Genomic DNA, 72,089 nt, shown 5'->3' on the forward strand with positions numbered 1-72,089 from the left:
GCAGTGTGACTGCCCATATTTACAAAGTCAGGTTAGTCACCCTGTGGGACCTTTCATGGCCTTATCAATATGGGCCTCTTTCACGTATTACTCTGCGTGAAAGGGGCGTTCCATGGGTGTAGCTCTGGGTGTTCCCACACAACATCCATGGAACTTGATGCATTTCCAGATATACAACAATATGTAAAACTGTGAAATGCGTCAGAATCTTATGCCTTCCCAGGAGAGGCGTAGGAATGGTGCAACAAGGAGAAATACTCTTATTTCTCAACAGTTTTCCTCTTGCTTTGCACATAGAAAGAGGAAAATGCCATTAATGATTGTTTTTGTGAATGAAGGTGTACAAAACAAACATCCCAGTGGTGCAGGCACCCTTGCAAAATGACGCAAGAATTTCTGCGCTCGCACATGGCAGCCCATTGTGCGTCAGCAAAGGGGAAAGCACACAGATGCGTCGTATTGTTGTTAATACAATATATTCCTGTGGATTGAAAATGAAGTAGCATGGAACTGCGTCATTTTCTTGTAGATGAGACCTGTTGTTTAAATTATTAATTTAGTTTTTATCTTAAGAGCAGTCACAGTTTTATCAGTCATAAGAGTATATCTGGGCAGCTTTCCTTGACTTATGAGTGGCAAGAATTTAGCTCTGTAAACTTACAAATATATATAAAGCTTTTCTTGCAGGCCTTGATACAAGTATGTTAATATTGAGAAAGTCGATGTCAATATGAATAACAATACACTTATGTATAGAAACAAAATCACATCTTTATTGACAAACTGTCCCGTTATGAGCTTCACATAACCCCTGACGCAGAAATACATAAGCATGCTCAGAGATCCGGGCCCAGCAGACATGGCCAGAGGGATATGCACCCTCCCAAAACACTATAAAGTCAGCTGCCACACAAAGTTACAAACACATGGCCAATCAGGACACAGCACACACAGTGCACGCATTGATCACGTGCCCGCTTCCCGGACACCGGACACGTTACACACTGGCCACATTGTGTCTATGCAAGGTCGAGGCCCACCTGGAATCCTCATTCAATACATTCATTTATGACTCCAAAGACAGTAATTCACATTCCTTACCACAGAAGGGTCTCTGGAACAGTTTATGGCATTCAATGTACTGTATATAAACTCATCTCAGAACGATTGCAAATTGAGACAGCCCTCAGACCCAATGTCTGTGACTGTTCTCCCGGCCGCACTGTTTAATTAAACAAACTGTTCCTGTTGTTTCAAACGCCTCATTTCTTGTTTAAGAAGCATTTATCTACCAATGATTCTTCACTGTGTGCGAAAATAAAGAAAGGGGCACTCCGGCGGGTCAAGGGGCTTGTAAATACCTAGTGTAGTACAAAATAAATGCACATTCTAGAATATGTTTTTATTCCCTTACAATGTGGTATAAATTTAAATTTGACTCATTAAATATGAAATGTTCCATAGAATATTAATGACAATGATGTTTAAATTCTCCAAATCTTTGTGATCTTACTAAAATCAAGAAAAAAATCATGCAATTAAAAAAAATGTAGATGAGTACGCATGGACTTTGGTGTGTGTGGTGACAGATGCATTTCGGGCCGGCTAGCAGCTGCCACTGAACAACAAGCACCAATTCTTCTTTCTTTGACTTTGCTTCACAGGCTCCTCGCTCAGTCTGCAGTGAGAGCTGCCTCCCAGGGTACCGCAAAGCTCCAATACAAGGGAAGCCAGTCTGCTGCTTCGACTGTGTGCCGTGTGCAGATGGAGAGTTTTCCAACATGACCGGTATGTGAAAAACTGAATCCTTTAAGCATCATTATAAATAGATGTTAAATACTGGGAAAAAAAATTATAGTTGTCAGAAGAGGAATGGTGCCTGCAACACAAAACCTCAAAAGAGATGAAATAAAGCAGTTAGGGCCTCATTACGGATTTCCAAAGACCGCCGTATTACGAGTTGACCACAGGGAGGGTGGTGTGGAGCCGGGGATCTGGCACCGGTGGTGAGTATTTATCACAAATATATCGATACCCGTGTGTGCATTTTGACTGCAGATGTGTTGGATGCACACATTATATGATATGAATGTCCACCCACAGTGGAACATTCAATGTGCGGGTCGGAGAAAGTCCCAAGAGGTATGCCACCTATTTCAGAATACCAAGTGCTAAGAAAATGTTGCCATGCACGGTAGTGAAGTTTACACTGTAACAGTCTTCCCTAAGGTGAATTTTGGTAGTGTTACCTCGTTGTTCAATGTACGTGCTGTCTGCGACATCTATTCCCTTACAAGCACATAGCACTGCTTAGGGACTGGCATTGTTTTAGTAGGTTGTCCTACCCTCATCTAACGTGTCATAATGCACACGCCTATCATACCGGGCGCACATCATGAGCATGAAGGGAGCGAGAAGAAAGACCTGCACTTTAGCTTCATCTTTTCATATAAACTTAATTGTCTTTTGTGCAATGTCGTTTGGTGCCATACGGTCCTGACTGATTAATAAATATTATTGGCATAGGGTCAAATGGAATTCAAATGGATTAGAAAAAGCCTTTTAACAGGAAATAAATACGAACAAAGGAGGTTTTTATACTTTAGATAGTATAAGCACACACATGTATGGCAGATCATATGTGTGAATTCCAAGGTAAATGTTGGCTAACCCCTAATTACAAAGTAAGCACTTGGTACAGGAAATCTGAGAGACCATATATTGATGTGACCTGTGTTCTGTTATTTGTTCGCCTTAAGTTGGCAGGGTATGCCCAGACGTGGGTCCCTTGCTCACTTTGCCACTGGATTCAAGATAGCCTGGCTGATGAGGGTTATGAACCCGAAACCGGTCCCAGGATGCTTGTTTCCGGTCCAGGGAAGACATGGCTTGGCAGTTCGGGCTGGACTGTTCCCATGAGGCACAGTGTCAAGACCTATTTGCATATAGCTGTGTCTGAACTGGGGTGGCAAAGTGAGCTAAAGAATGATTATGGATTCAACCCAGATCTGTGACTGGGGGTGAGTGTTTGAAAAGTTTCAGCGCTCTGTCCATCATCTCCTGATCTTTCAGGCCAATCCTACTGGCCCCAGGCCCAACTCTCCTGTGCTGTTTTACTTTTTGCCTTGTTTTACTGCTTCCTCCTGCCTTTCCTCCGTTCTTCTGAGTGTATTCTACAGCTTTATTACCTGCCTATTTCCTGCTTTAGCCTTGTTTTTTACAGCTTTTCCCTTCCTCTCTCCTTACTTTTCTGAGTACTTTCTAATGCTATGCCTTATTTTTTGTTGCTTTCTCCTTCCTTCCCCCTGTTTTTGCAGTGCTTTCTCCTGCTTTTTGCCACAGTTTTTACTGCTTTCCCTTTCCTCTCCCCTGTTTTTCTGAGTTCTTACTTCTCCTGATTCTGCCTCATTTCTAACTGCTTTCTCTTTCCTTTACTCCATTTTACTGAGTGCTTTCTTTTGCTTTTTCATCAACGGTGCCTTGAGACCCTGTTTGGTTATTTGCCGCACTTTATAAATCCAGATTGATGGATTGATTTACTGTGACCAGCTTGTAAATCCATCTTTTTCTTTAACGGATGAAACATGCTGAGCTCAGATGATTTTCCTAATCTCATAATAATAATAGGCAGATTTATAAAGCGCACGGTTACACTCGGCCAGTGTGTCCCCACGCTGCGGTGCAAACTGCCCTGATTGCTACACCCTAACCTAGCCAGTCCTGACTAACCCGGGGGAAGAGATGCGTTTTCCAATTTTTCCTGAAGGTGCCCTCCAAGGCCTCCACCCAGAGGCTCAAAGGGAGTTTGTTCCATTGCTGTGCAGGCAAAAAACGAAAAGAGCGTCCACCCATCCTTGCTCTCTTAATAGCGGGAACGCACACCAGGCCCATCCCTCCTGATCTAAGTTGGTGGGTTGGGACATAAGGAGTGAGTAGATCAGACAAATAGGATGGAGCCGTCCCCTGAATAATACGGTGGCAGACGCACAGTGCCTTGAACAAGACTCTCTCTCTTATCGGCAGCCAATGGAGGGAAGCCAGCGCCACCTTCGAGGAGGCCCTCCTCGGGCGCATAAGAACCAGATGAGCTGCTGCGTGCTGCACACCATGGAGTCTTTGCATACATTTAGTCGTTGCACCCAGGTACAGAATATTACCATAATCAAGGCGCGCTGTCACCAGGGCATGAACCATGGTCTTCCTGGCTGCAGTAGACAGCATATCCAGGGTTTTACGAAGGCCCCTCAGGACTCCAAAACAGGCGCCTGCCACCCACCTGGTATGGAACTCAAAGGAGAGCTTTGTGTCTAGCCACACCCCCAGGTTCTTCGCCTGAGCGCTGGGTGTAGGGGTGGATCCCAAGCTCTGAGGCCACCAAGCCGATGACCACACCAACTTTGCTCTCCCCACCACAAGCACCTCGGTCTGATCGCCATTCAATATCAGGCAGTTGTTAGCCATCCATAATGCCAGCTCTTGCAAGCATGCCATGAAATTGGAGGCTGCTGTATCCTGTGCCTGTGTCAGGGAGACTGCCAATTGAGTGTCATCGGCATAAGACACAACCCTGAGCCCAAATCCGTCAGCAATCTCCGCTAATGGAGCCACATAAAGATTGAACAGGGTCAGGCTAAGGGTCGATCCCTGCGGCACCCCCTGTTTCAGTTTGATGACTTTAGGATAGTGGGAGCCCTGCCTCACCTGAAAATTGCTCTCTGACAAAAATTATTTCATCCAGCTCAAAGCACTGCCAGACACACTTCCTTTCCTCAGACACTGCACCAGAGTGTGATGGGCAACAGTATCAAAGGCGGCACTTAAGCCCAACAGGATCAAGGCCGCCGTCTGTCCCGCATGAACTTCTCTAGGGTAATACAGGTGAGACCCTTTAGTCCTTGTGCTGCCTCGTTTAATTTTTGGGCACTTGTAGATCACAAAGAGAGTCACCTAAATCATAAAACCCCAAAATGTAAGGGGGACAGATGGCAATACAAAAGCCAAAGAGCAGATGTTCACATGCTGCTTATGGCAATAGACTAGGATATCAATCAATCAGGAAATTATTAAGCGCACTACTCACCCATGAGGCTCTCAAGGTGCTGGGGTGGGGGATGCAGCTCAGGGTTGACTGAAAAGCAAGGTCTTGAGGTCCTGAAGGTGTGTAGAGTTTGGGGAGTGTCTGATGTTGATTGGGAGTTTGTTCCAGGCTTTGGCTGCGATGTGATGGAAGGCATTTTCCCGGCTCTGGTTCTGCGGATGTGTGGGGTTGTTGCTAGGGTAAGGTCGGCGGAGTGGAGGTTCCTTTTGTGTGCATGGAAGGAGATTCTTTTGTTGAGGTATTTGCATCCTATGTTGTAGAGGGATTTGTAGGTGTGGGTGAGTAGCTTGAAGGTTACTCTCTTCCCAACGGGAAGCCAGTGGAGGTCTCTCAGGTGTTGGGTTATGTGCTCCTGTCGTGGGGTACCAAGGAAAAGCCTGGCAGTGGTGTTTTGGATGGTCTGGAGTTTCTGTAGCACGGATTGTTTAATTCCAGAGTAAAGGGAATTCCCGTAGTCCAGTCTGCTGGTGATGAGGGCATGGGTGATGATCTTTCTGGCTTTGGGTGGGATCCACTTGAAGGACTTGCGGAAGATGCGGAGGGAGTTGAAACAGGTGGAGGCGAATGTGTTGACCTGGTGGGTCATGGTGAGGGAGGAGTCTAGAATGATGCAGAGGTTTCGAGTTTGGTTTGTTGGTGTGAGTGGGTTTCTAAGGGCAGAGGGCCACCGTGAGCTGTTCCAAGTGGAGGGTCCAAGTGTCAGGAATCACGGAAGGTTTCCTCCTCCTTCTGCTTCCGTGGCTTCTATGCTCTCATCGCAAACTCAGAAAGCAGTCAATCCTTTGAGTTGGAGTGCTTGTTGGCATCGCAGAAATTCCAACATGGCTGCCAACTTGCTGCAATAGCATATTGCTGTTAGCAGTCTAGTCTTGCAGTGAATGACAGTTGGTGAGGTGTGCTCCAACATTCCATGGTGCACTTCACCGAAGATTCCTCAGAAGGAGCACCTGTTTCTGCGTCGTGAAAGCCAGTCAGGGTAGTGGCGTTAAACTCGGGGTTAGTTCGTCGGTTTAAAACCTCAGGTTAGTTGAACTGTCTAGTGTAATTCACGTTTGAGAAATAAGCATTAAAATTCTAATGTTAATGAGAAAAGCCAACATGTTTAAAAAACCAATGTCTGCAGAAAGTTACGTGTGAAGAAACTACAACCAAAGTTAATCCTTTTACTGAAGAGGTTCAGAATTAATATAGAGTAAAAACTGTAGTGGAAACTGTAGAGAAGAAACGCCAGCGTCAGTCACTTTTCGCAGCGTTTATAAATAAATTCATTCAGTGGTTTAATTAGCTGAAACCTAAGCATTCTGGCACAGAGCTTCCAAGCTGTTAATTGAAGGAAGCTATTTAGAAGCACAAGAGTTATTTCATTTTCGTTTTCTGTGCGCACTGAAAGGCTGGTTAATTTCAAGGTCAAGAGCAAGTTACTATAAATGCTCTTCATGCTCAAATAAATCACCAGCTTTCTACACTCACTGGAGTGAAATTATTCTCACATTAGCCTTTGTGTGTAACCTTGAAATGAAAACTTAAAGTAAACGAAATGAGCAGGCTAAAATAAACCCTCGACTTTCATTTAAAGAATCTCCAGCTGGTAATAAAAGGACCTGTGCGAGAGAAAAAAAAAAATATGAAGCAAGTCGAGTGAAAGGAATAATCATACTTCCTTCGCTTCAAGGTTAATTAATTATCCAATATAGTCAGAGGACGTTTGCCAGTCCGTTTGACATTAAAATAACCTTCTCAATTGGGTTAGTCCTGAATAACGTTGGGAGTCTTTTACCACCAGAAAAATAAAGACCAAATCAAGAATTGTTTCCTTAAAGACTCCAAGTTCAATAATCTGGAACAATAAATCCAATAGACTCCATTTAATAAAAACAACTCTTAACTATCCAGTGAGTATACTCAGTGAGAGGGAAAAAACGCAATTTTCAGATTTTAATAAATTAAATTAAATTAATTGGATGTACACTTACCTTGTTTTTCCCAATTTTCTAGAGTAGAGAATAAGTAACATTCCTGCGACGATAGAACAATAAGAGTTAAGACTTCTCTTCAAATACATGCAACGCAAAAGAGAATTAGAAGAGGGGCAAAACTCAAAACACTTCCTGGTAAGATAAGTTATCTTAGTTATAAATGTTTTGCCACTTGATTTCATGATTTGTCTGCAGCTGTCACTACCGGTGAGGGAGGAGGTTCGTGCTGAACAGCAGTGTTGGAGTTGTCTCTTCTCTGTCCCATCCCCTTTCCCCCCTCGGTACTCACTTACTAAGGTGTAACCCAAGAAACCTAGTGGGGAAAGTTCCGAGAAGGGCATTGGGAGCTTGCGTCATTCTACTCCTGTGTGGTTTGCAAAAAAAGGACGCACCTGACACCAAGGACGAGGGCCTCAGTCTTCTCCGAGTTCAGTTTTAGGCAGCTGTCGCTCATCCAGGCAGCAACGTCCTTCATTCTTTCTTAGAAGTTGAGCTTGATGTATTTGGGGTTCTTCGTGAGGGAGAGGAATTGGATGAGCTGGGTGTCATTGGTGTTTGATACTATGCTGAGCCCATGCTGTCTGATGATGGTAGTCAGGGGGGCCATATAGATGTTGAATAGCATGGGGGTGAGAAAGGATCCCTGGGGTACCCCACAGCTTATCTCTTTGGGTTCGGTGAGGAAAGGTGGGAGTCTGATCCGTTGGGTTCTGCCGGTGAGGAAAGAGTGGATCCAGTCAAGGGCAAGTCCTTGTATGCTGGCGTCATGGAGTCTGGTTGCAAAAGTGCGATGGGAGATGGTGTCAGAGGCCGCAGAGAGGTCTGGCAGGATGAGGGCCGCGGTGTGACCCTGGTCGAGTATCCTGCAGATGTCGTCGGTGGCGGCAAGGAGGGTGCTCTCGGTGCTGTGGTTGCTGCGTTGACAAATGGTTCGGTGACTTTGGCTGCGAAGAGGAGGAGAGAAATTGCTGGTATTTTGTTAGGTCTGTCGGGTCAGCCGAGGGCTTTTTGAAGAGGGCTTGCTATCCACCCTCTTCCAGTCATCGTGGAAGATACAGGCTTCGAAGGTGGCGTTGATGGTGCGGCGGAGTTCGGGTGCGATGGCGGCGGTGGCTCTGTGAAAAATATAGGTCAGACAAGGTTCTGTGGGGGCTCCTGAGTGGGTGTTTTTCATGGTCATGGTGGTGTCTTCGGTGGTGACTGGTGTCCAGGAGGTGATAGTGGGCTGGTTGTAGTCACTGGAGGGTATGGTAGTTTTACGAGTCTGTTCGTTAAAGTTGTCGTAGAGGGCCTTGAACTTTAGGTGAAAGTAGGAGCCGGGTTTGTTGTAGAGGTCTTGGGATGGTGTGATGTCTGTGGCTTCGCTGGCTGGTTTGGTGAGCTGCTGGATGATGTTGAAGAGTTCCTTTGAGTTGCTGGTGTTGGTGAGAATTTTGTTCCTGATGAAGGTCCTCTTGCTGGTTCTTAAGAGTTGGTGAAATTCAGTCATGGTGTGCCTGTGGGTGGACTGGTCTTCTGTGGGTTTTCTGTTTCTCCATCATTTCTTGAGCTGTCGGCATGAGCGTCTGGCTTCTTGGTGGTTACTGGAGAACCAGGTGGCCTTCAGAGGTCGTTGTCTGTCAGGGTGGCGGAGGGGAGCAAGTTTGTCTGCACAGCTGGATATCCAGTGTTGTAGTTCTGTGGCAACAGAGTTGGCGTCAGTTGTGGCAGGGGGGTTGAGGATGAGGGTAGAGTTGAGGTCCTCTTCTGTGACCTTGTTCCAGTTCCTGCGTGTCCAGCATTGGGTGGGCTTGCGTGTGGTGGTGGTGCTGAAGGAGAAGTATACACAGTGGTGGTCTGTCCAGAGGGGCTGCGAGGTGCAACGGAAGTGGATGTTGGTCCCTTCAGTGAAAACGGTGTTGAGGGTGTGTCCAGCCTTGTGGGTGGGGGTAGTGATGAGCTGTTTCAGTCTGATGTTGGTGAGGTTGTCCAGTAGGGTGGTAGAGTCGGGGTCGCTGCGGTTGTGAAGGTGGAAGTTGAGGTCTTCAATGAGTATGTAGTCCGTGGAGGCGATGGCATGGTGTGTGATGAGGTCGGCTTTGGTGGTGGTTGAAAGAGCACAGGGTCAGGGGGGTCTGTAGGCAAGGGTGCCTCGGAGCATGGTTCTGGGGCTGGTCCCAATCTGGAAGTGAAGTTGTTCGGTGTTGGAGAGGGTGTCGCTTGTGCCAGAGGTGAAGAGTTGGAGGGAGCTCTTGTGTAGGATGGCGAGTCCTCCTCCTTTGCGGTGGGGGCAGTCTTTCCTCTGAGTATTGTAGCCATTGAAGATTGTGGTGGTGATGTTGTAGGGCGAGACAGCATTGGTCCAGGTTTTCGTGAAGAAGGTGACGTCTGGCGAGAGGGTGCCGAGGAGGTCCCAGATTTCTACGGCGTGTCTGCGCAGGGAGTGCACATTGAGGAGGATGCACTTCAGGGCTTTGTTGGAGTGAGCGCCAGGCATGGGTGCGGCAGTAGAAGGGGGTTGTGGAAGGTGAAGGAATGCCGGCAGTGTCAGCAAGAGAATTGGCCATGGATGGTTTTCGGCGATGACCGCTGGCAATTTCTGTTTCTCCCGGGGTTGAGTGTGAGGAGGGAAGCAGAGTTGTAGCGGTGGGAGGTTGCAGATCCAGGGTTTTTGTCGCTGATCGCTGTAGGGTCACAGACGGGCGCAGATGGGCTCGCCTTTGGTGCGCCTTCTGCACCATTAAGTAGGGGACGGGGAGGGACTCGCAGCTCGGAGGTGGGAGTGGGGAGGGGCTGCGGTGGCAGTAGCAGCAGTAAGGGAACAGGCCGGGTGAAGAGAAAAAACAGTACAAGAAAAGTGGGGAAAAAAATGAACACAGGCACAGTCAGCTAACAAACACAGTGGCAATAATTAACAGAAGAGAAAAAGAGAAGAGACAACAGAGTAGAAAACTTTAGAAATGGCACAGTCAGCTACAAGGCCAATACTGTAACACTACAATGAATTCAGCAGACAAGACAACGGAGCAGATACAGGGCCTCGAACCCCTGTCAGGACTGGCCATGGCATGGTGAGGGCAGCGGCACTTACCAGCAGAGCTGCAGGGAGAGAGAGCAGGTCCCTGAACAGGAGGTCAGAGGTCTATAGCATGTAATGTCACTGTTATAGGCTAAGTAAACATATTATACAGGAGTATATGTTGATTAAAAGCATGGCCCTTTTCCACAAGGCATGGTATTAACAATAGAAGCACCACTACATGTTTCTTGGTCACTTTATTGAGAGGGCAGCTCCACCCTAGTCTTTCTGCTTCTTCATTATATAATCACTCTAGACGGAACAAAATCTTCCCAAACACAGAATCATCACCAGGATGGGATATCAGTGTGTTTTAATGGGTTAATCTGCTAACTTCCTTCCACGGGTTAAAAACAGGAGCATAGTTAATTAAACCTTCATATTAACTCTTCTCTGTGTCAGATAAAGTGCATTCACCAGGAACCAGGTGCACCCTCATTACAATCCAGGCCACCCTGATTTCAAAATTGCACAAATTCTCCAGATTGGAAAACACTCATGTTGGGTCTGCATCAAGACTCTGGTTTGAGTGTGACTCAGTGTATCACATCAGTTCATTTATAGGCCTCACGGAGAAGACAGACAGGGAATGTGTTGCTTGTTCGTATGACCAATAGAATGTAACCCAAAAATACAAGGATGTTACGAAGACAGTAAATGAGCAAGAAATTAGATAAGGAAATCAAAGCATCTGTGAGTTGGGCAATGGCTCACAGGCGATATAAGGGTACATACTAGATGAAGCTAAAACCAAAGAGGCTGATCCACAAAAGCTCCACAGGAAGTAGTACTACACAAAATCTCTTTTATATGGCCTTCCGTGCCTTTGTGTAATGGAGTAGAAATGTCCACCTCCCTAAAGGCCACGGCCCTCTGAGTACACAGACCTTTCTATTTGTACAACATATGTACAAACAACCCCTGAATACTCTCAGTTTATTCACATTTGAGATATTTTATGCTGATTCACAAAGGCATTAAAGCGTAAGTAAAGACGTCCTGCAGGAATACTATTTTGCATACACAAAAATACTTTTGTAAATATGCACAAAGAAATACAGCGTGTAATAATCAAGTGGGGGAAAGAGAAGTTTAGGTCCATTCGGCTTCCTAAAGTTACTTATAAATCACAAGGGGGGAGAATGGACCACTTGTCCTGTGTTCCCATGGTCTTATTGGTTGTATCCTTCATAAAAAGACCCTCATAACATCTACACAGGTCGGGGGCGGTATATTTTCATTCTCCGCCGTTTGTGTACTGTCTCAGCAACATCATTGGGTCATTTTTTGTAAAGATGCTGACCTCCACCCGGAGGAAGACCTACTGGTACTGGCAGTAGTGGTCAGAAATATTGTGAGATGGTGCTCGTGGTGAAGTGAAGATATTAAAAAAGTTAAAATCCCTGTGTCACTTTTAACCTCAATAATTTATTCTGTAGGCAGTGATTGGGAGTTTAAAAGCGGTATAATGTGCGTTCTGAATGAGTTACTGTTCACTCGCACTACTCAGTGGGCGGATGAGTCATTGTTCATTCGCACCTATTAGTGGTCAACATGTTTCAGCCCTCTGTGCATTCTCGGGGCTTTCGTCAGGACCGAACTGGGTTGTGTAGGACCGATTCGGTTCTACATACAGTGATGTAATTCACCACTGGGATATGTGTTGGTCAGATCAATTGTATCTGTACCTAAAAGAGAAGAAAAAGGGTGGTGCAATAGGGTAAGGAAAACAATAACATTGTAAAGTTTTTCAGACATGAAATGTCGGGACAGTATTTACCAGGAGCATACGCAGTGGCAGTTCCATATACGCAAACTGTGCTTTGGTTTACCCACTTTGTGTGGACATGGCGAGAACTAAAGGAATCGATACATATTTGTAAAAGTAACGTTGTGTCTTCAGGAGTATCTGATGTATTAGGTAGTTCAGTAAGACATCGTGTAGTGCGCGTCTTGCTTTTCACTCGTGTGTTGTGTGAATCTTGGGTATGCTATCATGATAGTGCGCTATATAGTATTAATTGCCAAGTGATGCTTGCTTTGCAGTTTTACAGACTCGTATCAACTTTGGGCTCTGAAATTAACAGCATTCATTCATACGGGTAAATTTACCTTTGGAGCGATTACTTGCTACGCTTCATGGAGTCACCGGCAGGCATTACGGGCGATTCTGTTGGAAAGGAAAGGTGCGGTCATACCTTACTTGAAGCTGGAGGAGTGATAGGGAAGTCTATTCATTCCATGTTCTCACCAGTTATGATCGCCGTGATTTGCTTGTGCTGCCTCTCGTTACGGTGCTCCGAGTGACGCGAGGGCCGTTCTCGGTACGTTTTCATTCCCGGTCACGGTCAGAAAGGGAGAAAAGACTGGGGTGTTCGTTTGGTTGGCAAAGGTTGGCATGTATGTAGTTGGAGAAAAGACTTGAGTAGAAGGGGTATGTTGGTCCTTAACACCACGTTATTGAGGGTTCAATTGTATAACAATTTACAACAAATGTGTATTGGAGGGTATTATTCGCTAGAAATATTTGGTGATATTTTGCGGTAGTTGTCAACCTGATATTGTTGGAGAGTATCTGCCCTAATGTGATCAGAATTTTAACATCGATCTTTTAACCTATGTTCCTATAAGGTTTACAGATGTATTGGCGACAATTTGAACATATTGGAAGATTGTCTTCTGTAATGTTCTTACTCATTTCCTCTGTGTCCTTATGGAGACAAGGCGTTGGTATTTATGAAAGGGTATACCATGGTATGTTGTCGTTCATCCCCTCTATGTCTGTGTGAAGGCGATGGACCCAACGTTGTTCTTTTTCGAAGAGAATCTTCTCCGCATTATATGACTTGGTTGTCAGTGTCTCGAGGACTACCCATTTAAGGTCGTCAGGATCATGGTTCTGTTCGATGTAGTGTTTACTCATTTTGGTTGTGATTCGTTTACAGGTGATATTACTCCTGTGTTCACACATTCGAATCTTTACTTTGCGGCACGTCATCCCAATATATTTCAAGCCACAGGGACACACGATCATGTAAATTACATGTGAAGTGTTACAGTTTGTGTGGTGGCGTAATGTCCACGTAAGATCAGGTGAAAGTTGTAATGTTTTTGTGGGTTTGGTCAGTTTACAGACTGAACAGGAGCCACAGGGGTAGTGTCCTACCACTGGATTGCGGTTCCACAGAGTTGTTAGGGTTCCATCATTAGTAGTGGCTGTGGGTCTTGTATGTACAAGGAAATCCTTGATGTTCCGTGTTCGTCTGTTGGCAAAGCGTGGTCTTGGCCAGTCGAGGTTGTTCGACGTCAGGATTCTCCAGTTTTTATTAATTATTTTCTTCACAGCATTGGTAGATGTGCAATAAGTGGTGACACATGTCAATAAGTCTGTGGGTTCTTCTCGTCTTGTTAGTTCCAGGAGACTTTCTCTGGGCTGATTCCTTGCTCTCTTCTGGCATTTTCTGATGATTTTTGTAGGGTAATTCCGAAGTTGGAGTTTCTGTTCTAGTGCTGCTGCTTGTGTTTTATAGTCCGTCAGTTTGCTACAGTTCCGTTTTAGTCTTAAAAACTGACTGTAGGGTAGGTTTTCCCTCAGTGGTCGAGGGTGGAAGCTATTGCAGGAAAGGATACTGTTCCTCGCAGTAGGTTTGTAGAAAGTCTTTGTCTGTAGAGTGTTATGTTCAGAGAATACTGTGACGTCAAGGAAATCTATCTTCTTATTGCTAGATGAGTGTGTGAACTTGAGACATTCATCCCTAGTGTTGATCCAGTTCATGAAGTCAACTAGTGTCTCTTGTGTGTCTTCCCAAATGAGTAGGACATCGTCAATGTACCTGTGCCAGAGTTTCATCTGATTGAAGTAGGGATTGACGGGGTTCTGTATCCATTGTTCTTCAAAGGCGCTGACGTATAGACCTGCTACACTGGGCGCAAAGGTACTACCCATAGAAGTACCGTGTCGTTGGGCGTAGAGGGTCCCCTCATATTCAAAAAAGTTTTCAGTTAACGCCATCTTGCAGCATTCCAGAACAAAATGTCTGGGTGTTCTGTATTGCCAGTCTTGAGAGAAGAGAATATCTTCCAGAGTTTCTAGTGTTTTCTGCTGTGGTAGGCTTGTATAGAGACTTTCCACGTCAAGTCCTACCAGAAGCATTGTCTGATCGTTGTATGTTTGATCTGTTAGTAAGTTCAGAAGATCTCTTGTGTCTTTTAGGTAAGTGGGTGTTCTCTGTACTATAGGTCTTAAAAATTGGTCCGCGAATTGTGATAGTGGTTCAAGTATTGATCCAATCCCTGAGACTATGGGACGTCCTGGTGGTGGGACTTTGTTCTTATGGATCTTTGGCTGTGAATAAAAGTAAGGGATTCTTGGTGATTTTGTTATGAGGAATTCAGCTTCGTGTTTTGAAATCCACTGGTTAATCTCAGCTTCTGCCACCATAAGTTCAATGGTCCTCTGTAGTCTTTTGGTTGGGTCTGTTGTGAGTTTCTGGTAGAATTTCGTGTCTGAAAGTAGTGATAGACATTGGTCATCGTATCCTTGTTTGCTCAGAAGAACAATTGCTCCCCCTTTGTCAGCTGGCTTGATTACCAGATCTGCATTCTGGCGGAGTTCTTTCATTGCTTTCTTTTCTTGTCGTGTGGTATTCATAAAGGGTCTTTTTGTAGGTTTTATGTTGTCTACCTCTTTCATGATCGCTTGTTCAAATGTCAATATTTCCACGGGGACCATTTGAGAGGGTGGACAGAAAGTAGACTTGGGTCTAAGATTGGTGTCGCTATCTTGAGTGTAGTTCTCTTTATCTTTAAAGAAAGCCTTGAGTTTCACCTTTCTACAGAATTCCGAAAGTTCACACTTTAATTTGAAGATGTCAGTTGTCGGTGTAGGGACAAACCCTAGTCCTTTGTTTAGAATTTTCTCTTGATCTGCAGTGAGGGTGATACTGGTAGTGAACCTTACCAATATCACCCTCACTACAACTGACATCTTCAAATTAAAGTGTGAACTTTTGTAAAACCTACAAAAAGACCCTTTATGAATACCACACGACAAGAAAAGAAAGCAATGAAAGAACTCCGCCAGAATGCAGATCTGGTAATCAAGCCAGCTGACAAAGGGGGAGCAATTGTTCTTCTGAGCAAACAAGGATACGATGACCAATGTCTATCACTACTTTCAGACACGAAATTCTACCAGAAACTCACAACAGACCCAACCAAAAGACTACAGAGGACCATTGAACTTATGGTGGCAGAAGCTGAGATTAACCAGTGGATTTCAAAACACGAAGCTGAATTCCTCATAACAAAATCACCAAGAATCCCTTACTTTTATTCACTGCCAAAGATCCATAAGAACAAAGTCCCACCACCAGGACGTCCCATAGTCTCAGGGATTGGATCAATACTTGAACCACTATCACAATTCGTGGACCAATTTTTAAGACCTATAGTACAGAGAACACCCACTTACCTAAAAGACACAAGAGATCTTCTGAACTTACTAACAGATCAAACATACAACGATCAGACAATGCTTCTGGTAGGACTTGACGTGGAAAGTCTCTATACAAGCCTACCACAGCAGAAAACACTAGAAACTCTGGAAGATATTCTCTTCTCTCAAGACTGGCAATACAGAACACCCAGACATTTTGTTCTGGAATGCTGCAAGATGGCGTTAACTGAAAACTTTTTTGAATATGAGGGGACCCTCTACGCCCAACGACACGGTACTTCTATGGGTAGTACCTTTGCGCCCAGTGTAGCAGGTCTATACGTCAGCGCCTTTGAAGAACAATGGATACGGAACCCCGTCAATCCCTACTTCAATCAGATGAAACTCTGGCGCAGGTACATTGACGATGTCCTACTCATTTGGGAAGACACACAAGAGACACTAGTTGACTTCATGAACTGGATCAACACTAGGGATGAATGTCTCAAGTTCACACACTCATCTAGCAATAAGAAGATAGATTTCCTTGACGTCACAGTATTCTCTGAACATAACACTCTACAGACAAAGACTTTCTACAAACCTACTGCAAGGAACAGTATCCTTTCCTACAATAGCTTCCACCCTCGACCACTGAGGGAAAACCTACCCTACAGTCAGTTTTTAAGACTAAAACGGAACTGTAGCAAACTGACGGACTATAAAACACAAGCAGCAGCACTAGAACAGAAACTCCAACTTCGGAATTACCCTACAAAAATCATCAGAAAATGCCAGAAGAGAGCAAGGAATCAGCCCAGAGAAAGTCTCCTGGAACTAACAAGACGAGAAGAACCCACAGACTTATTGACATGTGTCACCACTTATTGCACATCTACCAATGCTGTGAAGAAAATAATTAATAAAAACTGGAGAATCCTGACGTCGAACAACCTCGACTGGCCAAGACCACGCTTTGCCAACAGACGAACACGGAACATCAAGGATTTCCTTGTACATACAAGACCCACAGCCACTACTAATGATGGAACCCTAACAACTCTGTGGAACCGCAATCCAGTGGTAGGACACTACCCCTGTGGCTCCTGTTCAGTCTGTAAACTGACCAAACCCACAAAAACATTACAACTTTCACCTGATCTTACGTGGACATTACGCCACCACACAAACTGTAACACTTCACATGTAATTTACATGATCGTGTGTCCCTGTGGCTTGAAATATATTGGGATGACGTGCCGCAAAGTAAAGATTCGAATGTGTGAACACAGGAGTAATATCACCTGTAAACGAATCACAACCAAAATAAGTAAACACTACATCGAACAGAACCATGATCCTGACGACCTTAAATGGGTAGTCCTCGAGACACTGACAACCAAGTCATATAATGCGGAGAAGATTCTCTTCGAAAAAGAACAACGTTGGGTCCATCGCCTTCACACAGACATAGAGGGGATGAACGACAACATACCATGGTATACCCTTTTATAAATACCAACGCCTTGTCTCCATAAGGACACAGAGGAAATGAGTAAGAAAATTACAGAAGACAATCTTCCAATATGTTCAAATTGTCGCCAATACATCTGTAAACCTTATAGGAACATAGGTTAAAAGATCGATGTTAAAATTCTGATCACATTAGGGCAGATACTCTCCAACAATATCAGGTTGACAACTACCGCAAAATATCACCAAATATTTCTAGCGAATAATACCCTCCAATACACATTTGTTGTCAATTGTTATACAATTGAACCCTCAATAACGTGGTGTTAAGGACCAACATACCCCTTCTACTCAAGTCTTTTCTCCAACTACATACATGCCAACCTTTGCCAACCAAACGAACACCCCAGTCTTTTCTCCCTTTCTGACCGTGACCGGGAATGAAAACGTACCGAGAACGGCCCTCGCGTCACTCGGAGCACCGTAACGAGAGGCAGCACAAGCACATCACGGCGATCATAACTGGTGAGAACATGGAATGAATAGACTTCCCTATCACTCCTCCAGCTTCAAGTAAGGTATGACCGCACCTTTCCTTTCCAACAGAATCGCCCGTAATGCCTGCCGGTGACTCCATGAAGCGTAGCAAGTAATCGCTCCAAAGGTAAATTTACCCGTATGAATGAATGCTGTTAATTTCAGAGCCCAAAGTTGATACGAGTCTGTAAAACTGCAAAGCAAGCATCACTTGGCAATTAATACTATATAGCGCACTATCATGATAGCATACCCAAGATTCACACAACACACGAGTGAAAAGCAAGACGCGCACTACACGATGTCTTACTGAACTACCTAATACATCAGATACTCCTGAAGACACAACGTTACTTTTACAAATATGTATCGATTCCTTTAGTTCTCGCCATGTCCACACAAAGTGGGTAAACCAAAGCACAGTTTGCGTATATGGAACTGCCACTGCGTATGCTCCTGGTAAATACTGTCCCGACATTTCATGTCTGAAAAACTTTACAATGTTATTGTTTTCCTTACCCTATTGCACCACCCTTTTTCTTCTCTTTTAGGTACAGATACAATTGATCTGACCAACACATATCCCAGTGGTGAATTACATCACTGTATGTAGAACCGAATCGGTCCTACACAACCCAGGTCGGTCCTGACGAAAGCCCCGAGAATGCACAGAGGGCTGAAACATGTTGACCACTAATAGGTGCGAATGAACAATGACTCATCCGCCCACTGAGTAGTGCGAGTGAACAGTAACTCATTCAGAACGCACATTATACCGCTTTTAAACTCCCAATCACTGCCTCCAGAATAAATTATTGAGGTTAAAAGTGACACAGGGATTTTAACTTTTTTAATATCTTCACTTCACCACGAGCACCATCTCACAATATTTCTGACCACTACTGCCAGTACCAGTAGGTCTTCCTCCGGGTGGAGGTCAGCATCTTTACAAAAAATGACCCAATGATGTTGCTGAGACAGTACACAAACGGCGGAGAATGAAAATATACCGCCCCCGACCTGTGTAGATGTTATGAGGGTCTTTTTATGAAGGATACAACCAATAAGACCATGGGAACACAGGACAAGTGGTCCATTCTCCCCCCTTGTGATTTACAAAGAAATACAGCACCAATATTTCCAAACTGTGCCTGGTCAGCCTCTCACAAACCAGCCACAGCTGGTGCAGCAGTCAATAATTCATAATGTCTCACAATCCAGCCACAGCTGGCACAGTAGTTAATGATTCCCAACCTCTCACAATCCAGCCACAGCTGACACTGTAGTCAATGATTCACAACTCCTTACAGTCCAGCCATAACTGACACAGTAGTCAATGATTCACAACCTCTCACAATCCAGCCACAGCTGGCACAGTAGTTAATGATTCCCAACCTCTCACAATCCAGCCACAGCTGGCACAGTAGTCAATGATTCCCAACCTCTCACAGTCCAGCCACAGCTGGCCCAGTAGTCAGTGATTCACAACTCCTTACAGTCCAGCCATAACTGACACAGTAGTCAATGATTCACAACCTCTCACAATCCAGCCACAGCTGGCACAGTAGTTAATGATTCCCAACCTCTCACAATCCAGCCACAGCTGGCACTGTAGTCAATGATTCACAACTCCTTACAGTCCAGCCATAACTGACACAGTAGTAAATGATTCACAACCTCTCACAATCTAGCCACAGCTGGCACAGTAGTCAATGATTCCCAACCTCTCACAGTCCAGCCACAGCTGGGCCAGTAGTCAGTGATTCACAACCTCTCACAGTCCAGCCACAGCTGGCCCAGTAGTCAGTGATTCACAACCTCTCACAGTCCAGCCACAGCTGGCACAGTGGTCAGTGATTCACAAACTCTCACAGTTCAGCCACATCTGACACAGTAGTCTGTGACTCCCAACCTCTCACAGTCCAGCCACAGATCAGATGGCAAAGTAGTCTGTGATTCACAATCCCTTACATCCAGCCACATCTGACGCAGTAGTCAATGATTCCCAACCTCTCACTGTCCAGCCACAGCAGTCTCATTAGTTAATGATTCACAAGTTCTCCCAGTCCAGCCACAGCTGGCACCATAGTCATTGGTTCACAACCCCTTATATCCAGCCACAGCTGGCACAGCAGTCAATGATTCACAACCTCTCACAGTCCACTGACACCTGGCACAGTGTTCAATGATACTCAATCTCTCACAGTCCAGCCACAGATCAGTTAACACAGTAGTCAATTATTCACAATGTCTCACAGTGCACCACAGCTGGTGCAATAGCCATTGATTCACAACCTCTCACAGTCTAGCCAGAGCAGGCGCAGTAGTCAGTGATTCACAACCTCTCACAATTCAACCACAGCTGGCTCAGTAGTCAATGAATCACAACCTCTCACAGTCCCACCACAGCTGGTACACTATCCAATGATTCACAAACTCTCACAGTCCCACCACAGCTGGTGCACTATCCAATGATTCACAAACTCTCACAGTCCCACCACAGCTGGTGCACTATCCAATGATTCACAAACTCTCACAGTCCCACCACAGCTGGTACACTATCCAATGATTCACAAACTCTCACAGTCCCACCACAGCTGGTGCACTATCCAATGATTCACAACCTCTCACAGTCCAGCCACAGCTGGTTCAATAGTCAATGAGTCACACTGACAAGACACGTTTAATTACAAACACTATCTGATCTCATAAAAGTCCACCGATTTTGTATTTTTTTTAAATATCTGTTGAGTCGTAACACTGGGGGTTGAGACCTACTAATTTGTATAAATCGGCTCAGCTATTGTATGTGTTCATTTCAAAATAAATGCAGCCCTTGCAGGAGGGTATATTACTAGGCAGTACTTGGTTCACCTCCTGGATTCTGTACATGTCAATGGTCATTTATTGTTTACATGATTCTGTGATATTTAGTACTTAATTTCATATCTGAAATCCAGTACTAGTTTATAGAGTAATTTGAGCAGTAGTAGGTTTGACGATGTCAATTATGTAGAGATCTCATCACTGATGTAATTAATGATGTCATTGAGCATGTTAGGAGTGATGTGATATGTGAGGTCATAAACAACGTCTACTTTCACAAACCTTCCAGGCACCTCTTCTTGCTGGTAATCTACTTGCACACATCTCACCCATCTGGTTAACCTGGTCTGGCAGTCAAGCCTTCTCCTACATCTCTCCTAAAGCGTTGAGAAATGTGCCGCTATACACAGGAGCGTCCTCCTCACTACTTGAATTCAACAAGAAGCTTAAGACCTGGCCTTTTGAGTAGACCCACACAGCCCTAGGTGTGCCTGTACTCACACATGCCGAGTACTAGGATAAAATCCTGGGTGACAATTTGCTCTGTTATTCTGCATAAAAAAGTGTAACATAACAAGCAAGGCTAGTTTTAGTTAACTTAAAGTTCTATAATTGGTGAATGTCAGTGTTTTTGTTCATGTTGCAATCTCCTGCGAGTTTACAGTGGGGCTGGCAAATCCTTTTTTGTCCTGTTGGAACCTGTCCCCAAAAGGGCCAGAGCGTCAAGGTACCCCCACTCTGCCTCCTACTGCTTTAACTGTTGGTAAGTTTCAAGACACTGACTGTGTCCCCATGTCCTGTAAATGCGCCTGCAATATTTTCTTTCATGTTGCAGCCAGCCAATGAGATCACTCGATCCCATGGACCTGAACCGGCTGCCAGGAAAAAACACCCCCACAACCAATTAAAACACTATTTTGTAAATCTGCACTCTGCTGGAAATTGAATGTGCCTTCCACATGACTAAACATCCAGATATCTCTATTTTGCTAATCCTAGTTTCTCCAAAAATGAAGGTATAGATGTACTCCAAATCACAAAACATGTTTTCTGTGTAAAGATCTTGCTTTCTTCCAAATTTGGTGAAATTCTTTTTAGCCATTTTTTCTCTATGGCTGTTCAATTACCCCAATGGAAATTGCATTTTGGGACTCCAGAAAACATTCCAGGAAGGATCCCTCTCCCTGTGGAAAGTCTGACCTAACTGATATATGCTGATAAAAACAAAAGTTTAAGTGATGCTATAGTTACGCGGCAAAGCAGAGTTCCAAACAACATATTCTTTAAAAAACTTAAAAGCGAGGGGCGTGGCCAAGATGGGGGCATGGTAGGACGCAGGAGAGAAATGCAATACACATGCACAAAACATGTCACAAGAAACCTACACAGAAACAAGTTAGCAGTACTACCCTATTGTGGTGTACACACCACCTGAATGGACACAGCACTGCGTGCATCCAGTCAAGTACCACACAGACACACTCAGACAGCAACAGAGCAGCCACAACAGATTCCAGGCTAACTCCATACATTGACATAACAACCCTGGAAACTCACATTCAGGTGAAGAAGTTGTTGATGAGCAGTGAGCGGTCGTCACTCTCGTCCTCATCATCACTGGCATCGTGGCCTTGGCCGGGATCCTCCACAGGTGCCGGAGGTCGGTCATCGTCATCCTGGATGAGAGGCACCTACTTCCGCACTGCCATGTTGTGTAGCATGCAGCATACAAGGATAATTTTGCACACCTTTGCAGGCTCATATGGGAGGGCCCCTCCGGTCTTGACCAACCAGCGAAAGCGGCTTTTCAGGAGGCCAAATGTCTCCTCAATCACCCTCCTGCTCTGAACATGTGCCTCATTGTAGCGCATCTCGGCTGGTGTGACAGGATTCCAGAGGGGTGTCAGCAACCACGGCATGTTGGGGTATCCGGAGTCACCTACACACAAAAAAATGAACAATTAGCTGAGTTTTGTAGGAGTGCGTAACACAACATTGCCAAACACACACAATGGTAAACAGTCAGTACACATCGACAAGCCAGGCACGCTGATCTGGCATCTGTGACATCAGTGTTGCAATGCGACGACTCCTCATTATGTAGGAATCGTGCGCAGAACCAGGGAACCGTGCACACACGTGTGATACACATGTCTGCAACACATACCACCAGAGCATTGATCGAGTGGAAATGTTTCCTGTTCCGGTATGCCTGCTCATGTGCCTGTGGTGGTATCAGGGCCACATGTGTCCCATCAATAGATCCGATGACGTTCGGCATCCTCCCCAGTGTATAAAAGGCATCCTTTCTTTCAGGGAGCTCAGCTGGGCTAGGGAACTTGATGTACAGGTCAAGGAACTGCAACATCCCCTCCAAGAAATTGCGTAGTACACAACTAAACATAGTTTGCGACATCCCACCTGCTGTAGCCACAGTGTACTGGAAGGTACCAGTAGCAAAGAAGTGCAGGCTGCCATCACCTTCACCTCTGGGGTCAGTGCTGTAGGGTATGTCCGGCCAGGTAGCAGATGTGGCACCAACTGCTCCGCCAACTCCTCAATCAGTGGCATGGTGAAGCGGTACCATCAGATTCAGCCGCGTTCCTGCATGGTTTCAAGGTCTGGGAACGGTCGATGGACAGCTGGTGCCCTGCAGAACAGAGATGAACAAAGGAAGATTGTCGGTTTATTCACCCATGTGGCCATGACTAGGCTCAATATCACATTATACATCATGACATTATATAATGTACTATGGTGTGTGCTGTTGGGCATGCACACATATGTCACCTACATGACCATCACCTCACATCTCAATTCTACATGTCCACATAAGTCCCATGTAGTGCAATGGCCAATCATTGGGCTGTGTCACCTGACCTATGTACTGCTGTGACGTTACAAACACACACCACAGTGACAAGTGAGGCCTGATGTCTCCCAGGCATCACAGATCTTTGCCATGCAGATACCCAGGGTCCCTGTATTGCCACTTCGACACGGGCATGACATGGCATATCACGTACACGCCACAAGGCAAGCATGAGTCCCACAGGTAGTGGCCACTGTTGTCTCTGCAGGACCTACATGTACGTCTCTTAGACACACACACACCATCAATGTTGCTGCACATACCACATGGAAGTGGAGACTGTCTCCAATTGGGCACATTTAATCATCCACATCTGAGACACAACATGCACACAGACTATGGGTGCACATCAGAATTGTGGCTACAGGTCTTACTGTGACCTACATGCCATCACCCCCAGGACTCAGGGTGTATGTGACATATCCTAAACATGTCCAACCTGTAACTGTGTCCATGACTCATGCCCATTATTGTACAGTTGCACATCACAGTGGTAATGTGCACAACACACAAAGGATTATGCCCCCATGAACACGTGCACAGCTTGGGAGTGGCTGAACAAAAGTGCCACACAACAAACCAAATGTTGCCCCCAACACACAGGGAATGCAGCCTTACATGCCATGGAACACTGTGTGACCAATGCTGTAGCGTGGTGGGTGTGCGCATGTGTCCCTGGCAAGTAATTGTGTGTTGAAGCAGTCAAATAGTCACACCAATGATGTCCGACACGGGTGAAAATGCGTACGCATTGCACGGTTCATGACCGAGCCGTGCGTACGCTTTGCCACTGACTGCAATGAGGTCCGACACAGGTGACATTGTGTACGCATTGCACGGTTCATGACCGAGCCGTGCTTATGCTTTGCCATTGACTGCAATGAGGTCCGATGTGGGTGACAATGCGTACGCATTGCACGGTTCATGACCGAGCCGTGTGTACGCTTTGCCATTGACTGCAATGAGGTCCGACGCAGGTGACTATCATGCATGTGCGTCGTGCAGGCATGGTCCGAGACAGGCGTACGCCTTGGCCATTAAATCGTGTGGAGACGGGTGCAAGTGTATTTTCAAAATACACATTGTACAGTCAGTTAACCGAGCCAGGTGCACCCGTTGACTCTGGACTGTCATGGAGACGAATGCGGATTCAAAACGTGTACGAGTTGTGCGCTGGAAATTCAGTTGGATGCCTACAACAATGTTGCAATTCCTAGGGTTTTATGAAGGTGAAGAGTTGAACGATGCGGAAGACGTGTACGAGTCGTATATTTCCATGGATTGGTCAGATTCATAGAATGCAACCGTGTTGGACCTATACCTGGGGACACATGGCACAGAGTCTGCCTCTGCAGCACAGAAAGAAGGCTGGATGGCCCACAGGGAGCTCACCTGCCTGCACTACATGCTACTGGACCACATCCCTGCTACCACTGCTGCTGTCTCTGCATCCTCTGGCTACTGCTATGGCACGTACTCTGGAGAGCGCACCAGCCTTCACTGAGGAGCAGAACCAGGTCCTGCTGGACGGGCTCCTTCCACAGCACAGCAAGCTGTATGGGAAACCAGGGGAGCAGGTGAGTGTGCAGTCCACTGCCTTCCTAATTATGCATGTTGTCTGACTAGCAGTACTAGCAGTGTGTACACCAGTGGCAAGCATTCTCACTGAGTACTTTCATCCCCCAAAGTGTGTAGGTACATTTAATGAGCAGGTGTTCTGCTGCTAGAGTGCATTTGTGCTTGCTTAAACTTCCCAGGAATTGGTAACATGTCAGACATGCAGGTTATGTGTCCTTTTCCATGGTTGCACTACCTGTGTAGCTCATTTCCCTTTGTGATGATGACATCTATATCCAAATGTGTGCAGCACAAATATGGGGCATGTGTGTTAAATGTACTTTTGACTTTGTCATCCTCATAGGATTATGCCCACCAGAAGCAGGAGATATGGCTGACCATCGCCCGGGCAGTTCGTTCGGTGGGGGTCTATAATCGCCGGATCCGCAACTGCCAAAAGAGGTGGCAGGACCTTCGGGGCTGTACCCGGAGGATCGCAAGAGTCCAGCTGAACTGTCACCTCCTCGCAGGAGGGGCGGACACCGGACCCTGACCCCCCACATGCTCCGGATACTGGCGGTGGTCTTCCCAGACCTGGATAGGCAGCTGAAGGCCAGACAGCAGCAAGGAGGGGGTAAGTCCATGCCTAATCTGTGTACTATGTCTGACATGCTAATGGCAGTCTTTTGGCCTGGTCACACTTCCACATTATGTAGTTCTTGTAGTCCAATACTCAGGTCCCTCAATTGTGTGATGCACCCTCCTCATCTGATCCACAGGTGTGGACCCTACAGTCTGTTGCTTGTGTCACTAGGGCACTGTGTCCCTGCAGTCAGCTATGCTTCAGCTTCCGGACAGCATGTGTTCCCCTTGCCTCTGTTGTGTGTTTCCAGGTGGTTCAATTGTTTACCCAATGCCTGGGATCTGACATGTGATCTGTGTGTGCCCTTGATATGTATTCCAATTGCTGGTGTGACTCGCCACATGTGGCTGGGGTATTTGAAACAAAACCATGCAGCAGGGGACTCCAATTTGTGGGCCTCAGGAGTATGTATATAAAGTATGTCACACTTGCTTAGCCCCCTGACTACTATCCAGGGCCAAACACTGTTTTACGTAGACCTGGGCAGTCATGCCTACTCAAGGGCACTTAGAAACACTCTGTAATCCCACTCCTGTGTATCAACTTACAGGTTGTGCTTAGTGACATGTGCCTTCAGGTGTCTGCCTCTGTGTCATTGTGGCGTGGCTTCCTGTTACGTACAACTGGGGTGTTCATGATTTTGAGGGTCAGCAGGACATCTGAGATGTGACTGTGAGAGACAAGACCTGTGTGACATATAGGTGTGTGATCATTTGACCGCTCACAATGGTGTATGCAACTGTGCACTTCAAGGAGCTGCGTTACATGCACAGCAGACTGTGATGTGCTAATGTACAGGGAGTTGTGCTCGCAGAGACTCATATGTCTGATTTGCATTATGTGGGGTCTTATGGGTCCTGCTTATGTTGCTTGCAGGGGATGGGCAAGTGCACTTGTCATCTGCAGAGTTTGCTTTACCCCTGAGCTATGATTGTGACACAGTGCATACTGTTGTTGTCTGGATGTCCTGCCCCTGTGACAAGAGACAGTGTTGACTGACTTTCCATGCATGCCAGTGCCATGGCATTTAACATGCTATGAGTAATCCTGCATTGTGTTCAAGTGTGCTCCATGCACCCCAGTGTGGCATTGACTATCAGGACATGAGAACATCATAGTGTTTGTTGCTGGAATGCATCACAAGCATGTGAAATGAGTCTCTGCCCATCCCTTCATCTGGACACCTGTACTGAGTCAGTGGCAAGAGATGTGCTGTGTGTATAGTGACATACTCCTACATGTTCACTTGCATGTCCAACAAATGTGTGGGTGGTGCATGTCGGCACATTGGGATATTAGCATCCAACAGACATATGGGTGCAAGTCCAGGAGGCATATATATGTGCCATGGTTGATGGTGAAAATGACAATTGGCTTATTATAAACAGTGTTGGCACTTTGAGCAGTGTTCAGCTGATGATGCCAGGCCTTGCCCTGTGATGTGATGTACTCACTGTGGTGTGTGCAGTCAGTGCAGGTGATTGATGTTGTTTGCTTTCTTCCTATTTCTATACAGATACATCCACGGCCACAGGAGGGGAAAGCTCTACTGACCAGGAGGAGCCACAGAGCCTGACAGGGACAGAAGGAGAGGAGTCGGGGGGACCCAGTGGCACGGAGGGCGAGTGGAGCCACACCGAGGAGTCCTCAGCACCATCCACCCCAGCTGAGGGCCACAGCAGCTCTGAGGATGACTCCCTTGTGGAGGCGGGTCTCAGCAGCCACCAAACCCAAGCTAGTGAGGCTGTCCCCATCACCTCCCCCACTACAACCATCACCACCCTCCTATCGGTGATTCGGCTCCCATCCCAGAGGTCCGTGGAGGCTCCCGTGTTCGGTAGCATGTCCCCTTTGTGCCAGGCACTGCACCCCCTGCCTCTGTGTCCCCTGCTGCCCTTAGTGAAGAGTCTGTGGACTTACTTAGACAGATCCATGTAGGGCAGACATCAATGCTGAGTGTCCTCCATGCACACACCAGTCTGTTGACGCAACTGGTGTCATTCATGGAGGGCATCTCATCGTGCATGTCTGCCCTACAGAGGACCAATCAGTCTGTGACTTCCTCCCTGACGGCAGCAATGTCCCTCCTCCAACAGTCCCGCACCACCCAGGATTCCTAGCACCCTACCTGTCCCAAGCACATACACACCTGCACATTCTCACAAAGCCACAGACACGGGCAGCACACAAACACCCAAACCAAGGTCTAGACATGCACACAAGCAAGCGCAGGGGACTGATATCACACTCATAGGGGATGGTTTGCAGACACACACACAGTCATCCACAACCACCCCGCAGTTCCCCAAAACCTCTCACCTCCCAGCCCCCTTCCCTTGCCTCACCTGTAACCCCATCACCACAGAAGCTCTTCCTCTGTGACCTTGACCTCTTCCCCACCGACCCAGCAGATCCAGATTACAAGGGGAAGAGGAAGTCCCCACACACAGAGGGGAGTGCCCCTCATACCCGGACACCCTCCCCCATGCGCAGTTAGACTGAGGCCCCCACCCGCAAGTCCCCCCGGAACCAGATGTGCAAGACCCCACCCCCACCATGCAGCTCCAAGACAAAGTCTCCGTCCTCCATCCCCCAGGCCACCACTCCAGAGGTTCCCCCGCCACACCCTGCCCCAGGTTCCCCCAACCACAGATAAATCATCCCCAAAATGCTGAGGCCCTCCCCCCTACCACTTCCTCCTCCACACCCGGTCAGACGGTTAGTGCCACTGATGTGGGGACTGCGTCCCCCCCTCTGTCCTGTCAACCTCGCGTGCACCCCATTCCACTCACATGGACTTAGGCACTGCAGTGGAGTCCACGACCACCCCGGGACCCACTCCACTCTATCTGACCTGCCCACTGAAGTTGTGCAGGCACCCACCCCATCTGACTTGTGCCCCACAGTTGTGACTGCACCCACCACTTCAGTCAGCGCCACTGCAGTTGCAAGTGACTCTCCTGCATCCACCACCCCTTCACTGCCTCCTTCTGCTGCACCCTGATCCTGTCTCTGCGGTGCCTGGCCTGCCCCCATGTATGCCCCTCCAAGGGGATGTCCCCTGTCCTTAGCAGTGCAGGCAAGCAACGTGTGATAGTTGTCACTCAAGTTCACTCCTTGTCATTTGATAATGGACTGGCTATTGGCCTTTTGTTATAACGGACGTTTACCTTTTCATCTGCTGAATAAAGCTTATTTCTTTATCCTTGTGAACTTGAATTAGCTGTACATTATGTTGATGATGTTTAGCATGACCTTGCAGTTGTAATGCTGTATTTCAAATGCTGAATTCTGAGGTGTTGATGTGAGGTACTCCATGTGGTCCATGAGATATGTATCCTATTCTGGTCGGTATCCATGTCATCCTTTGCAGCTAACTGGGTGTGTCATGATCAACAATTTGTAGACATCTCTGTGAACATTTCATTTGCATGGTCACATCTGTGGTTTACACACATGCACATATGGTGTGCTTCCCATTGTCCAATTTGTCTATTTCCCTGACTTTGGGCGCATCACCACTTGACCTACAGGTGTGGGTATCATTGGTGTAGGAGCAACTAGGTCCTCTGTGCAACTTGCTGTACATATGTGTTGAGTATGTGCAGATGACTTAAGGGAGACTCCCGTACCCAGACTGTTGTGACCAGAGCCTTCATTGTGTGGTAACTGATGGCTGACTGACCAAGTGTTCTGCTGACATGAGTGAGACGTGCTGTGACTATGTTTGGCACAGCTGGGCTTCTACAGGAGCTGGGTCCCCTCATGTAAGTGTGTTGTTCCGTGACATAGCCTGGGCCCATGGTGTGTGTTGTGTTTGCATGTGTGTGTGTCCACATCCCTTTTCATACACAGGCAACGTTCCCTTGATATGTTCCTTTTGTTTATGCTTGCTGAGTGGTACTGTGTTCATCCCACAACTTTGCCATGGGCTAGCAGATGTGTGGGTGCATGACACACTATTGTTAATTGGTGTTTCATCATTGGGATTTGTCAGTTCTGAATGGTGATGATCTTGTCAGATGCAGATGGGAAACAGTCAGGGGTCCCCAAGGAACTTGTTGGTTCGCAATATCATGTAGTTGTCCCTAGGTGATACCTTTCAGTGATTGAGACATGTGTATGTGTGTGTGACTGCTCCCTCTTGTCCGGTTCAGGGCTGCAATGTTTGCAGGTGTCAGCATGTGTGCCTTGTGGTTCGCCTTGGCTTCTTCATTGTTCTGGGACTGTGGCAGGTATTCTGAAGGTTACGTGAGCTTTGACATCATGGTCATGTACCGCATATTGTGCAGTACGTCTGTCATTCACCAGGGTTGTAAACTATCCTTGTGTGATGTGTCTGTGCACCTTAGTTCCTCCCAACATTCCTGTTTTTGTCATGGGTGCATGTGCAATGTCAACTGTGCATGTGGGCTTCACAGATGCACATTGGTGCAGTTCAGGGTGTGTGGTGTTGAGGGTAGACTGATGTAAATGTTTGCATGGATGGGCCCCTAGCTCCCGTTTGTCCATGGGTGACGGGCCATGCTGAGTGATTTGTGTTTGTGTAGATGTGATGTACGTTTGTGGCACAGGACATATGTCTGTTTTTGCCAGTTTGTACAACATCTACCTTTGTCATCACAGTGGAGATGTCATGCATGCTTGTGTCACCCCAATGTCTGGTCCCTGGGGGGTAGTGCTGTTGTGTGTCAGTCTCTTGCTGTGTTAGTTTGTGTTCATTCCAGCTAGTTTCACATGTGTCTGTTGTGCTCTCTCTCATCTCACTATGCCTTAATGCCCACTAAGGGGGGCCCATTGATGGTTTAATTTTGTATGGCACTGTGTCCACATCTGTGTCACTGTGGTTCAGCCCCCCTCATGTGTTGTGTAGTTGCCTGGGGATACTAAGACACACACACACACACACACATGGTGTGTCAGAGGTGCAGTGTGAGGTTGCATGTTTGTGTTTGTGCATCTGCACCAGTGCATTGGTATTGCTGATGTGGGCCATTGTCTGGATGCTATTTTTGTGATTTTCCCTGCTGTCCCTGTGAGTCATATCACATCATTCTGCACATTCATCCTGGTTGTTAGGTGCCATTGCTGGCATGGAATGTGAGTTTGTGACCTGACACCTACAGTCTACACAGGTTGTTTTGATTTGTGTGTCTATTTTCGAGATGTGTGTATGCTTTGTGATGGTCACTTCTGCTTTTGTGTCATTGTACACTGTATGCATTGTCAGCCCCCATGTGTGGTGCTTGTCTGAACATGGCCGAGAGTATGTTATGTTTTCACAGCACTGTTAGCCTCACCATATCTCTGTGGGTATGGGACACAATCACTAGTTTGCCACAAAAGTGTTTCATGTGTTGGGACCGGGAATCATACATGCTGTTTGTCATTTGCAGCTTTGAACATTATGACACTTACCTTTCGGTCACTGTAATGAGGGGGGTTTAGACCCCATCACCACAATGCTCAACATTTGTTGTAGTTTGGAACTCCACACTTAACTTTTGTTCTACACAGTGAGGGGGTGTTATTTTTACATTAACACAGTGCTATAGTGATGCTTGCCTTGTGTAGGCCACACTCATTTTTTGGTCACACATGTGATGGTAGTTACATTGTATGTTTGAAGTCATAATCACTGTTGTGGGCATTTGTCACAGACTACACACTGTTGTCATGATGTTGGGGGGATGTATTTTGCTGACATACCTAATGTTGGAGTATGATGGATGTGTGGCGCATCACCCATCCTATGGGTGGGGGTGGCTGTGGTGATGGGCAACACAAGCCCTATGAGTGGGGGTGGCAGGGGTGATGGGCAATAGATCCCCTATGGGTGGGGGTGGCAGTAGTGCTGGGCAACAGGTCCCCTATGAGTGGGGGTGGCAGGGGTGATGGGCAACATAAGCCCTATGGGTGGGGGTGGCAGTAGTGATGGGCAACAGGTCCCCTATGAGTGGGGGTGGCAGGGGTGATGAGCAACAGGTCCCCTATGGGTGGGGGTGGCAGTAGTGCTGGGCAACATAAGCCCTATGAGTGAGGGTGGCAGGGGTGATGGGCAACAGGTCCCCTATGGGAGGGGGTGGCAGTAGTGCTGGGCAACAGGTCCCCTATGGGTGGGGGTGGCAGGGGTGATGGCCAACAGGTCCCCTATGAGTGGGGGTGGCAGGGGTGATGGGCAACAGGTCCCCTATGGGTGGGGGTGGCAGTAATGATGGGCAACAGGTCACCTATGAGTGGAGGTGGCAGGGGTGATGGGCAACATAAGCCCTATGAGTGCGGGTGGCAGGAGTGATGGGCAACAGGTCCACTATGAGTGGGGGTGGCAGGGGTGATGGGCAACATAAGCCCTATGGGTGGGGGTGGTAGTGGTGCTGGCCATACAACCCCTATGGTGGGCTGTTGTTAGTGGCAAGGATGTGGATCCCCTGTGTGTGCCATTTTGCGGGTATGTGTCGTTTGTTTGTGTGGGAGGTGTCTGACTTACCGTCTGCGCTGTCCGCGTCTGTTCCTGATCCGGTCATAGGTGTAGAGTACTGGTATGACCTGCGCGATGGGATTCATGATGTGTTCGTCTCGTACAAGTTGCTTGTTGCTCCGTCTCATACCCGTTGCAAGCTCATCCGTCTCGTAGCCGTGGATTGAGTTGTGGCACGAATCGTAGCTGATATGCTTCTTTTCCGGATGCGTTGACGTGCCGTACATGGCGACCCGTCCGGCGCGTAGGAAGTACGCATCGTACTTGTCAGGGCGGAATCTGCTATGGATACTGCTTCCGGGCGACTCGGTTCGGCATTAGGAGTTACAGCTCGGATGGAGAATGGAGCTTGAATCACAGCCTACGTGTCGGTCGGGTTTTTGGCAGTTATGCGCATCGTACTTCATCAACAGGACGGACCGGCTACGGGTACGTGTCGGTCGCAAGGTACGGCTACGAACAGCTCTCCGAGATCTGTCCGACCCGGATCGGAATCGACCCCTTAATGAGGGGGCATTCGGTGGCCATGTCAGGCTGTGACTGCACTGTACTCAGTCAATAGAAGACGCAAGACTCAAGATTATGTAGGCTTCCAGAATGTATGATGTTCCGAGTTCAACCTCATTGCGACTTTACTTCGTATCCGTTCACTCGCACACATGTCGCTTTAACCCCTGCCTATCATTCAGATGACACTCACGCTTGCAGGACCAAGCCATGCATCTTGAAGGCAGTAAAGTCACTTTGCTGATAGAATTGGAGATCAGGAGTCGGGAGTGTGTAGAGTGAACAACACTGGTGACTTTGGAGCCAAACAATGTCGCCATCGATGAGCGATCACACCCCGGATCCTAGGGAGACCCCGGCAGCAAAGACAGATCATTTACATGTAATCCGCTCTGCAGGGCGGCCCCGGTCACCGAAACAAAAACATTCGGATTGGTCAGCCATTTTACCTCCTCCCCCTCACACACACACACCCACGCCCCGTCTGGTACAGCAACCCTTGCTACCTGCATCCACAGACAAGCAAGTAGGAGTGGCCACACTCAGAGATCACCCGCCCCGTGCACCACTGGGAGCCTGCGCCGGGAAACCGGCCCATCACTCGGAGTAAGGTTGTGCGACAGTTGAGGTCAAGAGCAGCTCTCCAGGAGCATGCAGAAGGCACAAACGTGAGAGGCGGGAGGGGGGCGACGCTTAATTGTAGAAGTCACGAACGGGAGAGGCTGGAGGGGGGCGGCGCTTTTGTAGAAGGCACGAACAGGAGAGCGCGGGAGGTGGGTGGCGCTTTACATGAGCAGCAGTTGTGAAAGGCACGAACGGAAGGGCGTGGTGGGGGGGCTGGGACAGGAAGAAAATGTGTATGTGCATGGGAGGCACTCCATCAACATAACAACATCACGTGCTTCAAATAAAAAAGTCAAACAACCAAAACAACACCCCTAATACAATTAAAGGGGCCAATAGCCATAACCGTGGCTAAGAGCCCCAAAAAGGAGGGTCTTAAAACACTATTAACCAATACCAACTACAGAAGGTTTGAAAGGCACACTGGAGACCAAATGAAAACAACTATTTAAAAAGAGGCGGTCTTCCACTCACTAAAGTATATACTGCATGTCTCAACGAGACAGCGCAAGCACTCCCTAGGCAAGACCTAAAAAGGACACTACGATGTAACAGGGACATCTTAAGGATTTTGGGGGCGCTTGTTCGAAACAGCTTTGCATTTATCATCCAATTTCAGCTTACAAAGTCTCTGCGATGTAATGTATTAGGTGAGAAGGTATGTGCATGTGTATGAGAAAGAAAGAGAATACAGAGCTGGGCGAGATAGAAGCCAGTTGTAAGAGAGATTAATTGCATACCTGAGGTGAGAGGGGTAGAGAAACAGAAGCATGCAGAAAGAAGACAGAAAAGTGAAAGGGAAAAACAAGTGAGAGGGCTAGACAGCTGAGAGTTGAAGGCGGCCAGTGAAAACGGTGTGATAAAAAAGCTGGCTGGTGCGAGACATGCTCAGAGTGAGTGAGCGCAAGAGAAAGGCAACAAGGATGAAGACACAGACTCAGAAGAGACAATCATGAGAGTTCAGGAGGATAGACAGGTGAAAAATAGATCATTGAACGATGGGAGAGAGGTGGATACATTTTAGAGAGAGGCAATACAGAGGCAGACAGGTAAGAGACAGGTGAAAGAGAGACAATGAGGGATAGACAGGTGAGAGACAGTTAGTAGGAAGAAGAGCAGATAGGTCTTAAATAGACTGCTGAGAAAGGGAAGTAGAAAGGAAGGACAGATGAAAGAGACAGAGGAGATACAGAAAGAGGTGAAAGTAAAAAAATAGATTGGTGAGAAATGTAAGTGAGAGAGCAGTGGAGACATGTCAGAGATGGTAAATAGATCAACAGCTGTGAAGCAGATGGCTAATGGGGAGACAGTTAAAAAAGGGATCGATGCCAGAGGGAGACAGGTGGAACAGAGTCAAATGATATAGAAAAGGGAGAGTAGGCAGATGACAACATGGAAAACAAGCATTGGCATGGCCAATAGGTCTCGCCTTTGGCTAAACACTTATAAGGTCCCAAAGGCGAGACCTATTGGCTATGCCAATGCTTGTTATCCTGTGCTATAGAGAGGAGTGATCTAAACAAAGCTAGACTGTACACATATGCTGCAATCCACCTGAGCTTCAAGCTCTAGACCTTGCAATTGGATTTAGTCTTTCATTCTCCCGAAGTTGGTAAAAAGAGAGTACATTTAAAACAGATTATATTGATTTAGTACTAATTGTTAAATTATCATATGAATCACTTTTATGACACAACTAATTAAGTGCCAGACTCTCCCATCACACTCACTTCAAATCACGCCCTGCATTCACCGTTACCAATCACATCCCAAAGCAAGAACTTAAAGTGAACATTCACCATCACCCACTGACACTTCCACAAGGCACGCCGCCTTCACATCCCCGTCCTATTTTGAGCAGTGTGTAAGTTCCTTTTTAATGTTTCAGAATTGTTTTACTGAATGAAAGACAAACCAATATGAGTTGTCAACAGACAAAAAGACTTTAACCCAAAAATGATGATACACTAATGATGTGATCTCAAGTCTTTGGCTGAATAGATTATCCGGTAATTTCACGCCTGGTTGGATAGTCTGCTAATCTAAGTTATTGGCTAGGGTACTGTAGAGAAAATGTATTGCTGTCTGCCATCTTATTTGGGGGCATATTAACAAGAACGGCGTTAAAAATTATCGCCGGTTTAGCGGCAGAAAACTGCCGCTAAAGCGGCGATAATGGGCTTGATAATATGCCCTTGAGAATTCCAATAGAAGCCCATGTTCTGGTGTGAACATGGGCTTCTATTGGAATTCGCCAGGGCATATTATCAAGCCTGTTATCGCCTCTTTAGCGGCAGTTTTCTGGCGCTAAACCAGCGATAATTTTAATGCCGTCATTCATAATATGCCCCTTGGTGGCCTAATCAAAAGGAACTGAACAGTGTAAGTGTGTGGCTCGAGAGGACAGATTTTGACTCTATCGCAGGTAGCACTAATAGGCACTCGTTTGTGCCTGTCTATGCAGAAGAACAAGGGCTGAATGGGCGTGTCCTTCAAGCCCCAGGGGGATGAACCCAATAGGACCCAGGAAATCAAAATACATACAAAGTGCTTGGTAGCCCAAGTGGTGTTCAAGATTTCTTCAGAACCATGGCATATCCTACAACCTCTCTCACTCTGCCGCCTTATTAATCCTTGCTTCAGTGTTGTCCCTATGATGTGGCCCTCACTGATTCCACTTTCATTGACACCCCCAGCCCTAACTCACGTTTTCAGTGGCGTACCTAGAGGGAAACCAACCACACGTATGCCTTATTCGATTGAGTTGTCTGGGGACTGCCGGCTGCCTGTGCAGGACTTTATTGTCCAGTGAATTAGGCACTACTACCAAGGACTAAATAGTAGCCACTGACCTTCAATCCTTAGCAGGTGTAAGGCTGCAACACTGTGAGCCAAACCATACCAGCAAGTTATGTCAGTCTTCTGTCCTTTAGGAAGGTGAATAAAATCCGGACAAATTGTGACTCTGCATATGTTTTATGAGGTGGTGGCATAAGTTGCGTGCTTCCCTTTTCTTACACAATGATTGATTTATTGAATGTTCTAGCCAGTATGGAACGAGAAAGACTGGGGAGACCCTGACAAAACTTCCAGTATGTAGGACTGTCCACCTAAGAGCCGGAGACGGACTGCTTCCCCTCTCTGGCACTGCAGTGCTGCCCTTTCCTGCAGGCCTCCTCACTAGAGGCTGAATGCCTGATGACTGGATGCCGAAGCAGACGCCTGCGCACTCACCCCAGAGAGGGCAGACCGGTGATGCAGCACGGCTGGTGTATTTTAAAACCCACTAAGGAAAACAAAGCAACAAATAGACTGTAGACATAAAGACAGTCGGAACATCGTGTTTAGGAAGAACTTTGGTTCGATCCCTTGGGGTGGAAATAAGGGCGCAGACTTCTTGTGTAAAGAAATGCATTCGCTGCTTCTAGAGAAATAGAAATATACGCTGAACGCTGTCATGGGCTGTCTGTCCAAGCCACACCCAGTCACTTAGAAGATGCATCAGCCTTCGAGGGTACTGCGCGTACTGCACTGGAAAACTATGATCTGCGCAGACACAGATTTGTGGCATTAAAAAAACAAGCCACGCGGCAGCCAAAGTTAGCCGAGAGCAGGGACGCGCAGCATTTACCTTGCAGGAGTGAGCGCAATTATTGTTTGCTCCCGCAAGGGAATCGCCAAACGAGCACGTGTTGCCATTGAAAGCAATGCAACGTGTGCACGTTTTTGCCTGCAAAGATGAATCGATTTCAAGAGGTCTCCTTCCTATGCAACGCATGCGCGCTGCATAGGCAAGACCTAAAAAAGAGAAAGGAAGGCAGTGAAGAGGAAGAGTTGGGCCTAGGAGAGCAGGGATATGAGAGATGACGCAGGAGAGTGGACAACCACAGAACAGGATAAGAGAGATGTGAAGCACTGCAGAGAAATATGCAATATGGGAGGAAGAGATTGAAATGAAAGAAGGGGAGAGATAGAAGAGGGAGACACGGACAAGGAAGTCAGTCTATACAGCACAGTATGATGGTTGTGCGGCACTCTAGCGTGAGCATGGACACTAGATACAACAATGACAAACTCCAGAGCATTTCATATGTTAGACGGACCGGGAGGGTCGGCCGAGGACAAGGGGAGAGGTCTCTGGGGAGAGCCGTCTCCAGCGATCGTACAGACGAGTAACTTCCCCCCCACAGATGTACACCACACAAAGATAAGGTTTAACGTTCTTTATAAGCAATCTTTAGGTACGATAGAATGGTACAAGGAGGTCAGGACTCAGGGGTCCCCTCGATTCTAGTCTCTTGGTTGGGAAAGGGGGTAGCGGGACAGTCTTGTTACCAATCTGGTAGATGCGATGATATGATGGATAGCTCACAATCCTCGAGCTCGGAGTTCTAGCTGGACGGGCCGCAGCAGCGCCAGCAGGTCCCGGTGAAGGTGGTCGTTACACGGTCCGCGGCAGCGCCAGCAGGTCCCGATGAAGGTGGTGGTTACAATGGTCCGCGGCAGCGCCAGCAGGTCCCAACGAAGGTGGTAGTTACAACGGTCCGCGGCAGCGCCAGCAGGTCCCAATGAAGGTGGTAGTTACAACGGTCCGCGGCAGCGCCAGCAGGTCCCAATGAAGGTGGTAGTTACAACGGTCCGCGGCAGCGCCAGCAGGTCCCGACGAGGATGGAGGATGCAGAAGGCCGCGGCAGCGCCAGCAGGCAGGATGATAGTTCACAAGGCAGGGCTACGGCAGCGCCGGTAGTCCGTCAAGGATGAGTTCTTCTCGGTGTCTCTCGACTCCAGGATACAACTGCCTTCCTGCTCTGGAGCTGCCCCAGTTATAGGTCTGGCGCCCTTTGATGTCCGGACCCTCGCACTTGGAGGTCGGGAGGTTCGGGATGAGGGAGTCCAGACACCCAGCAGGGGGGTGGAGCCGGCGCCCGGGGGAGCTGGGGGGCGATCGGCACCTGGCGGGGGAGAGCCATCGACACTTCTTTCTCCCATCGACCTGCCAAGTGGTCCGTTCACCTCCTGGGTGGATGGTGGTGCCGGGATGTCGGGGCCTGGCCAGGCCCAGGGTTAGGGTGGAGCTGAGGCCACGCGGCCTCGTGGTGCAGTGTCCAAGATGGCGGCCGGGCCGGGCGAGGGAGCCGGTAGTGGTTCGGCCCCATGATACAGAGATGACCGGGGGCAGGAGTCCCGTCTGGAGACGGGGTGCGGGTTGTTTCTGTGGGTAACACCTGGAGGGCCGGGGCTCGGGCCCTGTCATGCGGGAAGGGAGCAAGCCCTTCATGTGGCCTGTCCAACATGCGTCCCCCCCAGCTGAAGGCGGGGAGAGTCACCCATCCTCTTGGGGACTCTCCTCGTCGAGGCGGAAAAAGTGTGACAGGCCATCTGCGTTGGCGTGGTCTTGGCCCGGTCGATGTTCCACAGTGAAGTCCATCCCCTGCAGGGAGATGGACCAACGCAATAGTTTGGGGTTTTCCCCCCGCATCTGCATTAGCCACTGCAGGGGTCGATGATCTGTTTGCACCCGGAAGTGGGTACCGAAGAGATAGGGCCGGAGCTTTTTGAGGGCCCACACCACTGCGAAGGCCTCCCTCTCGATGGTGCTCCAGCGCTGTTCTCGGGCCAGGAGGCGTCTGCTGATGAAGGCCACCGGTTGGTGAAGTCCCTCGGAGTTCAGCTGGGAGAGGACCGCCCCGATGCCATGGTCGGAGGCATCTGTTTGTACGATGAATTCCCGACTGTAGTCGGGGGCCTGAAGCACAGGGGCAGTGCACATGGCAGCTTTCAGCTTCTCGAAGGCCGCTTGACAGTCTGGGGTCCAGTTGACCTTCTTCGGGTGGTTTTTGGATGTGAGTCCCGTGAGGGGCCCCACAATGCTGCCATAGTCCCTCACGAACCGCCGGTAGTAGCCGGTGAGCCCCAAGAAGGCTCGGACCTCGGTCTGCGTGACTGGAGGCTGCCAGGACTGGATGGCAGCGATTTTGAGTTGCAGAGGGGCCACCAGACCGCTTCCCACCTGGTGTCCGAGATAGGTCACGGACCCCTGACCAATTTGGCACTTGCTGGCCTTGATTGTGAGGCCGGCCCGTTGGAGGGCCTGCAGGACCTCTCGGAGGTGGTGGAGGTGGTCGGACCAGTGGCGGCTGTACACAGCGATATCGTCCAGGTAGGCGGCGCTGAACTCCTCGAGCCCCGCCAAGACCTGGTTCACCAGTCGCTGAAAGGTAGCTGGGGCATTCTTCATGCCGAAGGGCATGACTTTGAAGTGGTAGTGGCCATCGGGGGTAGAAAAGGCGGATCGTTCTTGGGCCCGGGGTGTGAGACCGATCTGCCAGTAGCCCGCTGTCAGGTCGAAGATGCTGAGGTAGCGGGCAGCCCCCATGCGGTCGATCAGTTCATCCGCTCGGGGGATGGGATGAGCGTCGGTTCTGGTGACAGCATTCAAGCCCCGATAGTCGACGCAGAATCGGAGCTCAGGAGTGGTGCCGGGGGCAGCAGCTTTGGGGACCAGCACGACCGGGCTGGCCCAGGGGCTGTCCGAGGGCTCGATGACCCCGAGCGTGAGCATCTTTGATACCTCCTCTTGAATGCAGGCCCGTACCCGATCTGGTACGCGGTACGCCCGGTGTCTGATAGGGGGACTGTCCCCAGTGTCCACGTCGTGCAAGCACCAGGGGGTGACCCCTGGGGTGAGGGAAAACAAGGTAGCAAACTGCAGCAGGAGGTCCCGGCAGCCTTGGCGCTGTTCCGGGGTGAGGGCATCGGAGAGCCGGACCCCGTCCACGGAACCATCTTTCTCACGAGTCTTCAGGAGATCAGGGAGAGGCTCGGAGTCTTCTTCCGCTCCACTGTCCGTAGCCATCAGGAGGCTGAGCTCCGAGCGCACAAAGTGGGGTTTGAGTCTGTTGGTGTGGAGGACCCGGAGGGGGTTCCGGGGAGATTCCATATCGATGAGATAGGTGACGGGGCTCTTGCGTTCGACCACTTTGAAGGGCCCCGTCCACTTGTCCTGCAAGGCACATGGTTCGGTGGGGGACATCACCCACACTTGTTGGCCAGGTTCGAATTCGATGGAGGAGGCATTTTGATCGTACCATTTTTTCATGTCCTCCTGACTGGCCTCAAGGTTCGCTTTTGCCATTTCTCTGAATCGCCTGGTCTGATTGCGTAGGGTCAGGAGGTACTTGAAGACGTCTGGAGGGGTCTTTAGGGGGGCCATCTCCCAACCTTCTTTGACTAGGCTGAGGGGCCCTCGCACAGGGTGCCCGTACAAGAGTTCGAAAGGGCTAAAGCCGAGGGACTTCTGGGGAACTTCTCGATAGGCGAAGAGGAGGCACGTAAGTAGTACATCCCACTGGCGATGGAGGGGCTCTTCCAATCCCCCAATCATTCCCTTGAGCGTGCGGTTGAACCGCTCGACTAGTCCGTTTCCTTGAGGGTGATAGGGGGTCATGAACCGGTAGGTGACCCCGCACTGTTGCCAGAGGGACTTCATATACTTCGAAATAAAGTTTGTGCCTCTGTCGCTGACGACTTCTTGGGGGAAGCCCACCCGGGAGAAGATCCCCATTAAGGCCCGGCCGACCACCGGGGCTGTTACAGTTCGCAGGGGCACAGCCTCGGGGTAGCGGGTGGCGTGGTCCACCAGTACCAGGATGAACCGATGTCCTTGTGCTGTACGGGGGTCCAGGGGCCCCACAATGTCTATTCCCACCCTCTCGAACGGGGTGGTGACAACTGGGAAGGGTTGCAGAGGTGCTTTGAGTTTGCAGCCGCTCTTCCCGCTGGCCTGGCACGTGGGGCAGGACCGGCAGTGGTTGAGGACGTCGTTTCTCATCTTCAGCCAGAAAAAGTGGGTCACCAGGCGACTGTAGGTTTTGTCCTGGCCCAGGTGTCCAGCCAGAGGGACATCGTGGGCCAAATTTAACAGGAAGTCTCTAAAACGGAGGGGCACCACCAGCACTCGACTGGCCCCTAACTCTGCGATTCTCTGTTCACTGTACAATAGGTCGTTGTCCCAATAGATCCAATGGGCTCCGGTGGTGTCCCCTGCGCTCTGGGCGAGGGCTTGCTGGCGGAGTCCCTCGAGGGAGGGACAGGTCTTCTGTTCTTGACGGAACTGTTCCTGGGTGGGCCCCCCTTCTTGACGCCACTGAGCCAGGTTGGGAAGGTCCTGGGGCTGAGCGAACCCTTCCGGGGTTTGCTCTGGGGGGTCGGTATGGTCGGTGTCCTCTACTGGAGCGATCGGGGGAGGAGGTGCTGGCCATTCTGGTTCTTCTGGTCGGGGGATGGCACGGGCGGCCATGGACCGGGTGGTTACGCACGCCCAGTCCGGGAGGCCCAACATCCCCAGGTGCTCTTTTCTTTCTACGGCGGCCCACGGGGAACTCTCAAGATCATTCCCCAGGAGACAGTCCACAGGGGCATCATCTCGGACCGTCACCTTCAACATGCCGGAGACTCCTCCCCATTCGAAGGGGACGCAGGCCATCCGACATAGACTCTCCGAATTGTCGGCTGAACGGACGGGGCAGAGAATGTTCGGCAGGATCTGCTCTGGTTTTACCAGGTGACAGCGGACGGCCGTCACACTGGCCCCCGTGTCATGTAGTGCTTCGGCCCGGCGTCCATTAATGTTCACCCACTGACTATATTTTCTGGTGTTGGCGGGTAGGGGAGCCGGCGGGACCATGTCTCTTCCCCCTAGGCACGCTAGAACCATGGCGGCCGGTTCCCACTCTTGTTGTTCCTGCTCGTATTCTTCCTGTTCTTCGGAGATTTGTTCTCCCCCCAGGGCGGCGGCAGCTACCTGGCGGGGTCTCAGAGTTTGGTTCTGTGGACAGTTCGGGTCATTGGCGTAGTGGCCGACTCGCTGGCATCGGTGACACGTGACATTGGCTCGGAACCCCGGCCGCATCGGGGGGTTGCCCCGGCTGGCCGGGGGCGGGGTGTTGGCAGCGGGAGCGGCCGGGACGGTGTCTCTTCCTCGTCCCTGGCCTCCTCCTCCTCCTCGGGGACGGTGCTGACCTTGGTTGTTCCGGTTCTGTTCGTGCGGCCCTCTCCGGCCCACTCGGGTGCTTTCCCACCGGTCAGCTTCGGCGGCGAGTTGCCGTGGGTCAGTCAATTTACTGTCGAGGAGGTGCTGCCTGAGCTCGACGAAGCAGTTGTTAGAGAGGTGCTCCCACACCATGAGATTAAAAAGTTGCTCGTAGGTCGTTACGTGGCTTCCCTTGATCCAACCCTCGAAGGCTCGGCTGAAATAGTTGACATATTCCACCCAAGTTGTACCCGGGATCCGGGTGCAGTCTCGGAACCTCTGGCGGTACATTTCGGGTGTGAGCCCATATCGGGTGAGGAGGGCAGCCTTCATGTGGTCATAGGATGACATCAGATGGTCTGGGAGCTGTAACAGGGCATCGCGGCCTTCATTGACGAACCTCCCCCATAGACCGGCTCCCCAGTCACTTCGATCGATCCGGTGGGAGGTCATGGCGATCTCGTAGGCCTTGAACCACTGTTGTATGTCGTCCTCTCGGACATACTCTCGAACGACATCCTTGGGGATGTGGACTTTCTTTTCTGTCGCTCCCGGGGTGCGCGGTCGCTCGGGCACCTCCAGTTCTTTGTTCTGCTTCCGTAGGTCTATTTCTGCCAGTTTGCGCTCGTGTTCGTACGCTAATCTCTTTTCTTCGAGCTCTCTCTGCCTCTGTTTTTCTTCCCGTTCTTCTCGGAGCCGCAGATGTTCTAGGTTCAGTTTTTGTTCGGCTAATTTTAGTTCACCGTCCATTTTGAGCCGTGCCATTTCTAGCTCATGTAGTCTGCTTTTTTCTCTCTCTTGGATCTCTTCCTGCGAGAGACCCGTTCTTCGCTCCTCGGGAGCCGTGGTGTTCCTCTCTGATGCTGCAATGTTTTGGTCCGGGGATCTCGCGGCCCCGGTTTCTGCCCACGACTCAATGGCGTGCTTGAAATCGTCTTTGGTACTCAGACCGGTGGTAGCAATGCCTAGTTCAATGCAGAATTGTTTCAATTCACGATGGCTGTACTCTTCCAATTTCTCCATCTGGAATTTCTCGGTGGATCCGCTCTCTTTGGTTGACATTGTGGTTTCGTCATGGGGTGAGCTACTCTCTGTACGATTATGCGTTGATTCGGATCGCGCCGCTGGCCACCAATGTTAGACGGACCGGGAGGGTCGGCCGAGGAAAAGGGGAGAGGTCTCCGGGGAGAGCCGTCTCCAGCGATCGTACAGACGAGTAACTTCCCCCCCACAGATGTACACCACACAAAGATAAGGTTTAACGTTCTTTATAAGCAATCTTTAGGTACGATAGAATGGTACAAGGAGGTCAGGACTCAGGGGTCCCCTCGATTCTAGTCTCTTGGTTGGGAAAGGGGGTAGCGGGACAGTCTTGTTACCAATCTGGTAGATGCGATGATATGATGGATAGCTCACAATCCTCGAGCTCGGAGTTCTAGCTGGACGGGCCGCGGCAGCGCCAGCAGGTCCCGGTGAAGGTGGTCGTTACACGGTCCGCGGCAGCGCCAGCAGGTCCCGATGAAGGTGGTGGTTACAATGGTCCGCGGCAGCGCCAGCAGGTCCCAACGAAGGTGGTAGTTACAACGGTCCGCGGCAGCGCCAGCAGGTCCCAATGAAGGTGGTAGTTACAACGGTCCGCGGCAGCGCCAGCAGGTCCCAATGAAGGTGGTAGTTACAACAGTCCGCGGCAGCGCCAGCAGGTCCCGACGAGGATGGAGGATGCAGAAGGCCGCGGCAGCGCCAGCAGGCAGGATGATAGTTCACAAGGCAGGGCTACGGTAGCGCCGGTAGTCCGTCAAGGATGAGTTCTTCTCGGTGTCTCTCGACTCCAGGATACAACTGCCTTCCTGCTCTGGAGCTGCCCCAGTTATAGGTCTGGCGCCCTTTGATGTCCTGACCCTCGCACTTGGAGGTCGGGAGGTCCGGGATGAGGGAGTCCAGACACCCAGCAGGGGGGTGGAGCCGGTGCCCGGGGGAGCTGGGGGGCGATCGGCACCTGGCGGGGGAGAGCCATCGACACTTCTTTCTCCCATCGACCTGCCAAGTGGTCCGTTCACCTCCTGGGTGGATGGTGGTGCCGGGATGTCGGGGCCTGGCCAGGCCCAGGGTTAGGGTCGAGCTGAGGCCACGCGGCCTCGTGGTGCAGTGTCCAAGATGGCGGCCGGGCCGGGCGAGGGAGCCGGTAGTGGTTCGGCCCCATGATACAGAGATGTCCGGGGGCAGGAGTCCCGTCTGGAGACGGGGTGCGGGTTGTTTCTGTGGGTAACACCTGGAGGGCCGGGGCTCGGGCCCTGTCATGCGGGGAGGGAGCAAGCCCTTCATGTGGCCTGTCCAACACCATAGGTGTGCTTGGATTTTTTAGGTTTTTATGAAAAATTAGACGCTGAACTAGTTTCATGGTGGTGAATTTTGATGAAATCACTTCAGGGCAAACGTCACATGATGTCCCTTCCTATGATGTAATTGGACTCAAAGGTATTGTGATGTCACTGCCATAACCCTGGCATTTTGGTGAATTGACATCCATGTGTGCCATGTGGAGGCAGAGGTGAGTATCAGGACTTGGAATGAGAGGGGAAAAGAGTGATTGGAGATGACCATCAAACACCTCATGGGGGATGATTCCAGGGGGTCACCAGCTGACATTCTCGACCCTCAAGGACATAAATATGAGAGAGGCCAGGAACCTGGATGTGATTACATATCAGGGTCAAACTGTGAACCTTTATCTTGCAGAGCACCCTAAAAAAGTGCCAGATAAGAGTGGGCCTGGGGGGGAGACACGTGAGATAAGCATATACCTTCCAGTCTTTGCTCTGATAAGAACTGAACTCTAAGTCCTATGAAATATTACAGTAAAGATGGCTGAGGCTCAGCAAAGAAATCACCGCTCATGCCTCTATAACCAAGAGTTGTTTTTTTTCAATTCTCATTCGGTGCACGTGTTCTAAGGGAAGCAAACATTACACCTTAGGAAACCTCAAAAGACATTCAATTATTAGATAGCTTTTGATTAACAATTTATTTTTAATGTTCAACAAAATGCCTCATATAGGGAGAGTGGAGAGCAGGCTGTTTGTCAAAGATGGCTGGACTGTGAGATGGACATGTAGTGACCATGCCCATATGTTGGATCTAATGTGTCGGTGGATTACAAGAGATGTTTACTTCCTTTTCAGAACAGAACACGTATGCCCTGAGGAAGTTCCCAGAGAACGAAACATGTTGGCTATAAATGAAATCGATGTTTAGGAATGTAATTGTGAATAGAGGATGAGTCCAATGGTTATTGGACCATGCTGCCTTTTTTGGAGATCGCACTCCACCTGACTTTACATCCGAGTGTGACGTGTTCCTCATCTTTCTTTTATGGACCATATGAGGCATCTTGTTAATTGAAAAAAAAAAAGACCATGTTAATCGAGTGCTGGGTCCTGTTTGAATGAACTCAGGCTGCAGGCATGCATTCAATGAGGAACGAATGGACCAAGATGAGACTAAGGGGAAGATGGGAAAGACCAAGGCCTCGAGGGAAATTACATGGGCATGAGGAGGGTGCTTGTGTTGCTTGAAGCACTGGTAAGGATGTAAGATGCTCAAGGAATCCAAATGAAATGGGTGCTCAGATGCGCAATGGGGACCTTCACGATGAGGGTGGAGGTGACAGGAAGGACCTGCCCCATTCTGTACATTTTTAATTTACTACAAATAGTCACTGACTGGGACAGCTCTGGATTCTGTCATAAAGTTAAATGAGCAAAGAAAACACTTTTTCAGAGCTGTGTGGAGAGACAAGTTGACGAATGAAGGAGTCCGAGCTGGAGGAGGGACAGAGCTGTGGGATACCACACATTTCACCTACCCGTGGTAGAAGCTCTGACTTTTTTTCTAGAGATGTTAGAGGATGGAGGGTGTTTAGAAGGGCAATGGGAGTTACGGCAGGTTGATAGGGATGAGGTTGGGGGGCTCCGCTTACTGGCTTTTTCTTATATTGTATGGCCCTGGAACCTGCCGCACACTTATCCTTCCCCACCTGCTGTATCTGGCCTGCCCCATGGACAACAAACAGTGGCACTGGATGGGGGTGGGTGCTTTGGACAATTGGAGCGAATTCTGGCCTGAACTCAGCATGGATCAGGACATATCCCTACTACAGACAACACATAGGGCAGATGGACTTTATACCCACTGAAGGGGGATGGTGGCTGTTCGATGCCAAGGTGAATGGGGCTTGAGTTGTGGGACCATGGAGGTGGCCTGGCCAGATACTGGTGAGGCCTGTGCTTGCACATCCTCTCTGCCACCCTTTTGACCACCCTAGGAAGTCTGAAGTCCTGCTAAGTACCACGCATCAGGTGTTAGACTAACGCGTTTTAGTGTGGTACTCTGCATTACCACACTGAAATGAACATATAAGTGTTGTGTCTCTGAATATGCCAAGGCAGTTGGTAGCACCCCGCCCATGGGGTGCACTGTGCGCGCTGTGCTCCTGCAGGCTTCGGCTCTTGCACTGTGAGCTAAGGCTGTGCTGGGAGGCTTACACTGACAGGGTCAACTGAACTGCAGTGTTTTCTAATACCGCTCATGGATTAATCTGTCATCAGATCCCCCCCGGCACAGCTGACATCATGATCCCATCCCAGCCTACTGTCCAATGACCAGTTAGGCTGTTGCTACAACTGGCGGTGCCCCCACATCCTGCTGCTGTAGAGCAGGGAGTTTTGAGGGAGGCGTTTCGCTGCAATGGCTTGTTTGTGGGCGGAGGGTGAGATCACGGTGTCACTCACAGTACTGCTGCAGGCAGCTCGCCCCTGCCTGGGCCACTGCTGACTGTGCAGTAGCTCAGCTTATTTTAACACATGCCTGTACCTAATTCAGCCTGACCCGGTCATGACCCGGGAATTCACAGGTGTCTGATCACCATCTATGAAGGCCGCAGGCTGGGCGGGAATTGAAATCCAATTTGCCGTGGCTTGGGGCCTCACGTTAGCTCAGCCTGCCTACCGCAGCTAGCCCTTGCAGGCCAAAGTCATTGCCTGCGACCACCTCTTGCCTGCGCAAGAGACTGAATCCCTCATCTTCATACTCATCGAAATGTTACTGATAATAACACTGAAATTATTAAAACTCCACACATGGCAATCTGAAACCTTGGCAGCTATAGGTCTGGTGAGCCCAGGGGACCCCATTTTACAGCCCAAGCACAGTGAAGTGGTCCTTCCATGACTCGTTGCAGAATAGCACACACACTGCAATCAAGGAGTAAGTGGCTGTTTACACTGGTGTGAAACACATGGGGTTGAATGGCCCATACACTCCCCATATGTTATCTGCTCAGGCCTGGCCTACCATTGTCCTACAACCTCTTCTGAGGCCTGCACCTGCTGTTTCCTCGGCTTTATCGCATTTAACTCTCCACAAGGCTAACTCACAAGTAGTTGCCCTTGCGTGCCCTCCCTGTGGCGGGTGCATGGCGGGCTGTGACTTGGATCATCTACGGACCCACTTTACTGATCTACAACACCAACTACAATAGCATCATCCACATTCGACTTTAATGCCCCATCACGCTGTTCCTCTGTGCAAACTACACTCCATTTCTAACGCTGACGGGTCTTTTTCGTTCTACAGAGATCTCAACGTTTTTGTCAACCTCCTAGGACTCTACCCCTTCGATGAGCCCCGCCTTGCAACTTGTGACCCACCTACACCAACACCACCCTCTCCCTGCCACCCCCCCCCCCCTGAGAAACTGGATCTGATCCTCTCTGCAATCCGGGATACATGAACAGCGATGGAACCAAAAACTATGCACTATCCATTGATATTAATCTAATTTGAGATGACCACCATAAAACTAAAGACAAGGTGACACTTACTGATTAGCCCCTACTAGAACTTCGCTGACAGAATAGTGACATGACTGCCTGCTTATTGGAAATCATAGAAGGAGTTTGAATTCTGGAAGACCGAGGTGAAGAAGCCAAAGGCCAATTGCAACTAAACAATTTTAGAATCGTTGGAATGCAGGAGACCATAGAGGACTCTAATCCCATGCTTTATATTAAGCACTGGTGTCATGTAGTTCCTACTAAAGCATAGGATCTGTGCATTTATTTGGACAAAATAAACTAAGGGCTTGGTGCCAAGACTGATTCCGGAGGATATGTTGACCTATAGAAAAGCTAGCTCACAGTGCCACCGTAAACCCCCCTAAGCTACCAGGGTGCAAATGGTTTCTAGCAACCACTGAACATGACAACCCTGTCCCCTCGTGAAAACAGTACAGACCCTTTTGCTCAGTCTCTTGTGCTCATTTTTATGAAAAGAATACTCAGTCGGACATTTTCAATATATTTTATTAACCCAACATTATTCTTGCATAAAACATATGTGCTGCATTGATTAATAGACAGAAGCAAATACCAGGCATGTAGAGATGAAACTTATGGCACTAAAGGCCCTTTCTCTAGTAAAGACACTCAGGCCAATAGGCAGGGAAGACAGGGATATGCGGAATGTCATAAACACCCACTTTCACAGGCCCAGATGTGGGTGGATTTCCTGTCCACGGTACAAACCGCAGCTACACTCTGCCACTCAGGGATGACTCTAGGGACTTGATTTCCACCCTGAGCTCAACCGTTGTTTCCCGAGTCACACCACAGACAGCAGATTATAAGGTTTGAGGGGAGGTCTCATCACTGTGGACAACTTCATTTCACCCCTAGACCACCCTCTCACCTGAAAAGACCATACATCTTGAACCTACTGACTCATTCATGGTATCAGAAGTCAGACCTATTCTCCTGTCCTCCACAGCCCCCACTGGACCCCCAGGAAACTTTCTGTAGTACAGTCTGCGCTGCCTTACCACTTTACCAGTTTGTATGCATGGTTGGAGGGGGCTGCCTTAAGTTGGCCCCCTCCTATTGCCAGCTCCCTTTCCCAAAAGTCTCATGGACCTTTCCTCATGGCTTCTTCGTACCTTGTAGGCTCTTCGTTTCATTATACCTGTTGGGAGTAGTTGGTATTTTGGCTGGATGACCTTCATATTATTGGCCGTGAGGTTCTTTCCCTTTGAGACTTGTGTACTCCTTTAGAATTTGACCCTATGTGAACACCGGTTGGACACTAGGTAAATAACATATATTACATGAAACATACAGGGAATAAGTTGCGCCATATAAGGGTATTATATCCGAGCACAATTGATCCGGCAATTGGCTTTGTTCAAGAAACCGACTTCAATGTGACAAAAGGTTTGGCACTTCTGGTGAGGACACCTTTTAGAACAAATTACTCCTCTTTGCTTGAGGTGCCTCTATCTGAGCCTGCAGAAACCCCTTTCCAATAAGAAGATCCTTGAGATGAGCTGATATGTACAGGCTTGATGATACCTGGCTGGCTTGCCTGTAGTACTGGAAATGAGCGGCGCTCCTAACACAGCCCAAACACGATATTGAGCCCCCTCTAGACTGTCCTCACCCCGTGGGTGGATCATTTTTTGTGTTGTAATCTTTTTATTGAGTGAAACAAAGGCATACAACATGAACACCTTATGAGATCAAAGCATAAAAGTACTAAACGATGCAATGGAATGCAATGCGATACAATTCAGTAAGGAGGGGAGAAAGAGGGAATGGAGATAATCAAAGTCTAAGGGAAGCTAATATCCAGGATACCCAACACTTCAGTACCAGCCTGTACTTCAGAAGGCACATGTGTTGGGAGGCCCAGGGGCCAAGGGCCCTCAAATATGGCTGTGGGGTACAGGAAAGCCTTCCCTGAAAAAAGGAGTGGTAGAAAGCAGGTTTGCATCTCCAGAGGCTGAAAATTGCAGAAAGAAGGGCTGAAGGGAGGAAGTGACCACGGCAAGGGAGAGGAGAGCCCCCACTGTCAGTTCAAACAGTTCCTATGCCCATTGCCAAGAGGGTGGGGGGCTCTTGGCAAAAGGTGGAATGGATAAAAAGGGTGGCAGTGTCGGTTACCCTTGAGGAGAAGTGGTGTCCCACAGACCGGTGAGGCTGCGTATCCGGGAAGAGGGAGGGAAACAGGAGGTTGAGGGGGAGGGGAAGACCAGAGAGACGTGAAAGAGGGGGTGGGTGATGGAGAACAAATGGGGCAAAGGAGAGGCTAAGGAGGGAGGCAGAAAGAACACAATGGGGGATGGAGAAGGATAGGAAGGGGGAAGAAAGAGAAAGAAAAAAGGGGTAAGATAGAGAGAGAAACTATGAGGTGAGGGTAGAGGGGGAGGGGTACCAAGGGAGGTGGAGCAGAGGAAGGGGAAGGGGGGGGCGTCATTGTTATGCAGGTGATGAAAGGAGAGGGAGAGGCAGCGGCCATCCAGAGATTAAGTGGGGGCAGGTTGTGCGATTCAAAGAGAAGGGGGACCTAGAGCAGGGTACCTGCTAGCGGCCTCGCCCCTGAGGAAAGGAGCCCAAGTCTGCATAAATAGCTGAATGAATGAATGAATGAATGAATGAAACGGATTTGTATAGCGCAACTAAGCCCAATGGGCGTCAAGGCGCCTAACCAAACAATACTGACTCGAAAATAAGTGGAACTTACTGGTAAGCTCAGCCTGGTCTTGTGAGTTGAAAGTGACACCCTTGTGCAAGGCAGTTTAGATCATTGGCACCAACCTGTCTTTCCGGGATGAGGGTACGAGTGACCTCCACTGGCGGAGGATGCATATCTTAGCTGTAGACAGGGCCATGTGGAGGTGGCGGGCAGTGTGCAGGAGAGATCCAGAGAATCCCCTATGTCGTGGAGGTAGATGAGAGAGGGAGTGAGAGGGAGACGCAGTGGCATGGGCACACTGAGGACTATTCCAATATGCAACCAGAAGGGTTGAATGGAAGAGCACTTGCAGATGATGTGAGCTATGTCGTAGTGGGTGTTTGCGCATCACCAGCAGTTCGCGTGGGGAATGAGTCCTGCTCTGTTCAGTTTTTTCAGTGAGCAATGCCAATCATTTTGAAGACAGAAGTTCAAGTGGGCCTCTTGTGTGCCCTTGTCCAGAGCCTCCAGGATGTATGCCCAATCTTCCTCCTCATACGAATTCCGTAAGAGGGTTTGCCATTTGTTGCAAAGATTTCATAAAAGAGGTTGTGAGGAAAGGTGGCTTAAGAGCACGCCATACGGTCCTGACATCACTCCCCTATGGCATCCCCACATGTTCAGATAGGTCACTAGAGGGGAGGACTGTAAGGACCAGCGGCTGGGACCCAAGCCGAACCTCAGGCCGTGCTGCAGTTTCATGTAACACTAGGTTTGACACTGATGGAGGGCGAACTCCTCTCTCAGCTGGGTGAACAGTTTAAGGTCTCCAGCAAGCAAGATTTGTTCGGAAGTGTGTATGCCCACCTCTCTCCACTCAGTCCAGCAGAGGGTCCGACTCCCAATGCGTGGACCCTCAACCACAAAAGTGCCTTGTCATGTAGTCGTGGGTTTGACCTAAATAGGTAGTGGGTGCACATCCAGGCCTTGTACGCTACAGGTAGCACAGGATGCGAGAGTCTTAGCTGGATGGCATTGACCTCATAGAGAAGGTCAAGTCCCTTGACGCCAGGGAGTAGCGATCGTTCAATATGAACCCATTGTGGTGGGTCTGCAGTACCAGAGAGCAGGTATGCCAATTGTGAGAGATGGAGGGCCAGGGCATAGTGTTCTACAGACAGGAGGCCAAACCTCTGCAGGAACTACATGCCATGAATTTGGACGCAGCTCATTGGATTCTCGAGGACCCCACACAAACGAACAGATCTAGGAGTGGATGAGGCACAGTGTGGACAAAGGTACCGATATGGGGAGCATACCGAGCATGTAGGTAAAGTGTGGCAGCGTGACCATCCTTACTGTTTGCACCCTGCCCCACATGGAGAACCCTAAGTGGGACCACTTCTCGAAGTCCAGTTTCATCTCGGCCAGCAATGGGTCTTGGATGTCTGAGGCCACCCCCTCCAAGCCCCCAAGAGAGGCAGCCTCGCTCTTGTCCCAGTTCACCTTGTAACCAGAAAGGCCACAAAGTCATTGATGATTTCCAGCAGGGCCGGAAGGGAGAGGTTGAGGTCTAGTAAGCAGGACATCGTCCGCAGAGGGGTAGATTTTCGAGAAGCGGTCCATGACAGGGACACACACAATACTAGGTGGATTACGAATAGTAGAGGCCAGGGGTTCCATGGCCAGGTGGAACAAGAGGGGGGAGAGAGGACAATCCCTGGCAGGTGTCCTACCGGATCGGGAAAGGGTCAGAGAGGAACCCCCCACAATTAACTTGGGCTGTTAGACAGTCATACAGCAGTCACACCTGGCAATGAAGTGGTCTTCCAGGACAAATTGTTCCATGGTGGCAAATAGGGAGTTCCATTCAATGAGGGTGTATGCCTTTTCGACGTTTAGGGCAAGGGCCATCGTGTCAACTGGAAGGTCCTAGTGTCATCCAAAGGGTGTGGGCTTGGGTGAAGAGGTGGTTCCTGGAAGAGCACTCTGGGGGCAAAGTGGATGGGAAGTGCAAATAGCTCGGCAGACAGGGTTAGTCCAGAGTCCCGTACCCCTGTAGGGCCAATGGGAGGGGGCAGAATATCCAAATGTGGAATGGAAGAAGGAAAAAAGGAGAGACTGTGTTATGGTGCATTTGGGGGCACGGAGAGTAAGGTATGAGGTAAGGTGGTGTAAGGGCGATGAGGCTAAGGTGATGGGGCAAATACAGGGATGGGTTTGGATCCAAATAAGAGGATAGGGGAAGGAGTAAGGCTTGTGGGAGCAACATATTGTGGAGAAGGGAGGGATGGGGTAGAGGGTTAGGCACCACACCCATGGAATGATCTGTAATAGATCCTAAACAGTGACTTTAACACTGACTTTAACACTACCCTGGACATTACAGTGGAACAAACCGTCCCCCCCAGGGCAACCCCGCCATATTCAACTCAGTGGTTCATGCTGATTGGCTTCACCTTTGGGATCTCGTAGAAGTCTGGCAGGCATGACACCCTCAGGTATAGAAATAGTCCTTTTAGTCACCCACCCATACCCACCATGTTCATCTTGATCCTCTCCATCAACTGATTTGAAACACATCCCTCCAACTACAGTTTCTTTGCTCAGATTATCTCTGTAAAACCCTCTCTGATTATAATCGATCAATTGTGCACCTTGCCTGGGGAAGCCTGCCTACCCCGGTACCTACCTGGAGGATGTTACCATTGTGGCTGTGTAAGGGATTACTGGGAACTTTAAATTCCATAGACAGTGTGACCAATCTGACCACATAATAATAATCAGAGTCTGTATCTTGAAGATGAAAAAGGATTTATTATAAGGTCAAAGTCAAAGTAATATAAATCAAATACAAAAACATACAAAATTATTATAGCAAGACAAAATCAATGTACAATATTGGCCCTTAGCAACAAAGAATAAATCAGAATTTCCATAATAGCAGCACAGAAAATTAAGAATAAACTCTGATGATTGAACAATTGTTTTTGAACCTTTTACCTATACATGGGAAACAGTTCAGAATGTGGCTATCCCTACACTAGATTAAGAATAAAGGAAGCTGTATTAATCCATAAGCAAAGCAAGGTGTCAGCATCAGAACTTCTGTAATGTGCATGGCGAGCTATCACTCGGCTTTGGAGATCCTTTACCCCCCACTACTCATCATCTTGGCATCATCCCTCGGCGCAGGCAGAGGGGAACTCCTTATGCAGAGAGTAGAAACAGGAGCTCTGTCGGTGTCCAATCGCTGATCACCTTGCTACATGAACACAAACTGATGATTTCTAATGATGATCTCTAGCCCTGAAGGGGTAGACAACTGATATGAGGCGCTGTGAGACAGAGTTGCTTCGCTTCATCCTCCATGTGCACATGCTGCAAGTGGATCTGGTTTCTAACTCTTTACCCCCACTGCTAGACCACTGTAAAACTGTGCAATATCACGCTACAACCCCGTCCTTATGAGCTGTATCCACAGTCATCTCCATCACACTCTGCTCCTCTTCATATATTGTTATTCTGCACTGTAAAACTGTGCAATATCACGCTACAACCCCGTCCTTATGAGCTGTATCCACAGTCATCTCCATCACACTCTGCTCCTCTTCATATATTGTTATTCTGCACTGTAAAACTGTGCAATATCACGCTACAACCCCGTCCTTATGAGCTGTATCCACAGTCATCTCCATCACACTCTGCTACTCTTCATATATTGTTATTCTGCACTGTAACACTGTGCAATATCACGCTACAACCCCGTCCTTATGAGCTGTATCCACAGTCATCTCCATCACACTCTGCTCCTCTTCATATATTGTTATTCTGCACTGTAACACTGTGCAATATCACGCTACAACCCCGTCCTTATGAGCTGTATCCACAGTCATCTCCATCACACTCTGCTCCTCTTCATATATTGTTATTCTGCACTGTAAAACTGTGCAATATCACGCTACAACCCCGTCCTTATGAGCTGTATCCACAGTCATCTCCATCACACTCTGCTCCTCTTCATATATTGTTATTCTGCACTGTAACACTGTGCAATATCACGCTACAACCCCGTCCTTACGAGCTGTATCCACAGTCATCTCCATCACACTTTGGTCATCTTTATATATTGGTATTCTACACTGTAATAGTGTGCAATATCATACTGCAACCCCATAGTTATGAGCTGTATCCACAGTCATCTCCATCATGCTCTGCTCTTTTTCATATATTGTAATTTCACACTATAACACTGTACAATATTGCGGTTCCACCCCATCCCCCTGAGCTGTTTCCATAGTTATATCCATCACACTCTGCTCCTCTTCATATATTGTTATTTTAAACTAATCGTGACTCCCTCTTTGCTGTGTTGTCACTGATTGGTGCTTTACTTTTGGTTGGTATCAGAACTACATTGTCATCACCCAGGCTTGAACAATCTCCCCGTACACACATGCTTGATTGATGAAAGTATCTCTGCTGTCCTTTTTCAGTACTATGTAAATATCGATAAGCATGGTTTTCAAAAGAAAGGACTAGATGTTCTGGCAGTTTTCTGATTGAGGTGAAGGTCGTTCTAAAATTGAGTCCCAGATTTAACTCTGTCTTTAAGTAGTTCCTGAATGATTCTGTTCGGTCCTTCCTCTTGCAAATGTTGTCTGCTTGATCTCTCATATGGAATGCTATCCAGGTGCTCAATGCAATTCTGGTCAGAGTATAAGTTTACTGTTTCTATCTGAACATCCTGGTGATGGAAGTCAAGCAAATCCAGAAAATCCTCCAAATGACCTTGAACATTGAGCTCTGAGGACTCATCATCCATGTGATAAGCATTGTCACTGGATCTAAGAGACCATCATATATTTCCTGTTACTTGAGGCTTGCTCTGTGTTCCAAGAACTTCTATAGTTTGGGATGGGTGTCAAGAGGGCAATCTGAAGAGATAGGTTTATTTATTATTGTTTTTAGCTGTTTTGTAGAGTGTTCTTGTGATGATGCTACAGTAGACAGTCAGTGATGGGACGTGGTCTACTTGAGGCCTTTGAAGATCTCTGTTGGATCAAATGCGACCTCCTGAACTCCACTGGGATTTTGAATCATATGTGTAGCACAGAGGGGAAAAAATCTATCTTTGGTTTCAGTCACACCAAATATCCTAATGTTACTGCAGCGTGACCTATCTTCCATGTCAGTAATCATACATTTTATAAACTAGACATCCTGCCCCCAGTCTAGCACATTAGGCATTTGATCGTTGACTGCCTTCATAAGCTTCTCAGCCGAGTTCATCCTTAAGCTGGCGGAGGAAAGGCCAATCCCATGGATTTGATCACATTCACCATTTCTGTGACTTTGTGTTCTTAATTAGCAATAGCTGGGACAACAGATGAAATTTCTTTCATGATGAATTTCATGATGAATTCTCTTGTAAATGTACGCACCTGCTTATTGCCTAGAAATGCTTCTGGAAACAGAGGCTGACGTGTTGGTCTTGCATATGTTGCAGCTGGGAAAAGTTCCAGGGAAGTGACAAGTATTCAAGTAAGTTTGTATGCGTGGACATATGTGGTTACAGACTTTTTACATTTGGCATTATGTTGTAGATGTGTGGTGGTCCATCCCATGGTCTCAATATTATTCATTTTTGTTTTCTTTGGACTTGTGGCATAGAATAGACAGTATGTTACTAACCACCCACCACCTTTTCACTATTCTATGGAACTCTCATCTGCACTACAGGGTACCTGGTCCCAGTGGTATGCAAGCCTCTATGCATCGATGCATCAATACACACAAGGGAAGATGGTATGCTGTACTTTTCAGAAGGTGTATGAGCAGATGAAAACTTTTAGGCCTGATTCAAATTCTAGGTCTCAATCATGGCATTTAAGCATTGGCCTTGACAGTGGAGCATTCAAGCAAGGGGAGGGAGGGGGCGGGGTTGGTTGGACCATATCATTTTCAGAATAACATTTGTGCAGTAGTCTCTGTCGTAGTGGCTTTCTCATTTGGCCAGTCTACACTCAAGAAAATGAGTCACAGTGATGTTCTCTCACTGGCCTGCTGCCGGGCACATTTCAGTGTTTGTTAAAGCAGTTGATGTAGGCTCTGTCTACTTCCAGAGTCAAAGTAATCTACATGAGATTTACCCTATCCCCAGCCATAGAATCATTTTCCTATTGTGCATAAGGACTAAGTCCAGAAGTTTAGATACACACCCTTAGCATTGTAATCAAGAGGATTGTAGTCCAGTTTCTGCTGGTGTCCAGAATTTCTGTTAAGCATTATTCATAGAAATGCGTTGTTGACCTGGACGGTGTGATGGGCAAGCAGGCGGGAGATTCCTGCTGTGTTTGGTGTGTACATATTTAGCATCTGTAGTGACAGTTCTCCACTGCCTCGTACTCCATATGGCCTACCTCATACACCAGGAGGAGCAGCAATGTCTTTCTCTTCACTGCTCCACTATCGATCACTCCATTAATAAATATGGCACTTGGTACAGGATTCACATACACTGTGTCATCCCATCACTAGCTCTAGCCCAGTGCTGCTCTACAGTCCTGTGCAGAATGGCCAGTGGGGGGTTGCATAATCCTTTTCATTCATCTGACCACACTGCTCGATCACAGTACCCCCTTAGTGTGATGCAGTAGTAAAGGTGGGGACATGTAGCATCCAGTAGACAGCTAGGATTCTGCAGGTCCTCAGAAGGGATGCTAGCCTATATCCTCACCTCCACTTAATGGTGTTGATTTTCTTAAGCATCTTGGGGGCATAGCAGCAACAACCGGCGATAATTATCGCTCAGCACTCTTAGCGTGAGGATATTTATCGCCGGCTAGTGTGGATTTTTATCGCTGAGATAGCGTGCTATTAGCAACACTTATCTCAAAAGCGATAAAAATCCTAGCGCTAACTGCCTAACGTGAGATTATCGCTGGAAACCCAGCGATAATCTCACGAAATGTGGCGTTAGCTTGTTGATAGGGACTCACAAACTTAGCTATGATATCCACCTTTCATAGGATATCTGGCTAAGTCAGTCCTGAAGCAGGCGTAAGGAAAGTAGCGATAACAGGGGTTATCGCTACTTTCCTTGCCGCTATGCTTCATAGCGTGGGGCTTGATGATAGGAGAAATGTCGCTTAGTGACATTTCTCCTGTCATGTTAGGTGAGGAACGCCCACTTTGCATCTTATTAGAGATGCAAAGCTGGGCGTTAAGATTTCGTGCGCTAAAGCAAGGTTTCATGCGTTAGCGTGACCTTGCTAATTAGGCGATAAAATTATCGCCGCTTTTCGACCGAAAACGGCCGCAAAAGCGGCAATAATTTTTTAGCGCCGCCTTGTAAATATGCCCATTGGTCTCCTGGGATGGTGCATTTAGGTCATAGGACGTGTAATATCAGCATTATATACTGATGCAATTGAATAGATCCACATCCTCTTTTCTGGTCATAGTCTAGTGTTAAATTATCTAATGTAAAAGAGAGGTGAAATGTGTGGTCATTAAGTGATTGCATTTGAGTAGCAAGAGCCTAACTCACACCCTGCACCTATCATCTAAAATTTCCAAAAAGCAAACTTTTGTATTAAAAGTAACATATTTTTGAAATAAGTTGGGAATAAATGCTTTTCTGCACAATCAAATACACATTTCTAAAAAGCTTGCACCAGTGGAAATGACTGATTGTGTTTGCATTTTATTGTAGACATGGAAAACTGTCTGCAGTGCCCTGAGGACCAGTGGCCGGATGTCAAGAAGGCTGGATGCCTCCTAAAGGACATTGTTTTCCTCTCATACAGTGACATACTCGGCATGATTTTGGCCACGGTGGCCATGATCTTCTCTGCTGTCACTGCTGCAGTGCTGGGAATCTTTCTCAAACACCGGGACACACCAATAGTGAAGGCCAATAACCGGGATCTCAGCTACGCACTCCTCACTGCCCTAATGTTGGCCTTTCTCTGCTCCCTCCTATTCATTGGACGCCCTATGGCATGGACATGTCTGCTCCAACAAGCTGCATTTGGGATTATTTTTACTGTTGCTGTGTCTTGTGTTTTAGCGAAAACCACCACTGTTGTCATTGCCTTTAATGCCACCAGGCCTGGGAGGAGATTAAGCAGATGGCTGGGGTCCCAAGTGTGTGGATCTATTGTGCTTTTGTGCACACTGGGAGAAGTGGCAATCTGTCTGTCTTGGCTGCTCACCTCTCCACCTCACCCTGGCACTGACACACAGTCTGAGACGGGGAAGATGATCCTGCAGTGTGACCAGGGTTCTGTGACAGCTTTTTACTGTGTGATTGGTTACATGGGGCTGTTGGCCTTTGCCAGCTTCATTGTAGCTTTCTTAGCCAGGAACCTCCCGGATAAATTCAACGAGGCCAAGCTCATCACATTCAGCATGCTGGTGTTCTGCAGTGTCTGGGTCTCTTTCTTCCCTGCATACGTCAGCACTAAAGGCAGGTACATGGTGGCCGTGGAGATCTTCGCCATCTTAGCTTCCAGCGCTGGACTGCTGGGCTGTTTGTTCATTCCCAAATGTTACATCATACTGTTCAGGCCGCATATCAACACCAGAGAACATGTAACTTTACATAGTCATTTAAAGGTTAATATTTGAGTTCAAAATATACCCAATATCAAATAATAACTATATCAAATAATAATAATTAATATCAAATATGTTATGTTTTTGAAGGGTTTTAAAGAAATGCATCATCCTTTTGTATAACCATTAGACTGCCTGCAGGAAAGCATTAATACCTCCAGTAATAAAGATAGTTATTAAGAACATCCAGTGTGAATGATTTTGAGTCCTTCCTGTACTTGCATAGTTCCAGTGGTTTTACTACTACTAGTGGTCCTTCAGCACTGATTGCATCACCCAGAGGACGTGGTATAACGGCTAGAGTGGCCAAACTTACCGCTGGGGCACTGAGTTTGAGTCTCGGCGGGAGTCTCAACATCCTGTGATACTGGGCAAATCACTGTAATCTCCCCGTGCCTAAAAACGGATGTGCCCATCTGTGATACAACTAGTGCTCATGTGAAGTTCTCTTATACTTTGGTTGAGTTCACGTTCTATAAAAGAATTTACAAACAAAGTAGCCCTTTTAAACCTGTCTCAGGCTTGCTACAGCATTGCCAGTGTCTGTAGTTTTACTACCAACTTGACTTGTCATTTAAAAACCTTAGCCAAGCCTTAAACCCACCTTTTATTACATATACGTCGTCTCTAAGGTAGGCTGTAGGTAGCCCGTAGGGCTGAGGACTCTGTGAATGAAAGAATGAACCCTACTGTCAGGCCTGCTCTTCTCCTAGGATAACATTGGGCATTCCTTACATTTAATAAGGTATAACTTCCAATTGGGAGCAGGTCGATCAATCATGTTTGCTAACTATACAGTTGTAATGATAAACTCTCTATAATGCTAAAGTCAGATTTTTCATTACAATTTTGAAAACAGCACCTTTAGAAAGTTTATTTGAGCAAGTTACTCAAGCTGAAATGATTAAGTCTATACATTAGACTCAAGGTCAGGTAAATGAATTCTCATGGCATGTGTATTTAGTCCCAGTTATTCTCTGTTTTTATGGACATATTTCATAAGCACTCCGACATATCTTTCTGACCACAATTCAAGTATCAGGCACATTATTACATTGGAAAACATAAGTAATCACAGCAGTACAATACTTTTTATACAAACTAAACCATTAACTATAAAAGTGTAAAGTGTTCACAAACTACACTCCACTTGAAACCAGTCTGATAATGAACGTTGTGCAGAGGTTATAATCATTGTCATTGTTTGGGAAATTAACCTCTTGATTAAAATATCTCTTGGTGGTTAGAAATTCACTTTATTAGAATAGACCTTCCAATGTTTTGTCATTGCCTGCTATAAGGTTTCTAGTAAAAATATAGCACTCCCCAAATGTGTCGGTCGATGCGTTTCAAACCCCTTTTTGTTCTCGCCTACAGAGCGCGCTTACGCTGCTTAGGAAAGAAACCTTTAGTCATCCGTTCCCTTTTTCGCTCAAAAACGTGCACGTGTTCGATTGCCTTCAATGGCAATGCATGCACGTTTGGGGATTCCCTTGTGGGAGCGAACAGCTGGCGCCATATGTTATCAATTATCGCGCCTTGCTGCTCGCTCCCGCAAGAGAATCGCAAATCATACAAAAGAAACAAAATTTTTAAATGGATTTTATGCTGTTTGTGTGTTTTTTTCCCCCACAGCTGTGAAGCTGACACACACTCACACACATACTCATACCCAGCTCAGGCACTCACACACACCCATTCACGGTATGCATGCATGCAAGCACAAACACACAAACGTTAATACATAATAACGTGCACTCAACATTACAAAAAAAAACGTATTGGGCTGTATCGTGGGTGACAGGAGGGAAGTCTCTTGTTTCCTGGAGGAAGGGACTGAAGAATGATCTCACCACCTCCTCTCGCTGGCCAACCTGCCAATGACAGGAGGACCTTCATTAACTCATCACAGAATGGGATCAGTGAGAGTTGTAACCCCACACCCTCTCTGATGAGTGTCACTGACGGACCCTCTGCCTTGGGCACTTCAGGGCTTAAAACTGAAGCACTCATGTCTGTGACACTAGCCCTCATCATGAGAGGAGAGGGTGAGGCTCATAGAAGACTTTGCAGGGCTGAGGAGGTCATGCCCGGCGTGCTGTGAAATCTTCAGCCTGGCAAATTTCAGCTCCGGTAGTCATGTTCCTGCAAATATAGATCATGTACAGTGCATTGATGATTGACCCAAACATGATGGGTGCCTGTCAGAGGGACCTTTGCTCAGCTTGACACACATTCTTCATGAGTCAGAAAAATGTGAAGGGGCAGAGCTCCTCCCCTCTTAATGATGAGCCGCTTCTGCAACAAAACTGATTCTGTGCAGAATCACCTATGATGCAGGAAGTTTACTTCTTTAATTAGCTGCCACCTGCCTTTCTTTGATCTGTGGCAGGTGAAAGTGGCTCAGTGAAATTTTGCAGGTTTTGCATTACAATGCACTCACCGCAGGATGACCAATAAAACAAGCATTGGCAAAGGCAATAGGTCTCGTCTTTGGGACCTTATAAGTGTTTAGTTATCCAGCACAATATCCTTGGTGCAACAACATCAAGTTTTGCATGGCTAAACACTTATAAGGTCCCAAAGGCGAGACCTATTGGCTATGCCAATGCTTGTTGCTTTTGGGTTCTCCTTAGGATCCTGACTAAATAGGTTCTATAAAAAAAAATGTAATTACTTTTGGTACACTAGTTGCTGTTAAGTTCCATACTTTATATTGTTTCTCTAACCACTCTGTTGTTTTAATTACCTCATTCTTCTTTGAGTTCAACATATGTGTTAGAATTCCCTGGATGTCTTCCGTCACATTTGGTTGAATTAGCTCCTGTCTTCTAAATAGTTTCTTCATCTGTAAAAAGACCTTTAATTTTAGTTAAGTGTAATTAAGTGAACCCTGCTCGCAATTCTAATCCCATTTCTTAGCAGTCTATTTTGTCGTGGTGGAGTGCTTTTTGGGCTGTTGCATGCAGAGGGATAGATGGATTCCAAAGGTGTTCTTCTGTCTTTTCATTTTATTAAGCTTTTGCTGTTTTCATGCATTCTAAAGTTACAAGAGCAGATATCATTAAAAGACCCACTGTGATTGTATTTTCCTGTCCTTTGTCCGTTGTGCCTGCAGCCTGCCTTGGATCACATGGTGCAGCTGACAGTTGGACTTTGTGACTATGTCTCAGAGAGTCACACAATAGAGGGATTAGGTGTGCCTCAATGGGCCATCTGTGGGCAGGATGGGGGTGCGGAGCTGAGCACAGCCCTACTTATATCCAAATAGTCTGTGCGTTGCCCCTAGCCACCCTGTTTTGTCACTATAAATTGATTGGAACCAGGGGAGGGGAGTCAGAAAATACCATGCACTTCAAAGAATCTTTCCAGAAGCTTCTCCAACCTTCCGGAAGAAGGGCACTAGGGTATAAAAATAGTACCTTCAGACCCACTCTTCAGTTCAATACTGGACCTACCGTAGGAATCTCAGACAATTGCCTGCTGCTTTGACCTGCTGTGCACTCTGCCAGACTGCTGCTGGACCTTTAAAGTCTCCTCTGCTGTCTGCCTTGAACCCTCAGAAGCCAGCCCTGCGGTTGAGCCCTGCATCTTCACCTGCACCCAGGACTTTCAAAAGGGACTTCAAGGGCTAGTTTGCTGGCTTCTTGTTCAGAGATACAGGGATATGAAAGGCTCCCACTATCTGGAACCTGCTCCTAGACCCAGCCTGAGTGAGTCCCATTAGTCATGGACCCTTGGCTGAAGTGCTAAATGTGCCCACATGGACAATTTCCAAAACTAACGACTTAGACAAAATTTGGCTAAAACATGCCCTGAGAACAAGGAGGAAACCAGGCCCCTCCTGCTCGCCCACTCGAGGTACCTTGTTGGTCATATTGGTTTCTCCCTCTACGTTCTTCTCCAAAGCAGAGCAGACCTTTGCCAAACGGGTTTCCGACCTTGAGAAACTGTCTCTAGCTATACCCCTCTGCTTTGTCCTGCTGGAGTTTTTTGACTTATGGTTTAGTGATCAAGTCCAAGCGCAGAAATCCTACAGCCTTACCCTGCTGAACTTTACCGCCTCAGACATTATTCTTCAAGAATTTTCCTAAGTCCGAAGGTAAGCGCTGATCAGGCCCAATCTTGCATCCGAACTGTGCTCCATTATGTTCCGACTTAGCTTTTGACGTTGACCTGACATCACATCACTAGATATCTGCTGTTGATGCTTTGATCTTTTAGGTGCAAGATTTCCTTTAAAAATGTAAAATTCAGGCCTCCGGTTGAACTAATCGGATGTTGGTTTTTTCGATGTCACTACATTCATTAAAATGTACTCTATATTTCTTAATTGGTTTGGGATTTTTCTTGTGTTGCATTTTCACATTATTACTGTTTGTGTGCTGCATAAATACTTTACACGTTGCCTCTAAGTTAAGTCTGAGTGTTTTTTGTGCCAAGCTAACCAAATTTAGGCATAGGTGAATTTGGTGCCTTTTTGGGTGTTCACCATGCAAGGGATTGTGGCTGTTGCTTGACTAGAGCTCAAACACCAGTCAACCCACAACCCAATTTCACACACTCAGGTTTATCCTTCAAGGCGTGCTGAAAATCTTGAAATCAATATTCATCCTGTAATGTAAAATAGTTGCATTTTATTTCCCATGTTGTAGTCGAATATAAAAATGAAACCTATGAAGCCATTATCATTCTGATGAAAAAAATCTCCCAATTTCCACATGGTGTCTGCACTCAGATTGCCAAGTTTACTTAAATCCAAATTACATATGAAATACTTTTATGTTAAATCTGAATTTTTTTGATATATTTGCTTTATATGTAAAACAAAAAAAAACAATGCTACAGCTCCAATAAATTAATTTTGAATTGAAACTGTAATAAAAGGAAATATATAAGATTAAAAAATATATTATCATCTAGAGAAATAAAATATATATTTTTAAAATATATATTAATAAGTAGTACACATGATATTTTGAATTCATTAAAGTTTGTTTAATTTGAATACGATTTAATCTTACACTATTTTTTTAAATGGACTTTTAATGACACATTCTATAAATAAATATCAAATATTTATAATTTGTATTTATTTATATTTTAGACTATTTAGACACACAGGAAGGTAGATACATTATCACCTAGAATTCCCACTTTCTCCATGTGTTTTAGCCACACCACCTACAGGATAGTTGTAAGGGTTCCCCAACCTACTAGGCAGGTATTTTTAACCTTCTACACCAGACTTGCACTCTTTTTTCCTACCATCATCTTATCACACTATTCAGTGACCCTGCATACCTCGTAGGTCACAGCCTGCCCGTTCCACAGCGGTATGGGAAGAACACAATGATAAAGTATGTCACCAAGCGGCCACCCAGATGGGTGAATGTTATCTAAAAAAAAACATAGGGGCTCATTACGATGTCAATCGGAAAGCCTCCGACCGACGGTCAGATTCTTGTAGACTGTGTCGCAACCCATCCGCCTGACTCAGTCAGAAACAATTCCGACCGATTACGATGCTCAGAAGGAGAACTGTTCGGTCATTCTGAATTTGTTCCGACTGGCAATCGGAGAATCCAAATCGGTTGGAGACGATTCGTACAGCTCTATTCGGACAGAGTTTCCGACCGACCGATTATGATGTTGGATTCTGACAGCCTTTCCAACTCGGTCTTTCAGAAACTAAAAGGCTGTTGGAAACTGACTTTGGGGGCCACTATCAGGCTCTACTTCATCCTGAGGCCTCTGGGTGGGGGTTGTGGGGTTAACCAAGGGAGCCCCCTGTAAGACCATGCACTGTGTGGCAGGCACCATGGGATCCCGCCACAGGGTGCAAGTTTTTCCGCAGACACCCTCTTCCCTATAGGAGCCTGTGTTGTCGGTCAGAACACAGGCTCCCATAGAAGTCAAAGGAAGTCCTTCCGAACGGTATTTAGAAGCAGCGTAATCAGTGGTGTGGAATCTCCAATCGCGGTCAGAACTGGTTCAATAAGGACTCAGTTGGAAAGTTTCCACACAACATCGTAATCAGACCCATAGATTTTTTCTCATCAACATGTGGAGGTTTAATTTGCACAAGAACAGACAGACTGTATTTTGTTTGTTAGAAATTAATCAGTAGGAGGATGGGCCTTTTCCTCAAGTTTACCTCTTACCGCCCCTTGTTTTTTTTATATAAAGTATTTGTGCAACACATCGAAAAGTAAAACAGTAAAAAACACCACGCAAGAAGATTCAACACCAAGTTAGAAAAATGGCTTTTAATTTAATAAATACAACTAGATAACAAGCATTGGCATAGCCAATAGGTCTTGCCTTTGGGACCTTATAAGTGTTTAGCCATGCAACAGTTGCATAACTAAATACTTATAAGGTCCCAAAAGTGAGACCTATTGGCTATACCAATGCTTGTTCATCACGGGGCTGAGAAGTAGTAATTGCATGCACGGGAAGAGGGCTCAAATACCAGTCTGAAACACAATCCAGACCCACTATGCCCCTGCCATTTGGACTGTCTATCTCTAATAGGACCCCAAGTGGCTAACAATCATGCAAGTTCGTAGACGCAATTTAACTGAACCTTGCAGACAATTGTCTTATGAACGTGCATAAGCTGAAGAATTTAAATACGCTTTTGTAGCTTAAACTCTTGAGTTAATGGTGTAGGAGCTTCTAAAACAAGGAGGAAAGAAAGGGTTAATCACCTGCACATGCCGCCGCTGCTGGAGTAAACAGAGGCAGGCAGGGGGGAGTGCTGGAGGGGGGTTTCGCAGTGCAAGTTCTCTCAGCCATGAGAAGCCCACAGCTATGTGTGTGTGCTTGGAGGGTGGGGGAGGGCTCCAAGCGTGAGGAGGGAGGGGGGAAGCCGTTAACAGGCAGACAGAAGGGATTATCAATGCCTTCGTGAACACCAGCGAAGGAAAAGGAACATGAGAGGAAAGAAATGAGAGTGCAAATGGATAACGCAGTTTGCTGCTTTTTAAGCAGCAGGCGTTCCAAAAAGAATAGAAATGGGGTGAAAATCATCCAAAGACAGATTTTTATTTTTTTTCCATCAACAAAAATCTTTATTTAAAAAACTTTGAGATATACAAACATAGGTCAGGGAACTGCAAGCAGCAGGACTTGAAAGCGTGGGTGGGCATGATCATGAAGGTAAGCACATGTTTGTGGGAAGGGTGAGTAGCTGGTGTGATGGGGTTCCTAATGCCAACAAAATCAAGAATAGCAAATTATTATGGGGAAATAAAAAGAGTAATTCAAACTGAAAGAAAAAAGAAGCAAAAAAGACTCAAGAAATAATTTCTGATGGAGCCAGAGAGAATGAAATACCGAAAAGAACTGGTAAAAGAAAACAAGCGCGCGCCGCTAACCATGTTCTGAAAAGGGAGGAGGGAGATGCGAGCAGAGCATATGGTGTGCAGTTTCGCGGCCGCTTTGATGTTCTCAGTGGTCGTGCGGCTCACTGAGAACATCAAAGCGGCCGCGAAAGTGATCACCAGGCAGACAAATGGTGCGCGCGCCCCGCGCATATGCACTGTAGCTAGAGGCCTGAAAAGCCACTAGTTTGCACTGCCAAATCCCGCTTACTAAAGCTCTCGCCAGAGCAGCGCTAAAGCACTGGCTCAGGCGAGACCTAAAAACAACAAAAATCCAATAAGAACTCAAGACATGGATTTTTAAAGAATACAAGTGAAAAAAGTGCTTTGAAGCAATAAGTGCCAATGGGGTTATCTGGTCCTGCTGGACCGGGGCAAAGTCAAATATTCAGACTGACCACAATGGGGCACGTGCCAGATACAGGACCTCACAGGGCCAACTGAACAAAAGTACCTTCATCCTGGTCGCAACAGCAAGATGCGGGGCGCAGCCGATTGCTATGTCTGTGTCGATCCCACAGTTGAGGTGAATAGTTTTTTTTCTCAGTGCAATGATGGTGATACACAGGTTCTGAAGATGAAGCATTGGTTCCGAGATGAAGTGGTTCCAAAGCCGATGTGCCAGGTTCCTCCACACAGTCAATGGGTTGCGTCGATCATCTCTCTGCAGTGGTGGGGATGCAGTGGTTTTGATGCTGTTGTTCTGATTACAGTTCACTGGTTCCAATTGCAGTGCACTGGATCTGTTCCAGCAACAGCGCCGATGGATTGATTCTGCCCTCGCAGCAGTGGATGCATCAGTTGCGCCAGAGCAAGCACCTGAGTCCACTTCCAATTGAACAGGAGCAGGATGCCAGACTTTGATGTCCCTGAGTTTTGAAACAGGAGGTTAGCCAGCAAGCCCTTGGAATCACTATGAGATTAGTGATGGAGGTCTTGTCTTTTCCCAGTCAGAGAGAGCAGCGGGTAGCAGGGCAACACGAAAAGGTAGGAGTCTTCAAGAGCAGCAGTCCAGAAAGTGGCAGTCCATAAGCACATCAGTTCTTTTTCCTAGAAGAGTAGTTTTAGGTCCAGAAGTGTACTAAGTTGGTAGGATTCATAGGTTCTGTACATATACCCAGTTGTGCCTTTGAAGTAGGATTGACTTCAAAGATGGGTCTTTGAAGTACAAAGAGGTCTTTTCTTCCTGCCCTCCAGATTCACTACAGCGGGCATGCAATCCTTTCTGTGTGGACAGGACATGGCCTTTTCAGGTGTAAGCATGTTGCTGTGCCCAGCTCCTCTCCTCATCCTACCAGGAAAATGCCTAAAGTCACACCCAGACCTCCTTCATGTTTGGCTGTCTAGAGGGAATACACAATGTCCAGCTGTCACCTAGCCTAGCCAGTGATCAGAGATAGGCAGTGGACACCAAAAGGCATAGAGCAGGAAAATGCCTAACTTGCTAAAAGTGGCATGTTAGAAAAATAGTAACACCACATCCAACTTTACTAATAAAGATAATGTATCATTACCATTCCATAGGTATTGAACATGACAACCCTACGTTCTCTCAATTAGGAATGACAGTGTGTTAAATGTAACCAGTGCATGTAAAACATTAACCCCTTCAGTGCCCCGCCCTTTCCCCGCCCTGTGCCGGCCCTTTCATTAGCGGGCGGGGTTCATGACGAGATAGTCTCGTCATGGGCACAGCGCAACCGCGCTCCATGACGAGACCATCTCGTCATGGGCACTGAAGGAGTTAAAGCACATTTCCTACCTTTTAGTTGTGCAGCACCATGCCATATGGGCTTCCTATGGCCTACCTTAGGGGTGCCCCATTTGTAATAAAAGGGGAGTTTAAGGCTCTGCAGGGATTTTTAAATGCCAAGTTGACATGGCAGTACAAACTGCACGGAGAGGATCTGCAAAGGGAGGACTGAGACATGTATAAGGGCTACATGTGTTAGTGGCAGAAGCAGTGCAGCAGTTCCACTAGTAACATTTAATTTACAGGCCCTGGGCACATGTAGTGCACTTTACTAGGGATGTATAGGCAAATTAAATGTGCCAATTGTGGATAAATCAAACAAACCATGTTTAGGGGAGAAGCACATGTACTTTAGCACTGGTAAAGTGGTCAGAGTCCTAAGACCAACAAAAAGAATTAGCAAAAATATAAGGCAAGCAGGCAAAACATTTGGGGAAGACCACCCTAAGGCTATCAGGTCTATCATAAACGTGTAACCTTCTACAAAAGGGGCAGTAATGCAATTAGTTTGTCATGTGTTTCCTCTGTGCCCCATTGTACTTTTCCCTATGTTTGCCTAATTGTGAATGTTGTAGGACACATTTTCATTTGTACACGTCACTATATAAGCATGCTTGCTTTGGTGCCACATTGTACTTTCACTCTGAACCTGTATATGTTTTCGTGTTCTGTTCTTTTTCTGGGATTTAGTCTGAACACCATAGACAAGGTCAAATAACAATACCCTTTGCTATTCTCTCTGGTCAGGTACTGGCACCTAGTCACAACACGTGAACACAGCTGCTGTTTGTGAGCACACATGTCTTGTCATATAACTGAGCACAAGAGGTTAAGTGAACACGGAGTGAGGATTCTGAGACGAGATTGCTACATGAGCTGAGATGTAGAATGTCTATCTGTGTATATTAACCCCTTCGCCGCCAGGCCTTTCCCCCCTCCTGTGCCACGCCCTTTTTTGGCTATTTGGGGTAGTGCGCGCTGAGGCCCCTGTAACTTTTTGACCACATAAGGTATCCACGCCAAATTTGGGCAGAAAGACTGTGGCTATTTTAGTGGGGGTGGGGGCATTGGTATGACCATTTTGGGCAGCCCCCACCCCCACGCATAAAAAAAGCCTGCGTACGCGCTGGCGCCTAGTGGGCTTTCTGCCCCGCAGATCTGGGGCCACTGCTACCATCTGCCCTCTCGGGGGGGCAAAAAGACTGGAATTTCTCTGGGGGTGGGGTAGTGTCATGCCCATTTTGGGGAGCCCCTCTACACTAATAAAACCAAAAAATCCATGGTTTCTAGTGGGCATTCTGTGCACCAAGGGAGCTTTTTGTGGGGGGGAGGGTGGGGGCATTGGCGTGCCCGTTTTGGGCAGCCCACACCTTAAAAACAATTGCGCACAAAAAATCCCTGGTGTTTAGTGGGCTTTCTGCCCCACCCGGAGGGGCAGATTAGGGGGGCAGAAAGACTGTAATAATTGGGGGGTCGGTGGGGGCATGGGTCTGCCCGTTTTGGGCAGCCACCACCCCTATTTTTTTACAATTCCCTGGTGTCTAGTGGTCTTTTTGCCTCCCCCCCGGAGGGGCAGATTGGGGGCCAATGCCCCATCTGCCCCCCAGGGGGGGCAGAAAGTCTGTAATGGTGGTGGGTGGGGGCATTGGCGTGCCCGTTTCGGGCAGCCCCCACCCTAAAGAAAACTGAAAACAAATCCCTGGTGTATAGTGGGCTTTCTGCCCCCCCGAAGGGGCAGACTAGAGGCCAATGCCCCATCTGTCCCCCGGGGGGGGGGCAGAAAGACTGTGATTATTGGGGGGTGGGGTGGGAGCATGGGCCTGCCGTTTGGGCAGCCCCCACCCCTATTATTATTGTTTTGAAAATTCCCTGGTGTCTAGTGGGATTTTTGCCCCCCCCCGGGGGGGGGGGGAGATTCGGGGCTACTGCCCCATCTGCCCCCCCAGGAAATTATTTGGGGGGAGCAAAGGTCCTTGCCCAAGGGGCCGCTCCCCCCTCCCTGGTGTCTGGTGGGTGAATCCCTGCTTGGGGATCGCCCTCCTGTGGCGATCCCCAAGCAGGGATCCACTGGGGAGGGGTACCCTTTCCAACGATACCGCTCCCGTCTTTCTACGTGCTCACGTACAAAGTGAAACTGAAATGAGCCTGTTGGCTCATTTCAGTTTCACTTTCAGTGTAATGACGTCGGCGTGACGTGCGCGCCGATCGTCATTACACTGAAGGGGAGGGGGCCTCGGGAGCTGGGGAAGCTCTTCCCCAGCTCCCGAGGCTATTTTTAATTAAAGGGAATCCCCAGGGAATGCCTCATGGCGTACTGGACTCGTCATGGGCACAGCGCGACTGTGCTCCATGACGAGTCCAGCACGTCATGGGCACAGAAGGGTTTAAGGTACGGGGTCCGCCACTTAATCCAGTGATCTTTGACATATCATTTAGTTTTAGTAAAAAGGGAGGTGGAATTATGCTGCTCTGTCTTATAACATGACAGGTCTTTTTATGGTATATGATTTATTGACCATGCTAGCATACTTTTTAATATGCATTTGTTTACTAACAGTGGCACAAATACTGCATTTTATAGCACAATAGTTTAAATAAATATTCTAAACTTCCTTTGTGTCTCTTGGTTATCTTACTCTGGACGGGTATGAGTGAGAGAGCAAAAGGGTGTGTGCTATTACCAAAATCCCTGAGAAGGTCGAGAGGGTTGTGTTCTAGGGAGCCAATGAACTTGCTTCTCTGATAAGGTTGAGAGGATAAGTGAGGCACACTAGCTAGTTGGACTCTGGCTCATGGGCACTGAGGTGGAATGGTGACTCAGTCCCTACATGCCAATGTTCTATAGCCCTAAGCATAGTTCTGTTCCCTGGGAAGAATCGCTGCAACAGGCTTACTCTTGTGTGTCAGTAATGCCCCTCGGCAAACCCCTCAGTGACCCCCGTTAAACGCCTCTTTCTCTTCCCTAATCCCATCCTCTTTTGTGGTAAGCCCGTCTTTTTTTCCACCCACTCCCTCCATTTCCACCCAGATTTAATTTGAAAACATAACTTAAACGTAAGTTAGTCAAGACTCCTCAGTCGGGATGGAGAACTCCACACACATCAGCATAGGTAATGCACACATAGTTTGTGAATTACAATTTGTAGTATGTTTTCTATTCATACAAGACATAGTACAAAAGTGCAATTTGTGAATCTGGCCTGGAGTTTGTGAATACCAAAATGTGATGCACTTACTTAAAAGTGTAAACGTTCATTAGAGTATAAGTTACCTTTGTGAATCAGGCCCCATTTTCTTAAGAAGTGTGTCCCACTTGTCTAATAAGTTGAGTCCTTTTTGGGCCCATTTATTTAATTTTTGTAATGTGTTTCTTCCCAGGTGGTCATGCCCTCTTGTTCTCTGCTCCATTGCTCGTGAGCTTGTTTTGGACACTTACCAATGCAGGTAATATCTTCCCGTTAGCAGTTTTATGTAGTGCAGTCCAAACCAAATGGGTGACAGAAAAAGTTTCATAAGATTAAGCTAAAAAATAGATACATAAAATGCACAAAATAGGACATTATAACAAAACAATTGTGTCAAATCAGGATTATTTTAGAGGGGAAGATAGCCATTATCATACACTTATGCAGAATGATAGACATGTTGAATTTAGAACTCTTTGCTCATGCTGGCAATAGCCAAATAAAATCACCATGTTTACACGA

General features: G+C 47.7%; 1 protein-coding gene across 1 annotated transcript; it reads left to right on the forward strand.

Annotated features, from left to right (window-relative positions):
* The first annotated feature begins 1,670 nt into the window (after window positions 1–1,670).
* On the forward strand, window positions 1,671–59,253 carry LOC146829985 (vomeronasal type-2 receptor 116-like). The gene is made up of 2 exons (XM_085603673.1): window positions 1,671–1,788; window positions 58,337–59,253. The coding sequence occupies exons 1-2, from the start codon at window positions 1,782–1,784 to the stop codon at window positions 59,251–59,253; spliced, it is 924 nt and encodes a 307-aa protein (XP_085459799.1). The 5' UTR covers window positions 1,671–1,781.
* Window positions 59,254–72,089: the final 12,836 nt, after the last annotated feature.

This window comes from Triturus cristatus, chromosome 5_1 (assembly GCF_964204655.1).
Source record: "Triturus cristatus chromosome 5_1, aTriCri1.1, whole genome shotgun sequence".
In the NCBI taxonomy this organism is placed as follows: Eukaryota; Metazoa; Chordata; class Amphibia; order Caudata; family Salamandridae; genus Triturus; species Triturus cristatus.